Below are 72,089 nucleotides of genomic sequence, written 5' to 3' on the forward strand. Positions count from 1 at the left end.
AACCTATGAACCAGGAGGTCATAGTTCGATTCCCGGTCAGGGCACATGCCTGGGTTGCAGGCTTGATCCCCAGTAGGGGACGTGCAGGAGGCAGCCAATCAATGATTCTCTCTCTTCATTGATGTTTCTATCTCTTCCTCTCCCTTCCTCTCTGAAATCAATAAAAATATTTTAAAAATAAGGGAGATTATCCTAGAAAGTCTCCACAATCACATAAGCCAATTCTTTGCAATATATTTCTTAATGTACAACTCCTACTGGATCTGTTTCTCTGGCTGACCCTGACTGGTAAATGTCCAAGTGGCACATTGAGGAGAAAGTGGGATAAATGAGTCTGGAAGGGGAAGTTTGGGTTGCAGATGCACTTTATCTATAATAATAAAAGTGCAATATGCTAATTAGACCAGACAGCCAAATGACCTTCTGGATGTCCTTCTGGATGAAGCTGCCATGGCGGAGGCCAAGGCAGAGACGGTTAGGGGCGATCAGGCAGGCAGGCAGGTGAGCAGTTAGGAGCCAGAGAGGCTGGATTGCAAGAGGGATGTCCAACTGCTGGTTATGGCCTGACCCCACAGGTATACCACAGGGGTCCTGGATTGTGAGAGGGTGCAGGCCGGGCTTAGGGCCCCCTGCCCTGTGCATGAATTTCATGCACCGGGTCTCTAGTTTTAGTATAATAATGTATAACAGTAAGTGGTGACTAATACTAGCCAGGGAGAAGTGTGTGTGGAAGCTTTACCCAGAAAAGGATAAGAATTCAGGGCATGGAATATAAAGAACATTATAAACTGATGGAAAAAAATAGATACATAGGCAAAGAAGCATCAAACAGATTATGAAACTACAGTGGGAAGGCAGGGGAGGGTTGGGAAGGTGGTAAGAGACCAACCGAAGGACTTGTATGCATGTATATAAGCATAACCAATGGACACAAGATACTGGGGGCGTAGGGGAGGCCAGGAGGAGGTCAATGGGGAAAAAAAAGTACTATTTGCAATACTTTAAACAATAAAAAAAAGAAAAAGAAATTTTAAAAAAGAATTTAAGAAAAACATTCAAGGCAAAAATTTTGTTAGCTTTGACCATAAGGATAAAAATGGCTACCCAGCTTCTGGCTTTTTCATGCAAAGTAAGGCACAAACGGATGAAGGTGGGTGGGGAGAGCTGGTCCAGGACTGTCACTGAAGGTAGGGACTTTGAAGAGAAAAAAGAAGCATCTAAGGGCTGAGATTTAAGATCAACTGAGTGGGATACCATACAGGTGAGACAGAGTAGATAGGACACAATTCGTCCTAGTGGTGGGCAGGGAGTTAGCAGAGCTCCAGTGAACTCACAGTAACTGGTCCGCTGGTCTGGCCCTTCTCACACAGGCTGCTTGGTGCCCTCCATGTGGGGCTCTCTGTGGGGTCAGGGCTAACTGGGCATGCCCAGTTCACACGGGTGAGACACAGGAAGCACATTACCAGACAATGAGTTTTACATAAATTCAGTTTGAGGACACCCACATGATTGATATCTAAGGGACTCAAGATCAAGTTTAGATGTCTTATCAGCACCCCAATTTCCACAAGGCAATGGGTCAACTTTTCATGATAATGTTATTTGATGCATCCAATTTCACAGCAACGGTAACAAATAAAAACATTGTGTACCGCCTGGCTGGTGTTGCTCAGTGGTTGAGCACTGATCTATGAGCCAGGAGGTCACTGGTTCGATTCCCAGTCAGGGCACATGCCAGGGTTGTGGGTGTGATCCCCAGTAGGAAGCGTGCAAAAGGCAGCCTATCAATGATTCTCATTATTGATTTTCTATCTCTCTCCCTCTCCCTTCATCTCTGAAATCAATAAAATATATATTTAAAAAACAAAACAGCCCTAACCGGTTTGGCTCAGTGGATAGAGCATTGGCCTACGGACTCAAGGGTCCCAGGTTTGATTCTGGCCAAGGGCATGTACCTTTGTTGCAGGCGCATACCCAGTAGGGAGTGTACAGGAGGCAGCTGGTCGATGTTTCTCTCTCTCACCGATGTTTCTAACTCTCTATCCCTCTCCTTTCCTCTCTGTGAAAAATCAATAAAATATATATTTTTAAAAAACAAAACAAAACAAAACAAAAAAACATTGTGTACCTGATGTCATCTCACAGAAAAAGCAGGAACCTGAGAATCAGAAATCCTGGGTCATCACCCAGGCTCTGCCAGGAATAACCTGTGCCAACTCCATCTAGCCGTTTATGTTTGGGGCCAAAGTTACCTCACATACCTCTCTTCCACAGAAGGTTGTAGTTAGCATGAAACAAACACACATAAATTGTAAAAATTAGAAAACAGAGTGCTAAGTAAAGGATGGTTATTGTTACTCTTTCTCTACCTAGTTCACCCCATCACATGGGCAGGGAGGGGGACGGGCCGGGGGGAGAGGACGGGACATATTTTAAAAACAAAACAAAGCACAAGGAATGTTATGTTGGATTGAATTTTCAAATTAGGCACTTACCTGAATAAATGCACTGAGTAATTACTCTAAGACCCCACTTGGGGAGCACTGTTTAGAGAACGAAATCCCAGGTTTGACACGGTGGGAACAGCTCACGGATTCAGTCCTTTTGTACGTTCGCTTTCCCCCTAGTTGGTGGGTGGGCTAACTAAACAGAGGCCTTTTACATGGTACTTTGCTATTTTCTAAACAGAGCTGCTATGCATGCTCTCTGGTTTATATACAATGTATTGTTGTTTTTTAAAGCAAAGCACCCTTATAAATACCGTATTTCAAAAGATGAAGCCTGGCAGGAAATAATTATATAAATTATTTTACATTTGCATGAAATTTTCTATTTATTTCTCATTTGTATTTCCATATGTCTTTTAAATAACCAAGCTCAGACCCTAAAATTGTAATAATGTCCTTAACAGATTTATTTTTTTCTCTCATAGACTAAAAGTGTATGAAAAGGGAAGAATCTGCTTTGTGTGCATTAAACACATTTTAAGGTCTTATTGTTTAAGAGAGTTTTGATTAATACGCAGAGCAGAAACACAAAAGTACATGATTAATCTGGAATAAATAATCCAACTCTCCTAGTTAGATAATAAAACAACAAAGTTTCAGTTGCTGCCTGGGACCTGCATTTCTTAAGAGGAGAACATTCTGACTTGTTTGTTGCATTATGGGCCAAAAAATAGAGGAAGAAGGAGTCAGTAACACTGAGAGATAATAATCCCTCTCAAAATTCCAGGTTAGGTAACCAAACCAATTGGAACTATTAAGTGTCATGCAGAAACAAATTCATGCTTTAAAAGTTTAAAAGACCATTAAACTTGCTCCTATATAGCTGCAGCATTAGACTTATTATAAAACAGTTTTAGAACTTTTTCCCCTGAAAATTCTGATATGGTTCACACAGTTTTGCCAAGATGTGAAGGTGGCTCATAAGAATAGTTGAAATACTGGGATCCTAGCCCAGACTGGTGGGGCTCCATGCACTGAAAGGTTGCCGGTGCGATTCCAGTCAGAGCACGTGCCTGGGTTGCAGACTCAATCCCCAGTAGGGGGCATGCAGGAGGCAGCCGATCAATGATTCTCTCTCATTGTTGACGTTTCTATCTCTCCGTTTCCCTTCCTCTCTGAAATCAATAAAAATATATTTTTTTAAAAAAGAGGAAACTTGGCTTGACAGTGTTGCCAGCACAAATGCAACATCGCATCTTATTCTGTGCTTAGAGAAATGTGGTGTCCAGAAGTCAGCAGCCTACCAGAATTCGGCCATATTCTGAATGCATTTGAAGGGCCATGTCCAATTCTTGATGCCACCTTTGGAGAGCAATTCAGAAAAACTAAAGTATATCTAGAAGGAAACAGTGTAAATCGGTAGAAAGAATTCTGTATTTGATGGAGGTAAAATTCATTATAGTCCTGTTTCTGCTGTTCAGAACCTGTGTAGCCTTAAATGAAAATTATTCAGTCTGTCTGGGTCTCACTTTACGATGGACATGAGGGTGGACTTGATGAATAATTTATAAGGATTTTGTTCAGTCTTCAAATTCCAACATTTTTGGCAAGACATTTAGAGGTACTGACTAAGGTTTGTCCTTCCAACATTCTTGGTGCCGTCCCCTATGGAGCCACCAGCTTTCATTATTCAGGACAAGGGTAGATATGGTAAACAATGAAGTCATTTAATTTTTTATTGCTGTTTTTAAGCTCATGTTAGCCACAGTAATCTTGAAACCCAGGGAGTCTGTGATAATAATATTCATAAATATGGTGCCCCAAAATATATTGTCCGAGGGCTGTGGCCTAAATTTGCGTGCCCCCCAAATCTATTTACCCACATCTCATCTCCAAATACCCACAATGCAATGGTATTTGGAGATGAGGCCTTTTGGAGGTCATTATATTTAGATGCGGTCATGAGAATGGGGCCTCCACCTTATAAGAAGAGACACAGGAGAGCTTGGTCTCTCTCGCCATACCAGGACACACAGTCTGCTAGCCAGGCAGACAGCGCATTTGATTGCAAGGGTGATGCTATTTGATAGAGAGTTCCAAAAGCATTTTTAAAACAGGAGAGCCAAATTTTAAACTATGTTTATGTAAATAATGTGAGTGTCTTAAGAGCTAGTTCTTTAGCAAAAAAAAAAAAATCAAATCAAGTTAACTTTCTGGGAGGGAGAAACAAGAGAGGATGTGACTAGTCACTTTACATGGTGATGAATCCCTGAACAGGAGTCCAGTGTCCATCTCCTCGGGCAAGTGCCAGGTGTGGGAAAGAACAATAAAAAATTCAAATTATTTTGAGGGTATCCCAGACCACAGAGAACCATTGGCTAGCTTCCCAAGGCGGTTGCAAACCTCACAGAGAAACCCAGCATTCATCATGGCATCTTACCAGTAGAGTAGCAATGGTAGGATGAGCTGTCTAGGCAAAATGCTTGAAGGCAGGCTCACAGAATCCCATGTCCCCGAGCAAGATGGAAATGAGGGACTGTATCCCCGAGAGGAGCACACAAGTGGCTAAGAGAGTAGAGATCTTTCACAGACAGGGAGAAGAGCATAAAGAATGACTTCTTCTTAGAAAACAGTTTAAAGGGAAACCTGTTTTCTTTTATTTGGTTGCTGTGGATCTAGATGGAGACAAGCAAAGACTATGTATCTGGAATCTAATGGCAATGGGCCAGATGTTTCTGAGTCTGTGATAATAATATTCATAAATATGGTGCCCCAAAATATATTGTCCGAGGGCTGTGGCCTAAATTTGCGTGCCCCCCAAATCTATTTACCCACATCTCATCTCCAAATACCCACAATGCAATGGTATTTGGAGATGAGGCCTTTTGGAGGTCATTATATTTAGATGCGGTCATGAGAATGGGGCCTCCACCTTATAAGAAGAGACACAGGAGAGCTTGGTCTCTCTCGCCATACCAGGACACACAGTCTGCTAGCCAGGCAGACAGCGCTCACCAGATCCCAGAACCTGACCACACTGGCAGGCCTCTAAGCTCTAAGACTAAGAAAATAAATGTCTATTGTTTAAAACACCCAGTCTATGATATTTTGTTATAGTAGCCTGAGCAGAATAAGATAACAAGCCAAAATATGTCTGAGAATAAAAGAGGACATTAAAATTAATTAGGATTATATTTTTGAAATATTTATTCATTGAACAACTCATTGGCTATATATATTACTTATGTTGTTGATGTATAAAATAGTTGTTAGGCATAAATTATTTTCAAAAATAAAATGATATGTAAGAAATAATAGGGCTATGTCCTTTAGATTAAAGCAAAATATAAAAAGTATTTATATTGATTGTCTAAATACTTAAAAATAACACATACCATACCTCTCTTTAATACTGATTCATTAATCGTTTTCTGAAGACTGTACTTTAATTTTTCAAAAATTGCCTTCAACCTTCAGTTACATTTTATATGAATATGTTTGAAAGGACACATATTTGCTTTTCTCTGTAGGTTATATAACATATTGAGTAAATATTTAGAGGTACTTAGTTACCTATTAAGTGCAGAGAAAATTCTACTAAGTGGAGGATATTCTCAATTCTAATTTTTATGAAATGTATGAGTGTATCAGCTGAAATATTTTTATAGGTACTGTCTTTTTGCCTCAATTTAGAGTTTTCCTTTCTACATTTTATTTTATAAGACAAAACTCATAAAACAAGTATTCATAATTGTTTTTAGTGTTTTGCCAAATAGATGCTGTAAAATCACATGGCTTTTTCATTTCATTCCATTCTATCTAGTACATAATAGAATCTAATTATTTAAAAAAAGGAATTTGATCAAAACATTTTTTCTACAAGTCACTTCAAAGGCAATTGCAGAATTTTAAAATTAAATCTTGTACGTTGTTTGAGATTTCATCATTTATTTTATCCTGTCAATGTTTCTCTTTCTCCCTTCCTCTCTTTCTCGTCCTCAGCAAAAGGTACAAGAGAGATTTCACACCAATAAAGAACTTTCTGATTTTATCAAAATCTACATATCTAAACCAGATAAATTTCCTAGGATCTTCAATTGCCTATGTCCCATAGATGCCTCAAAATCAGCGTAGAAACCAATATGGTGGCATAGGTAAACTCCTGTTCTTGCTGCCTCCCACAACCACATCAAAATTACAACTAAAATACAGAACAATTATCATCCAGAACCGCAGTAAAGCTGGCTGAGTGGAAGTACTACAACTAAAGAGGTAAGGAAGAAAGCACATTGAGACTGGTAGGAGGTGCGGAGGTGCAGAACAGGCTGGCCCGCACCCGGTGTGCCGATTTTTAATCGGGAGGGAGATCGCCTCTTTGGAGGCCACCTGGAGGAGCAAGGAGTCTCAGCCCCACACCAGACCCCCAGCCCAGGGTTCCAGAGCTGGGGAAAGAAGTCCCTATGGGCAGTGTGAACTATGGACTGTAAAAACAAGTGCAGATTGAGGCTGAGTGACACTAGGCTGCTAGACACCCAGCTGCTCCTCTTAAAAGGCTGGCACCACAAACTGAATTTACAAGTTCCTGCTTGCTCTGAGCTCCAGTGCCAGGCAAGGCTCTGGGGGACCCAGACAGATACAGGGAGAAATTGGACTGTCTGGCTTCGGGGCAGGAACTCGGGGGCAGCTTTATTCCAGAAGGGGGTGCTCACAATGGTCATTGTTCCCATGCTGGGACCTCCCCCATGCAGGGCTGACTGGCAGACATTTCTGTTCGCTCCACCCTGGAGATTTCCCCGAGACCTGTCCTTGCTCAGGCTAAAATCTCCCAAACATGCTGCAGCTGGGTCAGGGAGCCCCAAAGCTATCAATAAAAGGCCCAAGGCCAGCACCAGCACCAGCCTGCCTTTCTTCACAGCTGGACCTCGTCTGGGCACTTCCAAACCTGATACAAAGAGGAAGAATCTGCAGATCTCTCTGTAGCTCCTGCTGGGTGGCCCCTAGGCAGTAGCTGACTTTGCACCTCCATGGAGATCGAAGAGGCAATGTACCCAGTGGTCAGTGTCAGATCACGCCAGATTATACCCCTTCACATCCATAAGTGACACACTCAAGGGGCAGACTTAGTGAGCACCAAAGCCCCACTGAAGCAAGCCCTGCTCCATAAGGGTGTCTCCTGTACAGCAGCTCTCCCACTATAGTTGCAGCTGGTCCCCACAGCCAATTGGCCTGGACGTCAATTCCTCCCAGTGATACCAACAGCAATCAAGGCTCAACTACAATAAGACTGTGCACACAGCCACACAGGGGTGCACCAAGAGTGTCCACCTCAGGTGACTGGGGAAGCTGAGCCACTGGGCCCTATAGGACACCTACTACACAAGGCCACTCTATCAACTCAAGGAGACTTAGCAGCTCTACCCAATACATAGAAACACACACAGGGAAGCAGGCAAAGTGTGGAGACAAAGAAACATATCACAAATGAAAGAGATGGAAGAAAGCAAACTACTGGATATAAAGTTCAAAACCATGGTTATAAGGTTACTGAAGAATCTCCTAGAAACCTCCAAGGAAGTTAGTGAGACCTTCAAGGATCTTAGTGAGAATGCCAAAAAAAAAATGGAAAAGGACCAGTCAGAAATTAAGCATTTACAGACTGAAATAAAGAATAATATACAGGAATTCAACAGTAGACTAGAGGATCCCAAGAATCAAGTCAAAGATTTGAAATACAAGGAAGTGAAAAACACCCAATTAGAAGAGCAAAAGGAAAAAAGAATCCAAAATATGAAGATAGGGTAAGGATCCTCTGGGACAACTTCAAGCATATCAACATCTGAATTATGGGGGTGCCAGAAGATGAGAGAGAGCAAGATATTGAAAACCTATTTGAAGAAATAATGACAGAAAACTTCCCCTACCTAGTCAAAGAAATAGACTTACAAGTCCAGGAAGCACAGAAAACCCCAAACAAGGGGAATCCAAAGAGGACCACACCAAAACACATCATAATTAAAATGCCAAGGGCAAAAGACAAAGAGAGAATCTTAAAAGCAGCAAGAAAAAAAAACAGTTACCTATAAGGGAGTACCCATATGACTGTCAGCTGATTTCTCAACAGAAACTATGCAGGCCAGAAGGGAGTGGCAAGAAATATTCAAAGTGATGAATAGCAAGAACCTACAACCAAGAATACTCTACCCAGAAAAGCTATCATTTAGAATTGAAGGTCAGATAAAGAGCTTCACAGACAAGAAAAAACTAAAGGAGTTCATCACCACCAAACCAAGATTATATAAAATGCTGAAGGGTATTCTTTAAGAGGAAGAAGAAGAAAAAAGTAAAGATAAGAAATTATGAACAACAAATACATATCTATCAACAAGTGAATCTAAAAATCAAATGAATAAAAAATCTGATGAACAGACTAAACCGGTGAATGGAATAGAATCAGGGACATGGAAATGGAAGACTAATGATTCTCAGAGGGAAAGGGGTGTGGGGGGGGGGGAGCGGGAAGAGATTAGACAAAGATCTTATATGCATGTATGCAGTACCTATGGACACAGACAATAGCGTGGCAAGGGCCTGGGGTGGGGTGGAAACTGGGTGGAGGGGAGCTATGAGTGGAAAAAAGAGGGACATCTGTAATAATCTCAATAAAGAATTTAAAAAATCAATGTATCTAACTGCACAAATTATCATGTCTCCAAATCTGTTTTTCTATTTCAAGTCAGAGTAGATGGCACCATTTATATATATAAAAGCCTAAGCAACCGTTACGACCAGTCGACCAGTCACTATGACATGCACTGACCACCAGGGGGCAGGTGTTCAATGCAGGAGCTGCCCCCTGGTGGTCATTACACTCCCACAGCCAACCTCCCTCGGCAGCAACCTCCCACAGTCCCTCACCCCAACTTGCCCTGATCAGCCCCAATCAGGACTGGGCAAGATAGCCCCGATTGCCTGCCAGACTGAGGAACCCCACCTGTGCTCAAATTCATGCACTGGACCTCTAGTTCAAACATAAATAAGTCTAACCAACTCTTGCTCTTTAATACCTGTTGTATGTGTCTATTTTCCTCTTCCTTCCTATTATTCCTTGCTTATTTTGGTTCCTCCTAATCTTGAATGAATTCCCAATTGGTTTTCTACCTCCAGCTTTATTCCCTTTCTGACTATTCCCCACCATGCTCGTTAAGATAAATATTTCTAAAGTACAAAGTTGATAAGGTTAAAACTCTGTTAACCATAGGAACAAGGTTCAAATTCCTTACTTTGATATAAAAAACTACCATAATTTGATTTTTACTCATGTCTCTGGCTATAATGCTCAATGCTTCCACCTTTTTCTATCCTTATACTCATCTTATGCTTTTGTCTACAAAACTACTTGCAGCTCTCTGATCTTGCTACACTCTTTGATGTTCATGACTTTATTCATCCTCCTCCCTATGCCAAGAATACTCCTTTACTGCCTGATAAGAGTATCTATTTGTCTTTCAAAATCTGACTCAAAAAAACTTCACAAAATTTTTGGTCCTCCATGGAGAAACTGACTACAGTTAAATACATGATGTGCTATTTTCTGAGATATTATGTTATTAGTGGTATTTAAGAATTAATATTAAAAGAACTGACAAGGTGATTGAGCCAGTTGGTAATTCAAGTCCCTTCATTTTCTTAGGTTCTGAGAAATTGAACTTCAATATATTATCTCAGAATCACAATGAAAATAGATTGATAAAGGTATGGATTGGACCTGCAGAACTTTTCTTTTAAATGCATTAGGATGTTTGACAACACTTATGTAGATTGCCACTTTATTGCTGAATTCTATTTTCAAAAAGTAAAATAAACTTGAAAATTTAAAAAATCTCCTGGGTGCGAGGAAAAATAATAAATTCAAATGAGGGTTGCAGTCACATAAATTGGCCCTACACATTGAAGGGGAATGGAAGGGTGGGATAACAAGATCCAAAGGACAGTAGATGGAGTCTTGAGTCCAAGAAAGTTAGGGAGCTGGAATTAAGCCCCCTACACAAAACCAAAAGCTGTTCAGATCATGAAAAGGGAAATAGAAAAGCTCTTTTCACCTCCAGGAAGTAAGCAAAAATGTCACCCATCTGAGACTCTGGAGAAGAAATAAAACGGTGCTTACAAGAAATCAGAGGGAAGCATTCGGCAAAGCTTTGGAATTTGAGATGAAACTACCTAATTGTACCGAGTCCTAAGACAAGTAATTAACATAGATAGAAGTTAAAAGAAATAATATAAAATTAAATATAAAAGAAATTAATATAAAATATTAAACCATCAGGCTCCAAGTAAAAGAAAACATGAAACCAATTTCTAGGGACATTCACACAACCCAATGTATGGGACTCTCACAAATTTATGAGAGAGAGAGAATGCACAAGAGCTCATAATAAAAATAAACTGCAGGAAGATGTTAATTTCTGAGGTATAATTAGCATCCTATATAATAAAACCCTAATATGTCAATCAACTGAATGGTGGAATGACTGGTCACTATGATGTGCACTGACCACCAGGGGGCAAATGCTAAATGCAGGAGCTGCCCTCTGGTGGTCAGTGCAGTCCCACAGGGGGAGTGCCGCTCAGCCAGAAGCTGGGCTCACAGCTGGTGCAGCGGCGGTGGTGGGAGCCTCTCCCACCTCCACTGCAGGAGGGCAGTAAGGAGTGAGGGGTCCCAGACTGCAAGAGCCCCAGATTGCAAGAGGGCACAGGCCGGGCTGAGGGACCCACACCCCCCCACACACACAGTGCATGAATCTCGTGCACCAGGCCTCTAGTATTCAATAGACAAGAAGTTCACCAAGAATTAGAGGCAATAGAATAATCTGAATGGATTATAAAGTAAATACAGTTTCTATAATAATAAAAGTATACTATGCTAATTAGACCAGACAGTCGAATGACCTTCTGGATGTCATTCTGGACATCCTTCCAGATGAAGCCGCAGGGGTGGGGGCAGAGGCAGAGGTGGTTAGGAGCAATCAGGCAGGCAGGCAGAGTGGTTAGGGGTGATGAGGCAGGAAGGCAGAGGTGGTTAGGGGTGATAGGCAGGCAGGTGCATGGTTAGGAGCAATCAGGCAGGCAGGCGAGCATTTAGGGGAGATCAGGCAGGCAGGCAAATGAGCAGTTAGGGGCGATCAGGCAGGCAGCCAAGCAGTTAGGAGCCAGCAGTCCCAGATTGTGAGAGGGATGTCTGACTGCTGGTTTAGGCCCGATCCCTATATATAGACCAGGCCTCTAATCTATATAATCTAATAAAAGACAAAAATGCAAATTGACCATACCTTTGCTATACCTTAAGTCATGCCCACCAGCCAATAAGAGCAACTACATGCAAATTAACCCAACCAAGATGGCAGCTGGCAGCCACAGAGCTGGAGCGAGCAGGAGGCTTGGTTGCCCCTGGTGATGGAGGAAGCCAAGCTTTCTGCCCGCCCTGGCCAGGTCTGAGCTCCACTCAAGGCTACAAAGTTTCAATTATAGAAGGTAAATAAATCTCAGAATAAAAAGAAAAGAAAAAAGAAAAAAAGGAGAGGCTGAGAGCTTCCATTGCCGGGGGGCTTGGCCAGCCTGAAAACGGCCCTCAGCCCCTCACCCAGGCTGGCCAGGCACCCCAGTGGGGACCCCCACCCTGAAGGGGGTGTGACCAGCTGCAAACAGCCATCAGCCCCTCACCCAGGCTGGCCAGACAGCCCAGTGGGGACCCCCACCCTGAATGGGGTGTGACCAGCCTGCAAACACCCATCAGCCCCTCACCCAGGCTGGCCAGGCACCCAAGCAGGACCCCCACCCTGATCCGGGACACCGTTCAAGGCCAACCAGCTGGCCCCCACCCATACACCAGGCCTCTATCCTATATAATAAAAGGGTAATAGGCAAACTGACCCTCACAACAGAACAACTGAGAATGACTGGTCACTATGACACACACTGACCACCAGGGAGCAGATGCTCAATGCAGGAGCTGTCCCCTGATGGTCAGTGCGCTCCCACAGGGGGAGCTCTTCTCAGCCACAAGCCAGGCTGACAGCTGCCAGTACAGTGGTGGTGGTCGGAGCCTCTCCCGCCTCCTCAGCAGTGCTAAGGATGTCCGACTGCAGCTTAGGCCCGCTCCCTGCTGGCAAGTGGACATCCCCTGAGGGCTCCTGGGCTGCCAGAGGAATGTCTGATTGCCAGCTTAGGCTCAATCCCCCTGGGAGCGGACCTAAGCCAGCAGGTGGTCATCCCCCGAGGGGCCCCAGACTGCGAGAGGGCACAGGCCAGGCTGAGGGACCCCCCCACACACGAGTGCACAAATTTTTGTGCACCGGGCCTCTAGTATATATATAAAAGCCTAAGCTATTTGCTGACCAGCCAGTAGCTATGACACACAATGACCACCAGGGGGCAGAAACTCAATGCACAGGCATGGAAACATGGAACAGACTGATGAATCTCAAAGGGAAGGGGGGAAGGGGAAGGACAGGAAAAGATTAACCAAAGATCTTATATGCATACTAGAGGCCCAGTGCACAGATTCATGCACCAGTGGGGTCTGTCGGCCTGGCCTGCGGGGATCGGGCCAAAACTGGCTCTCCGACATCCCCTGAGGGGTCCCAGATTGCAAGAGGGTGTAGGCCAAGCCAAGGGACCCTACCACCAGTGCACGAATCTGTACACAGGGCCTCTAGTGTTTTAATGATAATCAAAGTAAAAAATAAATAGAACCTATGATAAAAGAATAAGTCTGTATGTAAAATAAATAGGCAAATTTGAAATAGATCCAAATAATTTTTTTTTTAATTTAAGGTATATAGTCATTAACAATTTATAAAATGAGTACAAAGGCAAATTAGAGATGACCAAAGAGAGAATTAGTGAACTAGAAGATAGTTCTTACAAAATTACACAGAATAAATAGCACAGAGAAAAAATATATATGAAAAATAAAAAAGAGGCTAATAAACATGAAGAATTCAATATATGTTTAAGAAGAATTCCAAAAGGGCCAAGAATTTGGGGAATGCAATAGTCAAAAAAATAATGGATAAGCATAATCCAATGTTGGAAAAGAAGTCAAAGAGAAATGGTGAATTACCTAAAAAGGTAGTGTCCTTTTGATTGATAGCAGACTTTACATCAAAAAGACAATGTAATCATCTTTTTAATTTAGATATTAAGCCCAAAGAAATTATCATTCACTCATGGGGATGAAATAAAGACATTTTAGATAAGCGCTAAGAATATTCATCACTCATAGACAGATCCTCACTGAAACAACAAACAAACAAACACTAAGAAATATATTTCAGAACAAGAAAGACCAATCTCAGAAAGGAGGAATGGAATGCAGCTGTAATAAACTTATGTCAAGTAGGTATGCTAAAAATGTAACAATAACCATTAAAAAATAGATGTCAAATGTTTAACTTCTCAAAAGCTTCTCTAAAGATATCTAGAGGCAGGATGGAATGTGTGAGACGGCAGAAATGTATCCGGGTTGAATTACTAGCTGTGGAACTTTAAGTATTCAATTACGTTTTCTGCAAAAAAAAAAAAGAAGAAGAAGATTTTGAATTATTTGCCCTAAGGCCTTGTCTAGTGTGATTTTATTATCTATGATATCTGAAATTATTAAACAAGAATTTGTGCTTGTGAAAAAAAAATACCTTAGGACCATAGTCAGAATTGTAAAAGATCTTAAAGGTTATCTAGTCCAAACTATGGTTGGTATTTTAATCTCCTCATTAATAAAAAATGCATATTAACCTTGAATATTTTACTTGCCATCACCCAAGTTTTAATTTCATTCTTAACATACTTCTAATTGTCAGTTCTTAGGGAAGTGGTTGGGGTGGGGGGAGCGGGGTTAGGGGGGTCACTGTGAGGACTGCCCCAAGTAAATGAAATCAATTTTCTCCTGGGAGTTAAATGAGGAAAGCTTCCTCAAGTGGATCATGGTATTGGTTGGGAAAGTCACTTTGGAAGTACAATAAATAGCTCTCACATCTGCAGGACTTTATTGTAACCAAATTGAATCTATCAATACTGTTTAGATGTTTTTCAAAAAAGAATCCTTGTCTGCCCTCAAAAGCATAGAAAAAGGGAAGTCCCAAATGCACATTGTCATCTAAGCTCTCGTGCCTTCTAACCAAACCTGCAAAACTCCAGAAGGTATTGGTGCTGCAGTATGAGAGGGACACCCTCAATTCTCTGAGACCCTGAGAGAAGAAGAACTAGGGCAGGCGAGTTTTAATAGTGACAGGAATGTAGAAAAGATTAAGCATGTGGGAGGCTACAGAAGTCGGGTAGGGACCACAGGAAGGGATGGAGACAGGAGCACATACTTTGCACACGTGGGAAGGAGAGATCCCAATGGCTCTACCTTCTCTTTACGTTCTAAACATTAATCATACTCTGAAAGAATTGCTTTGTATCTTCATTTAACAAAGTTGGATCTTTTCTAACTCTTTTCACAACCTGGGAAAAGCATGAGTAATTTTAATAACACTGTTGCTTTTTCCCATGATAGCATAGCATTACCCCCAAAGTATGAAATCAATGGCTGTGTTTGTGGACATAATTGTTTTTTTATCTGTTGTTTCCTCTGACAATGAAATTATTCTGACTCTTTACTGTACCTTGAATGAATTGATTCTCACTCACAGATAAGGTTGCAAAGGAAATTTAGGGATTTTTTAAGGTTTTTGCCCAGCCAGCAGGATGGCAATATGGACACTGTAAAAGGAATTTATTTAAGAACAATTAGAGTCATTTAGGAGCAAACAAGCAAATATATAAACAACAAACTTACAAAAAAGAGAGAGAGAAAGAAACACTGAGTTATTTTCCAAAAATTATTCTACAAACTGGTTTAAATCTGAGATTTACCATGAATTACAAATTTTAACTTGTTCTTGATTGAGTCCAAGATCTAAAATGTCTAATTAAAAGGCTTTTGTGCATTTTTAAAAGAAATCAACCTTGAAAATTTGTTGTGAACTTGGTGAAATCCTGGTAGTTTTGGTTGTGAGCTTTTAACCAGAGTGTCCACAGGCTGCCTAAAATATGCATAGCCTACTCCTTCTAACCCAGGTTTCATAATTTCTTCATACTTGAGAATACTGCTGATGTGACATTTCAAAGGTCTTTTTACCCACCAATCTGCATGTGGACAATGAAAAGTATCTATTTATCAGTACTCTGAGTTTTTGTTCCACTATCTTTCTTAAGTTTGCCACATCTAGCTAATTTTCCAGAGTGAGGTAGCCAATCTGCACCTAATTATGATATTACTTGCTCTTGGATATCGCTTGCCCCTGTATAACTTACAACTGGAAAAGAATGTAGGTCCCAAGAAAGGCTGTATTTCATCTCCTTCTCTCCTACCATGTTATAATAAATGGAACTCAAAGAAACACGAGAAGTTTTTACATTTTATACACATTCATTGTAACCACAAGGACTATTTAACATCAAAAAGATGAAATGCAGGATTATTGTCAATGTATTAAAATAATTATCAATTCATGGCTGACATATAGGCAGCATTTAAAATTCCTGTCCTCATGTACTTACCTAATATGGAAAATATTAGTGACATAAACACTTTGGAGATATTTCATATTTGGGGGAATTCTTTTTGGAACTTTAAAAACTGATCAAGATCGAAAGGAATTTTAAGTGTCATTATTTGCAGCATCTCATAAAAAAGTGTCATTGCTCTTTGGGAAAGGTGCATGAGAAGTACATTTATGTGATGTTTTCCCATCAATCTGTTCTCTCCTTAAATCTTAGTCTCTAGTGGGAAACTTAGCCCTTTAGTCATAGCATCATTTTTCAACCACAGGATAAAGTGATGGCCAAGCAAGAGTTTGGGTGGTAGATTCTCTTTCCTAAGACATGATATAAAAATGTATGGAGGATGATATCAATTTTATTTTTGCAGGTGGAGGGAGTTCTTTTTCAGCAGTTGAAAAATGATGCCATGACTAATATGACATCATTTGGTCCCCCACCAAGTCGGCTCTTCTGAAAATTTAGGAAGAGGCAGCTGTGAGAGAAGCAAAATCTTTCCAGCCATTAAAACTAAGCACACTGTTTGCCTGTGAGAAGCATCTACAATTAAGAGGGTTGGGAGAGGGTATGTAGGCCTAGTAATCTCTGAGGACCTCACACTATGATAACAGCCGAGGACTCTATAAATCGAACACAGAAACAAAGGATTCACTGATTTCTTTTGAGCATTTTCATGCACTGATGCCAACAGCTGAGAGGGGACTCCAGGGGCATTTGCTGCCCACCAGCCATGGCAAGCACCAAAGCCAACCATACATCATAGGATGCCATTTCCCCATAGGTCTCAGCTCAAACGCCATTCATAAGTTCAACTTTCCTTCCTGGCTCCTTACTTTATATAAATGAATACTTTTCCTCCTCTTCTACCATCAACACTGGTTATATCCAAAAAGAAAAAAAAGGAATTTAACTGTGATTGAGGAGTAGGGAAAGAGTATTTCTGCCCTTTTGAGCAGAAGTTGGAGCTCCCTGTGGTGCATAAAGGCTAGATGTAAAACGTATTTAAATCCTAAAGTGAGGTGATTTTCCTCTGGCAGATACAGCTCCTCCTATTTTCAGTTGTCATAGCCTTTCCCAGGAAGCTGGGATTCTCTTTACTCTGACAAATCTTTCATTGTTTCTTTTCATTCATTTTGTGTCCTTGGACCTGAGCTGGGACCCTTATCCCAGTTCAGTTAGCACCTCAACAGAGGGTGGGCTGGGGAGACTTTCACCTGCCCCTTAGCATCTCTAGTAAAAGGCTTGAGAACTCACAAAAGACCTCCATTAGCCATGCCCCCCCTGACCAATCACCGTGGATAAGTGACGATTGGCTGGAGTCACAGCACTTCCTGGGGTCTGAGGGAGACCAGAACAGCAGAGGTCAGGGGGCCGAGCCAGTGCTTTCTCATGCCTATCAGATTTCCCTAAGGATCCATTTCCACCCTTTCGGTATTTCAGAACAGGAATGTCTTCTCGTGCATACTTTCTGAAGGAGGTGTGAGTGCTAACATTTCACTTTTCCCTTCATAGTCAAGTTCACTTAGTCTCAGGACAGGTCTGGTCCTGCGGCGCCTTCCTGAGCAGCAGACAGCTTATGTTTCCCACTCAATTCAAAGCATTTTTGTCATTGGATTTTAGCCTGAGAGAAGGCGAGGTCTGGCAGGAGAATAAATGAGTCTGAGGTGAGAATGCCACCGAGGCAGGCTCTGGCTAGGCAGCGACAGGAGTGTGTGCTGGGGACCAACAGGGGCAGAACTGGAGGAAAGGAGGAGGGTCCTGGGAGTGAGAGAGGTGACGACGATGACTTCAGGCAGGCCTGCTCTGAAAGTTGCAACATCAGTCACTCTGAATGGCTCTGGCATGGTAATTGCAAATGGTCTTTAAAAATTTCAAACTATGGCTAACTTGTCTGCACCAGTTACGTTAAAGCCAACATGAGCCTGTCCCAGAAAGTCTGCTAAGCAGAGCATGTCCATTCTCTTGCCAGCCAACCACCACGCCAGATGGAATTTCCAAAGGCCACTGAGAGACCCTGATGTTCAGATGGCCCTTGGGCTGACCGCCCTCGGGCACCTCTGGGATGTCACCTTGTGGTCAGAAGATTTTGCCTGTAAACTGAGTGCTTGAGTGTGGCATTCTAAGAGCAACTGCAAGGAATGTAGCAACAGCTGGAATGCTCAAAGGTAGAAGGGACGTCCTAGGGGAGTTCACAACGATTAAGGCCCTCATCTTATTGCTTTGAGACTTACAGAGCTGCTTGAGAAAGTTTCCTAAGCTCGCCATCATAGACAACCAACTTTTATCGTGTGCCTACCGTGAATGACACACAGCTAGGTACTCCAGATGCTAGTATGGCAAAGATAGTCATGGCCCTCAAGAAAGTCACAATCAAGTACAGGAAAAGACAAATCTTGCACACACACACACACACACACACACACAACACACACACACACACTGCCACTATGTCAATCTTATGTATGAACTGATATGCAATTTCTAGTAGCTTCTTCTCTAAGGTCTCATTTTTTCATTATTTTTAAAAGGTTCCTGATGCAATTGGATACCATAGACAGAGGATATGTTTCCTGCCTCAACTTTTAAATTTAGTCACTCAAATGTGATTACTTCCTTTGATTAACCGGTTATTTGGTGGCTCACTGCTGTCTTCTCTTATGCCCTTGGAATTGAAACTTTGGTCTTCCCGGGCCTTTCTGGGTCCGGGACTCAGGCTTTCTTTTCTCTGTATTTTGAAGCTGCAGGCCAGTGCCTATTCTTCAATGTCAAGACCACAGTCATGAAAGAGCAGAGCCTTAGATCCCCTCAGGTTCATAGGAAGGAAGGGCCCTTACAAAAGTCACTCAGATTCTCTGGGCCTCAGTTTATCACTTATACAAAAGAGGAAACAGATACATTATCATTTAAGGTCCTTTCCAACTTGAAAATATTGAAATGTTATAGAAAATATGATGATTGTTAAATCAGTGGTAGGAAAAGAAAGTACTAAGCAAAACTGAGAGAGGGATAAATCTCACAGGGCTGGATGAGTCGGGGTCGAGTTCCACAAAAGGTGGTGAGACGTGAGCTTGATTTTGAAGGATGACTAGACCTAGGCAAGGAGGAGGATTGAGGGAGAAGATGCTACACAGGTGAGCAGAATGTGAGCAAAAGTAGACATGAGGCAAGGAATGTAGGCAGAATTACTAAACTAATCATCTATTTGCCTAAGACAGGGTTGGGGAATGTCCAGCCTGTGGGCTGTATAAGGTCTGCAGAAGCATTTTGTCTGACCCTGCCAAGGCATTAGGAGTGAGTTAATTAAATGTTTGACCAAATATAGCAGGCTAATTTTTAAGTTGATAATTTTGTATGGTTCTTGAATGATGTTATAAATATCCAATGGCCCTTGGCAGGAAAACGTTCCCCTCTCCTGGCCCAAGACATTGATTGACAAGAATAGAGCTTGAGGTGGGGACTGCTTATCAAACAAGAGTTTCGAAATTCATTCCCTTGGGCCTGGCCTTGGAGAGCTGTTGGAAGGACAGCTGTGAACTGTTAAGGGTACTGTAGGCAAGGGTGACCCCAGGACTTTGTGGAGTAAAGTGTTTACTTATTGGTTGTACATAGTCTCTCCAGATGACAGCATTCCAGGGAACCGTAACAGCACTCCTCAGGGGAATTATTCCACCCACCAATAGACCCAGCTGGTGGGGTTAACATCTCAGAACAATGATATCACCTTGTAGGAAGCATAGGATTTCTTAGGGTATAATATTTGCAGTAGACAGTGGATATGATACGAGCTAAGTATGGCCCAACAGCTGTTGCTTATCGGCAGCAGGTCAGAAAGGAAGACAGATGTCTGGAGGGTGACCTTGGATGAGTGTGTTTGGGAATTTAGGAATTCCCTTGGGGGTTAACGACATGCCATTGCTTGGCAACCACAATGAACAGGGTAGCATTACATACCATAGGTGCAAACAAACCATAAAACTCTTGACAGGATGGCTGGAGAAACTATAGCATCCAGGTTGAGGAGGTTGGTGAATAGAAATTGACTTTCGGGAAGAAACAGGGGGGCGGTGAGGAACGGAGAAGGAAAGCAGGGAGGCTAGAATTACCTTAGGAAGCACATTAAACACAAAGTTCCAACCCTAGTCGGTTCCGCTCAGTGGATAGAGCATCAGCCTGCGGATTGAAGGGTCCCAGTTTGATTCCAGGTCAGGGCACATGCCTGGGTTGAGGGCTTGATCCCCAGTAGGGGGCGTGCAGGAGGCAGCCAAACAATGATTCTCTCTCATCATTGATGTTTCTATCTTTCCCTCTCCCTTCCTCTCTGAAATCAATAAAAATATTAAAAAACAAAGTTCCATAGGTTTAGATAGGACAAGAAATAAGAGATAAGAACTGAACAGAAAGCAGGAAGACTGAACTCCATGTAACGTTAAACTGTGATGGGAATTTGTGAAGATCTCAGTTGTGGTTAAGGCATTCACTTGAATGAAATGGAATCATCTTGTAAAGGAGCTATGGGCAACCTATCTCTATTCTGCATAAAAGGGGATAAGATTTCTTTCATCCGAATTCCATAGGTCACATTAAGCAGTCCCATGCTATACCTTGACCTTAACCTTGGTCAGAGCCTGGGAAAGGACCTATTTCTCCTGTGGCATGCCCAAAGCCTTGAATAACCCCCACGATAAGAGACATTGATTCTCCTAACCACCTGGAGATGCCAATGCATCTAGAAATTACATGTTAACCTCCATTTATTATCCACAGATATTCGTGATTTTACTTTGAATTCTAAACATTTGTGTGTATATACAAATTAAATTAGCAAGGTAATTCTCATTACAGAAAGGATTTGTCATTTCACAAAAAGGATCTTTCATAGGCAATCAAATTTCCAAATATTCTTCTGAACTTAACTTTTCAGTAACACGTATTATGAAAATAATGTAGACTTGACTTTCTCTGTCCCACTTTCTGGGTAGAAGCTACTTTATATAAAAACAGTCATTTATATGTGAAAATTCAAAGGCAATATGTATTTATTACCTCCATAATTATAGAAGTATTTTTCATTTTGAAGGGTTTTTAATATGCTTTTTACTCTTCTCCTCAGAAGTGCTGATTTCACTATGAATCAAGAACACCATGTAATTAACACTTTTAGTACTCCATTAAACATCAAATTAGATTTCTTACTATTGCTCATCAAATAATATTGAAAATACATTTTACTCTAGCCTTACTTCAAAAGTGGGATGAACTCATATTTTTAAGCTTTAGATGACCGCCTACTTTTTCAGATGGAATTGGAAAGAATGTATGACAAAAGAAATAAACGGTGTTGTAATAGCAAGCTCCTGCATACTACTTAATAAGTTTCAAGTATTCATAAGGCCTTCCAAATAGTGACCCATTTAAACTTTGCTACAACTCTATGAGGTAGTTAAGATGTTTACCCTTTTTTACAGAAGAGGCTTCTGAGGCTGAGATTGAATTCCTTGCCCAAGTTCAGAGCTAGTAGTAAGGGGCAGATCTGGAAATCCTACTCAGGGTGTCTTGCCTTAGGGCCAATTCTCTTAAGCACTCACTCTTCGGCCTCTAGTAGTTTAAGTTGTTTTGTTTTTTAAATTTTTTCAAAGTAGATAGATAGTGTTTATGAACTAGTCACAAGCCTTTTGAGATCTCTCCTGCTCTGTATGGAGCCAATGCCATCATCTGGCCCTTCAGAGTGTAGAATGAACCTCTTGTTTACTTGTTTTTTTGTTACTGAACTAACATGTTTCTAGTTTCAACTCTGTGACATTTCCTAGCATGTTTATCCTCTCTTTGTGTCACAGTGTTCAATAAGATGACTAGAAATGTAAGCAGGACTGGAGCAAATGAAGACTACTTCTCATCCTTTCTGTAGTGGTGTCTCCCAACATTGGCTGCATCAGAAGAGATCTGTCGGAGAGAGGGTGTGGGCATTGCTCCTGACGCATTTCCTTCAGCTTGAATTTTTTTAAGCCTCCCACATCCCATAGGCTGAATTCCTGAAGGCTGACCCCAAGCACAGCTAAATGCCTGGGGCAGGTACCGGAGCCTCTGCTGTCCATCACCTAAACCAGCATATGCAAATCCTATTTTGACAGTCAAGGGTTTTCTCTGCATTCCTTCCTGAGTACAACATGTGCATTGCATCAAGAATGGTAATGCTCCGTGAGTCCGCCTCCCCAGGACACTGGCTACTGTGACTGCATGTAGAATTCTGTCAACAATTCTTTCCTTTCCCCTGCTCTTTAATTGAGACTACTGCCCAGGGAATAAGATGCATTTTGTGGCAGAAAAATCAATTTCAGGGCTATAGCTTGTGACACAATCTACTCTCAGTACTGATACAGCACCTTCCTCAACTCCTGCTCTTGCACCTTGTATTTATTGCAGTGTTTCTTATCAATCTTCTTCATATAGCAAAGATGGGAAGCTACCTGGGCCAGCCAACCCCATTATCTTACACTCTGCTGGTTAAAATGCAATTTTAGTTTTTATAAATTCCAGGTCTTCTCATCCAGTAGTCCATCATTTAGCTTAACCTGTGCCTTACTTTACATTTTTGTTTTAGTTTAACTTCTGCCTTTTTTTTTTTTTACCTTATTTTCATTGGGAGAAAGAATGACATGGAATGACCTATGTATGCAGAACATGCTCTCTCACCATGCATCTCTATTGACAAAATTAACAATAAACCAACTCATAAACGTAGATGAATGGAATTGAATTCAGAATTCAGAAATAAAAAACCTTTTCCTTGTGATCAATTGATTTTTGATAACGGAGCCAAAGCAATTCCAATAGGGAAGGAATAGTCGTTTTAATAAATGGCATTAGGGCATTTGGAGAGTCACATGCAACAAGATGAGCTTAGATTCTTATCCCACACAATACACAGACATTCATTCAAAATGGATTTGATTTAGCAATAAACCCATACATTTATCGTCAATTGATTTTAAAGAAGGCAAGACGATTCAAGGGAGAAAGAATAGGCTTTTTAACAAATGAGTAAAGACAACTAAATATCCACATGAAAAAAGAATGAAGTTGGATTTCTGCCTTATACAATATATATAAATTAATTCAAAATAGATCAAATATCTAAACGTAGCCCGGCCGGTCTGACTCAACGGTTGAGCATTGACCTATGAACCAGGAGGTCATGGTTTGTTTCCCGGTCAGGACACATGCCCAGGTTGCGGGCTCCGTCCCCAGTGTGGGGCATGCAGGAGGCAGCCAATCAATGATTCTCTCTCATCATTGATGTTTCTAAATCTCCCTCTCCCTTCCTCTCTGAAATCAATAAAAATATATATTTTAAAAATATCTAAATATAATAGTGAAAACTGTAAAACCTCTAGGAAAAATCACACATGTAAATCTTTGTGACCTTGGATTAGCTACTGACATCTTAGAGATGATACTTTAAAAAAATAGATAAATTAGATTTTGTTAAAATCAAACATGTTTATGCTTCAATTGACACTACCAAAAAATTAGAACAACTCATAGAATGGGAGGACATACTTCCAAATAATATATCTAATAAGGATCTAATATGCAGAATAGATAAAGGATCCTTACAACTCAATAAAAAATTCTTTTAAATGGGCAAAGAATTTAAATAAACATTTCTCCAAAGAAGATATAGGAGAAAATATTTCCAAATAATATACCTGATAAGGATCTAGTATGTAGAATATATAAATAATCTTTTCAACTCAATAATAAAGAGACAAATAGCCCATTTTTTAAATGAACAAAGGATTTTAATAGACATTTATCCAAAGAAGATATACAAATGGCCAATAAACACATGATGAGATGATCAACATCATTAGTCATACAGAAATGCAAATTAAAACCACAATTCAATACTACTTCACACTCAATAGGATAGTTATGTCTATTTTTTAAGGACAGTAACAGTGTTAGTGAGGATATGAAGAAGCTGGAATACTTACTTGTACACTACTAGTAGAAATGTAAAATGGTACAACCACTTTGGAAAATAGCTTGGCATTTCCTAAAATGTTAAAAACAGAGTTACTATATGACTCGGCAATCCTACACATAGGAATACACACAACAAAATTGATAATATGTACTTACACAAAAATTTGTATGTGAATATTTATAACTGCATTGTGTATAATATACAGGGTCCAAATGTCATCAACTGATAAATTATTTTAGAAATTCAGTATATCCATTAATATCTGCTGCAACATGGATGGCCTTGAAAACATTATTCAAAGTGAAAGAAGCCAGGTTCAAGAGGCCCCATATTAAATGACTAGAGGCTGATGCACAACATTTGTGCAAGAGTAGGCCTTCCTTCCCCCGGCTGCTGGCACCGGCTTCCCTCTGGCACCCAGGACCCCGGCTTCCCTGGCAGCCCCGGCTTTGGACGTCCAGTCGAATTAGCATATTACACTTTTATTATTATAGATGACATTTACACAAAAGGTCCAGAATAGGCAAATCACTTATAGCGATGGAAGTAGAGCCATGTTGGCCTGGGGCTCATGGGATTAGGATGTGGTCACATAGATAATTGGGCTTTGTCTCCAAAAAAAACCTCTCCAATAACAGCTCAGATTGTAATGCACTCATTAAATGCTTATGTAGATTATTTTATTTAATCCTCACAAAAGCACTATGAAGTATGCATTCTTTTTTATCGTTTTCATTTCTTCAGAAAAGGGAACTAAGGTAATTTACCCAAAACCACCCAATTAGTAAGTAGCATGTCTGAGATTCCAATACAAGGCAATTTGATTTCAGAACCACCCTCTTGACGTTTCTGAGATGAGACAGTTTCATGGTTAGTCAGTAAACCATGCTTTGAATTTATTAGGCAAAACATAGTTCGTGGCTTAAATGATTAAAATAAGACTAGAGGCCCAATCGCACGAAATTCGTGCAAGAGTAGGCCTTCCTTCCCCCGGCTGCTGGCACCAGCTTCCCTCTGGCACCTGGGACCTGGGCTTCCCTCGCAGCCCTAGCTTCATCTGGAAGGTCGTATGGTCTAATTAGCATATTATACTTTTATTATTATAGATGGACTCCTCAAGCATTTCCTTGAGGAAATCTCATTTCAAGGGAATTGGACAGTCCTCTAAAACATTAAAAGAGAATCATAAAGATAATTTTGTAAAAATAAAATACTGTGTACAGCTGAGCCATTATCTTAGCAGAAAGCAAGTTGAGTGGGACCAGGCAAGTGTTCAGATTTATTCTTTCCATTCTGACTTGCTCACAGTCTTTCTCTATTTCACATTGTATGCCTCATACTGGCTCCCCTGGCCTCCTAGGATCTATATGTCTCTGGCTAGGTTCTAAGCAGCACCTACCCAATCTAAGCGCAGACTGCTGACAGGGCCCTCACTCCACAGGTCTGGTGACAGGACTGTAACCATAGTGGCCTCAAATGACTAATGTCAGATTGACCTGGTGGCTCAGAAGATCCATCCATGCTGCCTTCCATGTCCCAAACATCCAACCACAGGCCACTGGACTCAAAAAAGTGATCTGAGAGAATGGAGGAAAGCCAATTAGCTCCTTCCCCAATTTAACAGAATTTTTGCAGCATCATAAAAGTTAACCAAATGTGACATCTTTTGAAAGCTATAAAGCACTGTGGCAAACAAGTCATGGTTATTCGTGTGTAATGAATTCTGTTCATCTAATTTGATTTTTCTCCAGACTTATACATCACTACTAAACATCAATTTTACAAAGTCAAACCTGGCCAAAAAGGTTGTCAACATAATGCAAAACTTTGGAAAACAATGATTTATGGCATTGGAAAAAGTAAACGTTAGGTCTTCCACCAACATGTTCAACCTGGCAACATGACAAGGTTGCCTACACATGGTACCTCTTAACCAGGCATTAGTTTTTCTTTAAAATAATTTTAAGGTAATTAATTTCCCAATAACAAAGGTAAAACTAAATAGTTCTTAAATCTTAGGGTCTCAGGTGAGCTTTTTGTTGGTATTCATGGTCTTCCTAGAATGTACCTCTGTTTTTGTGTGGTTGTATTTTTCTAGGCTTTTAATAGTAAGACAAAGATGACTTTATTTGGTTTTTGTTCCTTGGGGGCGGAGAAGGGGGGGCGCAGAGAAATGGAGTTCATATGCTGTATCTGGAGAATTTCAAACCTCATTCATTTTTTCCTTTTCCCCAAAAGACCAGTCTGTCCGCCTGCGCCTCCTTAACCTTCTTTCCGTGGAATCCCTCTGTGAGCACACAAGTGTTAGGGCCCGTGTGCCCCCTGCTCCAGATTATTTAGTGCGCATTGCAGAACCAGCGTGTGTATTTTTCTTGTCCATGGGTCATTTCATTGCCACACACCTAAACAGCTGGAAAGCACTGACACTCAGTGTTGGTAATCCACTCTACGTGATGTTTGCATTTGTGTCTTTTTGGCAATTCAAAGGCTAGTTTAGGGGAGAATGTCAATTTTATAAACTTCTCTTTACTCAAGTTTAACTTGATTTATCTGCTGTTTAGTATACTTAGCTTATCTTTTCTTCTCCATCATTCATTACAGAGAAATATTCTCATTGAAATAAATATCCATTATTATGCAGTTTTCAGCTGAGAAATTCTAAGAAACTAGCAGGACAGTGACATATCAGAGGGCAAAGATACATATAGGCAAAGAGTTCATCTCTATTAGACAAATCTTTTTTTTTTCTTTGAGACTGTGTATTGATCTCTATTGAGAGCTACAGGTAAAGCAGTCCATCTCTTCCACAAGTTTAGGAACGAAGAGAAAAAGCACATGGAATTAAAGTTTGAGCCAGATTTTTAAGAGGAAGGTTACTTATGAAAAGCAAAATAAATCAGGAAAAAAATATTTTTCTGTCTTTCTGCTGAATGAGTCCTTTCTTAGATATACTCACCATCAATGTTTTGGGGGGGGTTTTTGCCTTAATCAATGTATCGCCCTTTGGTTTGACTTCTGTCATAAATTATATTAGGCAGTGTTCATAATGTTAAGCCATTGTAGAGCGTCAGGCAAATTGTGTATGTAATCGCCTCAGTGACTCTCTGGTTCTATCTCCTCAGCCAACACTGGGTCCTCTAACGGAAAGCCATTTTAACCAAACCATCTGGCTTATTTTTCACTAAATTAGTGAGCTTATGGTTTTTTATTTTCTTGAAAAATAGCTACCTTACTCAGCTAAATGAAGCAAATGGATTACACAATCTATAGTGCAACTCCTAGCTTTAAATGTGTTGCAGGGGTGTCTTGTTAGGGTTAGGGATGAGGGAGATGGTCTCAGAGAAGGCTCTGGGCGTCTGTCCCTCCCTCTCTCTGTTCTTGTTCCAGTGCTGGTTTCTGGGAGGCAGGGATGCTAAAGGACCTTATTTGGCTACTACAGCCCTATTATTAGTTGGGGCAAGCATGATTTCACTTGTACACACATCTAGTTCTCGCAATTAAAACATCTCCTGTTTAAAGTTGCAAACCAACCTAAAACACACATTTTCTTCAGCAAGTTGTCTTTGATTGTTTGGCTTGCAACATTACTCTGTGCCAAGTTCGAAAAGCATTCTGGAAAGTTTATTCCCAGGCCAAACAATCAAAGCTGTGCCTCTTTAGTTTAGGGTGGGTTTTTCTTTTTTGGAACTGCCACAATTTCATCATAAAAACAATTTCAAACAGAGCTGTCTTCCCTCATGAAATTGCCTGTTTGCCCACATACACGTACAGGTAATTGCCAGGGTTAAGCGGTAATGTTACTTAAGTAATCATTTTTATATTGTATAATTATGTAATTGTGATTATATGTGGCATATTAGTCTCAAGGTTTCCAAAAGCCCCTGGCTTTTTAGTAGCCATAGATGAATTCGGGCACAGCCATTGGGATCATTCAAATTCACGTGAAATAGACTTTCAAAGAACTCTCTCTTTTCTTTCATTTCTTTTTTAATGTTCCTATGATGCAGAATAAAAATACTGCATTTGCGCCCTAGCCGATTTGGCTTGGAGGATAAAGCATTGACCTGCGGACTGAAGGTCCTGGTTTTGATTCCGGTCAAGGGCACCTGCCCAGGTTGTGGGCTCAATCCTCAGTAGGGGGCATGCAGGAGGCAGCCAATCAATGATTCTTTCTCATCATTGATGTTTCTATCTCTCTCTCCCTCTCTCTTCCTCTCTGAAATCAATAAAACTATTTTTTTAAAATAATAATAAATAAATTTAATTTTTTTAAGAAAAAATACTGTATCTGCAAAATGCACCCTTCACTAAAAAAAAAAAAAAAAAAAAAAAGATTCTGGATCTTTGTGTCTTTTCATTGACACAAACATGCAAATTAGCAGAAATATTTATGACTTGAAAAATGTTTCTAGAAGCAATTATTTTTTCATGCTACAAACTTGAAACCTTAGACAACATCCATGAGGTCAGAATAGACCAATGAAAGTAGAAGTGATAATAATACTCATAGATGCTGAAGCTAAAACGCCCTTCCCAGGTATTTCGCCTCCCAGATCTTCAGCCACAAAGATGGTTATCGCCCCCTCCCTACATACTCCCTGTCATCATGGGTGTTTTTCCACTAAATCTCCATTTCTTCTTCTGTAAGCTCCAGCAAGTAAGATTCCCTCTGAGTCATCAAGGAGAACAGAAACTTTTACTAAGATATAAGTTCCTTTGAGACACAGATGTGAAGTGTTTGGAAAAAGACAGATTGACTTGGAAACACACTACCATGCATTCTTTAGTCATTTTTTCCTATAAAATATAAATATTTATTTATATATTTTCGGAGCAAAGATGGCCTTTGTAATTTTTTCAGGAATGTGCTCAAAACAACACCTCATGCCAGTGTTTTAGTTCCTTTATATCAATTCAAAGCAGTAACTTTTAACTAAACAATAAGCATTTCCAGTTTTAATACACATTTTATAAAACACAAATTTCTAATCATTGCACCACCGCAGAGTCTCTCAATCCCTATAGCATGGTTTTCATAACCTTTAGGCTCGTCTCCATTTTTTTATTCTAGCCTATTTTTGTTGTATCAACTTGAATGACAAAAAATTAACTTTTGCAAGACAGAAATTTCAGGATCCAGAAAATGGATTAATGAGGCCATTGCTTTCTCTTTCCTTCTGAAGCTGGCTTCCCATCTATTTTGACTATTGAAAAATAGTAATCACAACTCACAGTATAGGCCAGGGATGAAGGTCTGTGTTTAAACCCTCACCTTAACGCTTACCATCTTTGCCTTCCATTCCTTCCCAGCATCTTGGGGCATGTGTTCATCCCTGCTTCACAGATTTGCTGGGAGGAATAAATGAGTCAAAGATAGAAAGCACTGTGCCTTAAGCCTAGTTTTGAATACATGTTAGCTTTAAAGGAATCACATTTGAACATGGTAACACTTTTCCTAATTAATTCACAAAGCGCATTTAAAGTCAGGGTCATGGATAGTATGCCAGGGCGCCAACCAACAGATGCCTGCTTATGTGGCTGCCCCTTCCTCCCAGTCTTCTTTCAACAAGCCAAGTGTCTCCTCGTTTGCTCATACATGTATTACCCCAAGTCTGTGCCCCTGCCTGAAGTCCCATCCCCCGGCTTTCACCAAACCTGTGTTACCCTTTCTGCAAATTCTATTCGTTTCTTACCTTCTCCGTGAAGTCTTTCCAATGGATCAGAAATGAATTCTCCCTTACGTATTATCCTAATCAATTGGGCTGCTGCAGTTTGTCTATGTTCATATCTGTTGTGTATAGTGTGTGTGCATGTATGACAGGTGCGTGTGCAGAATCTCTGTCTAGCTTCTTCTTTTAATCCAGGAGAGTGACGTCCCAGCGTGGACCATGGGCAGAAGTGCCATTCGGAAGGTCCACCTAGATCTATGTGGCCAACTGATTGGCAGAGTAGCCTGAGACAAGGTTGGGCAGCAGCCGGCCCTCTGTAGATGTTTCAACTGCACATTTGCATATTCTTTCATGCTCCTGTATTACAGCTCTAAAATAGAGATCCATACTTCAAGGGCAACAATACTGTATTTATTAACTACATGATCGCATCTACGCACAGTTTTATTATGAAATAAAGCAGTTTAAGAAGTTGCTTTCAGTTGCCAGAAATAGAGAGGCCAGGCATAGGTATTGGGGAAACAGTAGTCACTTGGGTCCTCTTGCATGGAGACCAAGGAAACGCTGCCAAAGGAAGAAGAGGGGCCTAGGAACTCTGGGCAGCAGGACCTTTGCCCCCTGAGTCACCGTTAGTGTGACTCGGCATATTCGCTCCTCTCTCCTCTCACTGCTGACTGGCTCAGAATTTGCTAAACCCCATTCATCTACATTCCACCACCACAATTTTTGTCATTATCAGATCACCTGCTCTATTAGTCGCTTAATTTTTTTTAATCAACTCACTTTTTGTTTTTACCTTAACAAAATGATTGCATAAGGAAATTATATATTTCCCATAAGTCAAAAAAAAAGGCAATACATTGGCCTTACAATATAGGAAAAAATGAGTACAAGGACATCCTCAACCCATGGCTCATTTCTCTCTTCATCTGGATGGAGGAGAACGAATCTGCAATCAGTCGTCCCTCTTCTTGTCCCCTTTCCTGCCAGGAGCAGGTCCCAACTTTGGCTGCATTTTGAAATCACCTAGGTGATCAAATAAGTACTTATGCCCAGAAACCACATCCAGAAATTAATGGTTTGTGGTGAGGCTTGGGCATCAGTATTCTGAAAGCCCCTGGGTATTTCTCATGTGTAGCCAAGGCTGAGAACCAGCCTAAGAGATGTCCCTTGCCCACTGCTTCTACTCTGAATGAACTTCAGAGACATGGGTCTCCTCAGGCCATAAATAAAAGCGGGGCAGACTGCACGTGGCCTCCCCTGGAGTATACCACCAGGGCCATCAAATAGTGTGTATACCACAGTTTTAGAAATGCTGGGATGGTTTAGGCTCTCCATTTATTCAGCATATTGTTTTTTATTTGTTTGTTTTTTCACCTCATAGCTTTTTTTTGTAACTTCTGCCTCTTTTGAATTTTAAAAACCATCAAAGTTCAAATTTCTCATGCATTTTTCCTATGTATCACCAGTTCCCTTGGCCCAGTAAACTCATTGTCTCTGTATTTTGTAGGGCAAAGTGCTGAGAGAGAGAAGTTGTTTAGTGTGTGTCATCTTTGCAGACCAGTCAGCATCCCTGTTGGGGTTGCCATTGCCAGCCTGTGGGTTTGGGGTGCTTCGCTGACACAGAGGGGAGAGGCCAGGGAAGTGGCCATCTGCTATGGAACAGTGGTGCCTTGGCAAGGAGGCTCAGAGATCCTTTAAAAGGATGTCATCCTCATTCAGGCATGGGTTGATTTGAACTGGAAAGTGTTTTCCACACCTGACTCATCATCAGAATCAATATAGGACCTTTGAGGGTTTGGGTTCTGTCCACCCAAATTCTAAATCAATAAGTCTGGGGGAAGGTCCAACTTTGAGATTTGTGTTTTCTTAATGGCTGACCAAGAAAACTTAATAGTCACTTTGGTTTGGGAACCACTGTATTAAGTGACCTCCGACCTTCTTTTCTCTAAGCATTTACAGTTTTGTAATAACCTCTACAACAGAGACATGAACCTCCTTTTCTGAAAGCAGTGACCACAGCTTTTACTGAGATTCGTGGGACACTATTTCCAGAAAATATTATCTGAATGCTTAGATAATAAAGGATAACAAAGGGAAATGCTGAATATTAAATCCTCCTTTGGATATTAACAGTGTGTTAGAAGATGAGAGACTCTGAGAAGGCCAGTTGTAAAAAGAAACTTGTTTCTTACCATTGAACTAACTTATTTGCGAATGTGACAACTTGGTCTCAAAAAGCCTGTTAATACTCCTTCAAATGGTTTTCCCTTAACAAAGTTTGGAGGCTCCAAGTCTGCGCAATGTTTTTTGTATATGGTAAATTCTTAATAAATGCTACTGATTGAGAAATGACCAGAAGAAAGGCTGAAACTCAGATTCATCAATTTTGTTAATTGTTAGCAGCCTGGGTAAAAGTTTTGATAAAGAGGTCAGAACTAATGGTTTCAATGAGGCTTTCGTATTAACCAACATTTCATTCATCTTAGCTGCCAGTGTATTTGATTAATCTACACTAGGACCTCCTCCCACCCAAAGAATTATAATTTTGCTTCTATACCATATGGTTGGGGAATAAGAACAGCCCCTACAAATGTGGTCTGTAAGCTGTTAATCATCCTCTTGAACCTCATTTGCATTTCAGAGTTTCAGGTACAGTAAAATTAATGTCTGTTAATTAAAAATACTGTCTACCTAGTGCCTGTACATAAATGGTACCCAATACATGTGTATTGTAAATGACTCATGGACAATTCTTGCATCTTTGCTCTCTGAGTTTTCTTTTTCGACCATACCTAGAGCAGATACTGCAAACAACTAGGTGAATTTATATTATTGATATAGGGAGAGGAACCAGTGTTAGCCAGAAGTTGATCTTTGTCTCGGGTGGATTAATCACAGCTGAGGTCAAGATGAATAAATCTATGTTCCAGAATGTCCCGGTTACAGTTCAAGACTAAAAGCAAACAAAGTAAGTTAGAGGCTAGAAAGAGGAAGGAAGTGAAAGACTCCCAAAAGAAAATACAGATGTTCTAAAAGTCTCATTATTGTTATAATTTGAATTTGTAAAAAGTCCAATTGGACTTTAGTGATGTTTGGTCTTGATCAACAACATGCTTTATTGTGTCAATTCCATCATGAGATGGAAAAAGAAATATCTTTGGGCTAGTCTTATGAAAAGTTATATTTACATACAAAAAATGGAATATATACTTTTTTAAAATTAAAAATAATATGTATATAATCTATTATATATGCGTACATATACATTCACACAATACATACATACACAGAGTCACTATAACACTTCTCTCTCCAATAGGAAAAATAGCTAAATATTTTCCTTTGAAATTTTCCATTCTATTACTCTTCAAAATAAACTAGGTCTGTGAATAGCTATATTTTTTACAAAAGTCACTGGTTTAGGTAAAAACAATTTAAATAGCTAGATGCCTGCAAATGCACTTAGAATATGTTTATAATATAGAAGATTCATTTCCAGTGGTATTTCACTAAAGCAGTTGCTTACACTATTGGAAATGGGGAAATTGCTGCCACTTGGATCAGTCCATTTTCGTCTCTAACTACCTAGAAGCATATGTGCACATTAACCCTTCGAGAACCTGCCCAGACTCATTGTCCATTGGTTTCAAATGAATGGAGGTGGAAAATTTACTTGTTGTAAAGCTTCTAGTCTGGATGTCTAGATAGCATGGTGATAAGCATCATATAAACACAGAAAGGGATGGAATTCAAGTTACCTTTATCTATGCCTCCTTTCATATACAGTATGTGTCATAGACAGACACCAGTGTCTCATTACATGACCACCCACAGAACATTACCCATTGTGACATTCTTCAGGGGAAATTAACAGAAATGTTTTACCACATCAGTCTCTTCCAAGAACACTGATTCAATAATAGTACTTAAAAAGTGACCAGATGCCCATGGAAGCTTCCCTCTTCCACTGTTTTGACTGGAGGGCATAATAAATACATCAAATTTTAAAACTATGTGAAGCAGAACAATACAGAAGGAAGCACAGTCACACACACAAATAGGCTCATTGATACACATATATCAATTTATCATCTAGTTGGTATTTCTATTTCTCCAGTATTTTGTCAATATAGGCATGTAGCCAATCCTTCTGTTCATCTCCAAATTTTCCTACTAATTGTACATAATCATAGTAAATACACAGAGAATTGTTCTCTCACCTTGAAAAGCATTTTTTAAAAGTTGAGAAGCTCATTGGCTTTCAAAGAAAAATAATGATTACAAATGGATTCCCAAATTGAAAATATTCAACTATATGACATTAGAAATCTTAAAAATCTAAATTTTATTACCTAATATTTCTCTAAGAATCACAATACATGAAAAATATTTTCTTGTGTATTTCATAATAGTTATTTTACAAAATAAAGAGAACCTGGCACTGATGGTTATGCATATTGCTTTTCCAGAGAAACACAACTGATTTGAGGGTTGACATATGATCTGGAATGTCCATGGCAGGAGTGAAAGACCACCATTAACTTCACTTTGTTTTTACATAGTTAGTATGTTTCTTGTGATATGAGAAGAAAACTATATGACCTTTTTTACCCAATGGCATGCACATAATTTGGTGGTAGGAGGGATTAGATAAGGAGCAAGAATAGGTTCTTTAAAGACAAGGACAGTTCTTTAAATAGAGTGAGGCCTGGTGGAAAAGAGGAATTTGGAAGAGGAAGATATGCAGAACCACCATTTATTGAACATAACTTAGGAGTAGACCATGAATAGTGTGTGTGTGTGTGTGTGTGTGTTTGTGCGCGCGCGTGTGTGTGTGTGTGGTGTTGTGTGTGATAGAAGATGGCAAAATTACAGTGCATCATACTTTCTAGCTTTATGAGATATTCAACTATTGGAATTTGTAAGACTTGGTAAAACAAGCTAAACTATCCAATACCACACTGAGTTGAATTAAGTTGACATTAACTGTGAAGAACATTGAAAGCCCATTTGGGTAAAGAATTGAAGTGCATTCTCTTCTCCATATAAGCCTATAATTATAGTCTCAATGTTGAGATTATCATTTGTGTGTGTTTATCAATTCGTTTTTCACTTAAGTGAAAAGTAAGAGCAAATGGGAACTATGAAGACAATCTTTGTTTTCCTTTTGGCTTGGTGCTACACTGGCCTAAAAATAATCAATAATCCCATGGAATCTAGTATGTAATTATTTCTAATTCCTCAAAATTAAAAACTTTGGTGTTTTTCTTTTAATCTTCAAACTAACTACTTTGGGGGTAGAAATGTGCTAGAAAGAAATTATTTTGGCTGTTTGTTGGGATGAGTTCTCTACATGTAAGTGAAGTAATTTTTAGAAGAACAGGAGGTGCTGATAGAATAATTGTGTTTACTCTTCCCACTTCATGATTTCTCTCTTATAAACATTGTTTTGTATTATTGGGCTCCACGTTCCTTTTTCTCATCTGATGTTTTACAAATATTTTTCTAATTGCCTGAGACAGTGTGGTCCAATAAAGTTAAATTGACTTTGGGCTGAACTTGTTTGTCTGATCTCTTGCCAGAGGTTATAGTCACCCACTTGAACTGACTTTCACTCTGTTTCTTGGTCTCTGTCTCTTTCTTCCTTTCATGTTCCTCTGCACTCATTATCCCTTTTCACTCTCTATTCTGATGTATGACCCCAGAATTAGTTCTCCAGATTCCCATAAACAAATTATTTTAAAAATAAGTTTATCTAAATATCTCTATCTACCCACCCATCCATCCATCCATCTTCCGTCTAAATACTTTAGCCACCTAAATCAACAGATCAGAGCTTCAACCCAAGTCAATGGAGGAGGTGCACTAAATGCTTAGAAAACAAGAGTGCTTGGAATAACCCATTTGTTTGACGTCTGGAAACACTTTACAAACAACCTCCAGGAAAATAACAAAGCAAATAGTGCTGGTCTACCGCAAGGGAACAGATATGGTGTGTGATCAGTTAGCTGCAACCCACAAATAAACACAGACAGGCAATCTAGCAAGCAAAAACAGAAACCACATTATTGTCCCTCACAGACTAGAGAGTTTAGAATAAACTTAAAGCCTTGTATGTGTGACTTCTAGACTCTGAAAAGGAGGTTAAAAGCTTCAAGGACTCTTCTGGTTTTGTGAAGTAGGCTCCCGAGTTTCCCTTTAACCCCAAAGATCAACATTTATTTTAACATCTACCCACTTTGACCAAAGCCTAAGTCTTGGGAGTGCTCATTCCTGTTGCTTTCACTGATTGCTTTAGAAGAATAGAGCTCTATGGCTCTGCAGGTCTTGGCCTTTTGTGGTGCAGCCATAGTCCCTTGTTATGTTTCAAACAGTCAGACCTGGGACTGGTTCACCAAAATGACACCATGAGCCCAGCTGGTGTGGCTCAGTGGTTGAGTGTTGACCCATGAACCAAGAGGTCACGAGTTCGATTCCCAGTCAAGGGCACGTGCCCAGGATGCAGGAGGCAACTAATCAATGTTTCTATCTCACTATCTCTCTCTCTTCCTCTCTCTCTAAAATCAATAAAAAAAAAAAACACCAAAATTTGAAATTACAAAAATGAACCCATGAGCCTTTTTCATGGATTCAACCTATTTTCACACAAAGTTCAAATGAGTATCTCTGGGCTCCAGCTCTACTTTTACCAAGATTAATAAACATACTCTCCTTGTTTGGAAAATCTAAACAACTTCATTTCTTTCTTTAAGGTGTGCCTATTGGTTCTGTCATAACCTTCTTTTTCTCAGTCTCTGAGGACAGATGACCATCCTTATCTCTGCACCATAATCCAATTAGAAAGGTAAATTGCTCACCTTGATTCCTTTTTTCCTATCCCTAATTATAGACTCGTTCTCATCTGAACCTATTTGCAAAGTGGGATTGACCATAATTTAGGAACAGAAAGAGAATTGTTTTTGTTTCTCCCAAGTCTGGGGCAGCAACAGTATGCTATTCTTCTAATTTTTCATCTTCCCTTTTTAGAACTTCAGTCCCTTTTATTTCTCTTGAGCAGGCTGCTTCCTTTTCCTATGGCCTAGGGGATGGCCACATCCATAGGTTAGATTTATGAACATTAAATTAATGTTGCATTAAACACTAAGGCAGAGATGCAAGGGAAGAGAGAATGCATTTTGTCTAATATATTAAAATCAGATGAGGCTTATGACAGGGTTAGGGAATAAAATACAAAGTAGTTAACTCATCTGTCCAATTGGCATTAGATGCAAGCACGAGGCTGGTCATTAGATTTTACTTCTTTTAATGCTTCTCTTGCAGAAAGATGCAAAATCAACACGATCCCACACGCTAAGAGACAACAATTGTCTGGAGAGGATAAACTCTAGACAAACCACCCTCGGACCTTTCTTATTGGTGTTCTGATAAGAAATGCCTGTACCCTTTCATCTTAGCCCCACAATTTTATCATCCCCAAAAATTTAGCAGAATGGATCAAAAGAATTCAATCAGAGCCAGCATCGTGCCCAGCAAACAAAGAAAGAAGACATTAAAGGCAGTATAGTTCTTGGTTGCTGTCCCTGGTCTTCAGAGAAAGAAAGAACCTGATAGTCTCAGTCCAATTATGAGGAATTATGAAACCTGCTAGGAAGGGCTAGAATTCTTCAAATAAAAGGAATGTTCTTTCTTCAAAATGTTGCTCATAAGTTATGCTTTAAAATGGAATATCCTATATAATAAAAGCCTAATATGCAAATTGTCCCCTCAACCGCGAGTTCTGCCAGGAGTTTGACCGCTTGCTATGACATGCGCTGATCACCAGGGGGCAGCACGAAGCATGGCAGGCATTGGCGATGCGCGCTGGCAGCGGGGTGGCAATGGAGGTGCTGCAGGCCCGGATGGGCCCCGCCAAGAGCAGGACCAGGGAGGGATGGTGGAGCAGGTGAGTGGGCAACACCAGGCCAAGGCTGGTATGAGCCACTGGTCACTGGGTGAGAGCCTGATTGCCCTGCTGATAAGCTTGCAGGGTAACCAGTGGCTGCAGTGGGGGGGAGGGGCATGGAGGAGAGGGGAGGAGGCACAATCAGGCCCCCACAGACAGTGACCAGTGGGGCAGCGGGGGGTGGGGCTGTGCCAAGCTCCCAGGTGCTGAGGGAGAAAGGGCAAATAGCAATGTTAAAATATTTCTTCTAATTATTTTCCTTACAATGTGCACGAATCCATGCACCAGGCCACTAGTAGTTGAATAAGAGTCCTTATCCAGCTAACAGCTGGGAAGTTAGCATGCCTTAGAAGACTCTCACCAAGGAGTGAGAGAAACTTTTTGAAAGGGGTTGTGAATTAAGAGACTGGAAGTCTTGTGGGCTGGGGCTAACCCACATTAAAGGAGTAAAGAATAAAGTTCACCTCTTAAAGAGAGAAATGGCCAAAAAAATTGGAGGAATTTTAGGTAGGTATATAGATTTGATTGGGAGAAAGTAAAGAACTTCCTTTCTGATTGCTAATTTGTCAGACTTCCTGGTACAACCCAAGGGAAAATTCAAATTAGCTAGAAATTGTTTGACTCTTACAGTTTCACCTCCTTCTGAGAGTTCATTTGCCATGGAGGACAAATGTTTGTGTATTGCAGCCCAGAACGTTATGCTGGTACAAACAGAAGGGACTAATAGACAAGAGTAATAGTAGGTCCCACAGAGTTGGCTGGAGGAGGTTTAGCCCCTCTCCCTATTACCTCTGAAAGCCCATAAGCTACTCCAAATAAACACACAATAAAAGTATCATTTCTGCTAGAGAATGTGTCCTCAAGTGATATAAACCAAATACCTTCACTGATTTCCCTCTTATTCTTGCTAATGAGTCACACAGACACTGAAGTAAAAATGGATTTAGTAATAAAACTGCTACGTCTGGCCCTAGCCTATTGGGCTCAGTGGATAGAGCATTGCCTGCAGACCAAAGGGTACTGGGTTTGATTCCAGTCAAGGGCACGTACCTTGGTTGCAGGCTCCTCCCCAGTCCGAGCTCTGGTCAGGGCTCGTGCAGGAGGCAATAAATCGATGTGTTTCTCTCACATCGATGTTTCTTTCTGTCTTTCCCTCTCTCTGCTACTCTCCTGAAAAATCAATGGAAAAATATCCTTGGGTGAGGATTAACAAAAATAAAGTAAAAATAAAACTGCTACTTCTGGTTAATTACAATAGATGAACCATGAGCCAAATCCTTTAAAACATGATGCATAAAGAAAATATGGGGGGGTGTGTATTGGGGAAAATACTTTAATGTATGTACAGAATGTTCTCAATTGAATTTCTCTAAGATTATTTTTCAAAGTCAACCATCATTATTCTCATATTAAAAATTGAATACTGTTAGAAAGTTGAATCTTCTTGAAAAAATTTCTATTTAATGAAAGAGCATTATAGCAAACTTACTATAATAACTTTATTTTTATCAAATTATTTTTACTGTTAAATTAAGATAATTTATTTAAAATGTCTTTAGGCTAATGATAAAAATTTGAAGTAAGACTCCTGTTCTCCTTGTAATCCTTTTCCTTCTGCTTGGTGCTATGGGGTGTTTTTTTTTTATATAAACAGCCCTGTCCCTTAGATCAAGGATCAGTAAGCTATGGCCCATGGACCAAATCCAACCCATTACTTGGTTTTGTGGCACATGAGCTAAGAATGTTTCTTCTATTTTTAAAATGGTTGAAAATTTTTAAAGAAAGAATAGTATCTTGTGATATATAAAAATTATGTGAAACTTACATTTCAAAGTCCATAAATAAAGTTTTATTGGAGCCCAGTCATATGCATTCATTTACATATTAGCCATGACTTCTTTCCTGTGACAAGAGCAGAGTTGAGTCGTTGTGAAATAGCCTGTATGGTCTACAATATTTATTATCTGGGCCTGTGCAGAAAGTTTGCTGACCTTACCTTAGTACAAGTCAACATTTGTGTGCCTACACAGAATGCCATGGGGCCCCTCCAAGAATATTTAAATATAAATATAGAGGTTTACAATGCTTCACACACTTTTGCAGTCTGAAATATTACCGGGCAGATGAGGTATAATATGAATTGTTTTGGCATCACTGGCCTCGTTGCAAGCCCCCATGCATTTACACATCTGTGTCTGCAGCAACAAGGGGTCATTGTTTGGCTCTGCTATTGCTGTTTATGAATCAGAAGAACAAAAAGGCAACAGAATAAACAAAATGTCATGTTCATACTAATCTTGATTAGGGTAAAATCGTCTGGCTGGCATCGCCTGTGTACAATATCGTCAACGGGGCTGCCAGCTGGTGATGGGAGCCTCCCAGCTCCCCTGTCTTGGGTCTTCAAAGCTTGGAACAGCTTATTTGAGGGTTTACATAAGAAGCTAGATCAACCCGAAACACTCAAGAGTTAGTCTCTGAGTCTTGGCTATTATTAACCAATGTGTCTTTAAGAATCCTTGAAGTTCTAGGAGATTTCAGTGACTGCAGCATCCACTGTAGGGTGGGTACAGAAATATGCTTAATTAATATCTTAAAGCAAGGTTTCTTGGCCTCCGCGTTATTGACATTTGGGGCCAGATCGTCCTGTTTGTGAATCCGTGCTCTGTAAGATATTTAGCAGCATCCCTCCCTTCTTCCCACTGGACGCCAGCAGCATTTCCCAGTTGAGACAGCCTAAAATGTCTCCAGACACTACCATAGGTCCCCTAGGGGGCAAAATCACCCCCAGGTGAGAACCACTATCTCAGGGTTGAAAATTTGCTTCATTCCATAGCATAATCAAAGGAGCTCTAAGAACAGAACCAGATTTAAAAAACAAAAAACAAAAAAGACTCAGAATTTTCATTCTAAGAACATAATATAAGAACCTAAAAAGAAAAACATCTGGCCCACCAGGTGTGACTCAGTGGATTGAGCATTGTCCCGTGGGCTTGATCCCCAGTAGGGGGTGTACAGGAGGCAGCCGATCGACATGTCTCTTTCATCGATGTTTCTCTCTCTCTCTCTTCCTCTCTCTCTCTCTCTTTCTCTCTTCTCCTCCCTTCCTCTCTGAAATCAATAAAAATATATTGTATATTTTTAAAAAGAAAAAGAAAAACATCTAATTATGCATCTAGATTTTCAAAATAGTTTCTAGGTTTGCTTACACTGAAGACAAACTGGAATATTTGATGGATCTTTCACCTGTCCTAATGTATCACATGCTCTGTGGATGGGAAGGCTGGACCTTCACACTCGTGTGCTGAATTCCAGCATCCTTCATCCATTCCCACACCCAACACTATTGACTGAATACCTGAGGACTTAGGCAGCTCTCTGTTGGGCAGTGGGGCCCAGAGTTACCTTTCAATAACTTAACCCTGGCCTCTGCTTAGAAACCTTCCATGGCTCCTCTCAGCCTAGAATATAAAATAAATATTAAAATGAGGCAATTTATAGTCCTCTTTGTCATTTACTCCACAACATCTATTCCATCTCCAATGATCCATATACGTTCCATCCCGAGTAAAATATCTTGGGGGGACTATTAAAACCAAAAGCCTAAGCCAGACCAATTAATCAAATCTCTGTTGTTGGACATCAGCATTTTAGCAAAGCTCTCTGGGGGATTCTTACCTACAAGCAGGACTGAGACTCTGTGATCTGAGTCATATACAGCAATCCCGTTCCCTCTTGCCAATCACTGGTTTAGGAATGAGCGCCTGACGGGCATCCTAATGGGACAAGAGAAGTCTGTATATGTGGGAACATAACTCCAGGAAATTTTCCCTCATTTGAAAAAAAGTGGTCATGGAGAAAATGACCTTCCCCCCACCCACCCCCAGATGCTGTTAGGTCTGGATTTCTGATCCGAAACTGCCACAGCCCTCTTGTTTCAGGCCTGAGGATAAGTCAACATATAGAAGAGGACAGACACAAGAGACTTAATTATAGGGAGGCATTGAATGTGACCAGAACCTGACTGCTCAGAACTTCTTGCTTCATTTTATAATAAACTGCCTTAAAAAAATAATAATAATCCAGCCAGGCTGGTTGTGGTTCTATTCCTGGTCAGGCACATGCCTGGGTTGTCGGCTCCATCCCCAGTGCAGGAGGCAGCCAATCAATGACTCTCTCTCATCATTGATGTTTCTCTCTCTCCCTCTCCCGTCCTCTCTAAAATCAACAACAATAATAATAATAATAATCCAGTTTCCATTTTCTGTTACTTGTAACCAAAACATTACAGGATCTGCTCAATTCTCTCTGTCCTATCCTCTAAACCTGGTTTGCCCACATACAGATTCTATGGCCATTTCTGACTGTTGCTACCCTCTGATGATACCTCCATAATCTTACTAACATTTTCTCAGTGGAATAGCATCTTTTTTTTCATTTCTGGTATTCTTTTTTTAAACTACTTTTATTTTTCAAAGAGAGGCAGGGAGAGGGAGAGAGAAACATCAATGAAGAGAGAGAGTCATTGATCAGCTGCCTCCTGCACGCCCCCTACTGGGGATCGAGTCCGCAACCCAGGCATGTGCCCTGGCTAGGAATCAAACTGTGACCTCCTGGTTCATAGGTCAATGCTCAACCACTGAGCCCCACCGGCCAGGCTCATTTCTAATACTATAGTATAATCCTACCTATCCGTTAGAGCAGACTAAGCTTCTATATCAAATCAATTCAAAGTACACAATTGCTCAAACTACGTAGAAGTTGAATTCTTATTAAGTGAAGAGTTTAAAGATGTTTTTTGATCTAAGATATCAGGAAATAGGACTTCTTCCATTTTGGGAATCCACCATTCCTAGAACCTCAACATTTCCACTTGCTCAAAGCCTGGAAAGATAAAGAAGCTCAGCAAGAGCAAACACCCATTTCTGAAAAACCAGGGCTCAGGGACAGCAGATATAACTTCTCATATTCCACTGAGAAACGTTAGTCTTTTGTCCACATGTAACAGTAAAGGAAGCTGGGAATATGGCCTTGCTATGTACCAAGGAAGAAAGGAAATGGATTTTGTGAACAGCCAGTAGTGTCAGCCACAGAAGCCCATGTCAGATCTCACCTTCCCCAGATAGGATCTCTCTGTCTGTGGGCCTGTGGGAGTAGCATTTAGCTGTCCCAGAATTATAAATGATTTTTCCACCCTGTTAGTATTTTTCCCTAACTAGATTGTAAGTTCTTTGAGAATAGGAACTACTTTCATGGTCTCCTTGCTTGTCCACAGTACCCAGCTTGGAATCTTTATTTTAGAACAAAAGATCTCAAACTTGAGGTGCTTCCAAATCACCTGGATTACTTGTTACAGCCTGGATGGTTAAGCCCTGGCATTTCTGACTCAGTTGATCTAGAACAGAGCCTAAATGTTTGCATTTCTAACAAGTTCCTAGATAATGTTGGAAACCATTGACTAGACCAAATCTTAATTGATTTTGCAATTAACAAACAATAAGGGACACACTTCTGAATATTTAGCAGTAGAAGGAAGCCCAAAAGTTAAGCTTATGCTACCTTTTTAATCTTTACCAACTACCTTTTTTTTCCTTCATATCCCTTTTCTTTGCATTTGTTTTTATTGAGGCAGATTATTTATTTAGTCTTGTTATTTTTTATTTAAAGCAGAGATGGATAAATATATATATCCATCTTGAGTAAAAAGGTTTTAAATCCCCAAATTTGTCCTGTGGAAAGGAAGATAAAATACTAACAAATTTATGATTAAAAGAATTCTTTTGGACTACCATTATTTGTTGCAAGAACTGTAAAATTCCCAATAAGGAAAACAGCATGATATTTGAAATGCTAGAGAATTTAATTATATATTTTTTATGGTAATTCTTTTTTTTTAATTTTTTTTAAATCTTTATTGTTCAGATTATTACAGTTTTTCCTCTTTTTTCCCCCCATAGCTCCCCTCCACTCAGTTCCCACCCCACCCTCTGTGCTTACCCCCACACACACACTGTCCTCATCCATAGGTGTATGATTTTTATCCAGTCTCTTCCCGTACCCCCACACCCCTTCCAAGAATAGTCAGTCCACTCCCTTTCTATGCCCCTAATTCTATTATGTTCACCAGTTTATTCTGTTCATTCGATTATTTATTCACTTGATTTTTAGATTCACTTGTTGATAGATGTGTATTTGCTATTCATAATTTGTATCTTTACTTTTTTCTTCTTCTTCCTCTTAAAGGATACCTTTCAGCATTTCATATAATACTGGTTTAGTGGTGATGAACTCCTTTAGCTTTTTCTTATCTGTGAAGGTCTTGATCTGACCTTCAATTCTGAATGATAGCTTTGCTGGGTAAAGTAATCTTGGTTGTAGGTTCTGGCTATGCATCACTTTGAATATTTCTTGCCACTCCTTTCTGGCTTGCATAGTTTCTGTTGAGAAATCAGCTGACAGTCGTATGGGTACTCCCTTGTAGGTAACTGACTTTCTTTCTCTTGCTGCTTTTAAGATTCTCTCTTTGTCTTTTGCTCTTGGCATTTTAATTATGATGTGTCTTGGTGTGGTCCTCTTTGGATTCCTTCTGTCTGGGGTTCTCTGCACTTCCTGGACTTGTAAGTCTATTTCTTTCACCAGGTAGGGGAAGTTTTCTGTCATTATTTCTTCAAATAGGTTTTCAATATCTTGCTCTCTTTCTTCTTCTGGCTCCCCCATAATTCGGATGTTGGTATGCTTGAAGTTGTCCCAGAGGCTCCTTACACTATCTTCATATTTTTGGATTCTTTTTTCTTTTTGCTTTTCTGGTTGGGTATTTTTTTTGCTTCTTCGTATTTGAAATCTTTGACTTGATTCTTGAGGTCCTGCTGTTGGATCTCTGTATAATATTCTTTATTTCAGTCAGTGTATGCTTAATTTCTAGTTGGTCCTTTTTCATAACCTCAAGGGTCTCACTAGATTTATTGAGGGTCTCACTAAATTTATCAGCGGTTTCTAGAAAATTCTTGAAAAACCTTATAACCGTGCTTTTGAACTCTATATCCAGTAGTTTGCTTTCCTCCATTTCTGTCATTTGTGACCTGTTTCTTTGTCTCCACATTTTTTATGCTTCCCTGTGTTGATAGAGTGGCTTTCTATGCTAGGTGTCCTATAGGGCCAAGTGGCTCAGCCTCCCCAATTACCTGAGGTGGACACTCTTGGTGCACCCCTTTGTGGGCTGTGTGCACAGTCTTGTTGTAGTTAAGCCTTGATTGTTGTAGATATCACTGGGAAGAATTGACCTCCAGGCCAATTGGCTGTGAGAATCAGCTGTGTCTACAGTGGGAGAACTTCTGTGCTGAAGACACCCTTAGGGGCAAGACTTGCTTCAGTGGGGCTTTGGCGCTCACTGAGTCTGCCCCCTGAATGTGTCCCTTATGGATAATCTGGATGGTCCCACTCTGACCACTGGGTACACTGGCTCTTGGATCTCTAAGGAGGTGCTAATTTAGCCTCTTCCTGAGGCTACCCAGCAGGAGCTACGAAGAGAACCACAGATTCCCCTTCCTTTTGGGGGGTTTGGAGGTGCCCATATGAGGCCCAGCTGTGAAGCAATGCAAGCTGCTGTGGGGCCTTGGGCCTTCTTTTGGACGTTCTGGGTTTCTCTGCCCCAGCTGCAGTTTGTTAGGTAATTTTAGATTGCAAAGGGCCAGGCCATTCATATGCAAAAGCCTCTGCACACAACTTGGGTGGGGCAGGGTCTCAGGGAATCAACAGGGCGGAGCAAACAGCTATGGCTGATCCTCAACCCTGCCCTAAGAGGCCCCGGGTCTCAGTGTCCCGGTAATCGCTGCAAGCACCTCTAAGAGAAAGCCACCCTCGAGTTCTGACCGATGCCAGACAGTCCAGTTTCTCCCTGTATGCCCCCAGAGACTCGCCTGGAACTGGAGTTCAGAGCAGTCGGGAGCTAGTGTCTTCAAAAAGACAACCACGTCCTCAGTTGCCAGCCCTTTTTTTCATGCATCTCTGTACCTCTGTGCTTTACCTCCACACCTCCTCTGAGTCTCAGTGTGCTTTTCTCTTTCCTTCTAGTTGTAGAATTTCCACTCAGCCAGCCTTCCTGTGGTTCTGGGTCATGTCCGTTTTGTCTTTTAGTTGTATTTTTGAAGTGGTTGTGCGAGGCAGCAATTTCTGGTGTTTACCTATGCTGCCATCTTGGTTTTTTCCTTTATTATATTTTTTAAATTAATGTTTTCAAAATAATTAACTCATTATAGGTTTATTCCAGCCTACAATATATTCTCTTTTGAAAACTAACTGTATCACTGGCTGCCTAATTTTAGTCTGACAGAATATGTTTTATATTGTAACAAATTAATAGCCTTACTTATAATTTTCTGGAAGACACTGAACAAAATAATAAAAAATGTATTGGTGACATGAATTGCTATGTCATAGGAAGTTGTGCCCAACCTCAAAAGGAAGAGTGGCTGTGGTACTTGCAAGATGTATAATGTATCTCAACCTGTTTCCTCTTTGGTTAAGGGACAAGATTACCATCTTTTCCGGCTGTTGTAAGGATCTTTATTAGAAGTTATATTGTGGCAATTTTTAGTAATATTTTCTAACTTTGAAGTTTTTAAGGCCCAATTTTAATATTATTATTATTAATTTATAATGCTCATTATTGTGAAGAATCTTTCTTCCATTATCTCAGCTCAGAGGAGGCCTAAGTGCAACTTTCTTCTGTCATCATGAATCCAGGTTCATTTGACCGGAGCCGCCGGAGTTCGACCTCGAGATCACTGGTGGGGAAGTCAGTTCCATGTGTGCCCTGGCCCCCAAGATCGGCTTCCTGGGACTGTCTTCAAAAAAGATTTGTGATGATATCACCAAAGCAGCTGGTGATTGGAAGGGTCCCAGGATTAAGTGAAACTGACCATTCAAAACAGACAGGTCCATATTGCAGTGGTACCTTCTGCCTCTGCCCTGATCATCAAAACCCTCAAGGGAACAGCAAGAGACAGAAATAGAAAAACATTAAGCAGAGTAGAAATGCCACTATGTATATATTATTGATTTCAGAGAGGAAGAGAGAGGAAAAGAGAGACAGAAATATCAAAGAAGAGAATCATTGATCATCTGCCTCCCTGCATGCCCCACAATGGGGATTGAGCCCATAGCCCAGGCATGTCCCCTGATGGGGAATCAAACCCGTGACCTCCTGGTTCATAGGTCGACACTCAACCACTGAGTTATACCAGCTGGGCAAAACCTCAAGTTTTATAACTATGCCGCCTCAGTGCAAGTAACAAAGTACTGATCAAAGCAGGGCACAATAGAATTAGAAAGATAATTAAGTCATCCAAGACTACAATATTCCTCCCAGGAACATCTATACTAATAAAAGGGTAATATGCTAATTAGGGTGGACGTCTTCTGACGCCCATCCGGACAAAGTCACAGCAGCTATGAGGCCTGGGGCTCAGGCAGCCGTGGGCTCAAGCAGCTGCAAGGCCCGGGGCTCAGGCAGCTGTGAGCCCTGGCGGCTGCGAGGCCTGGGGCTCAGGCCTTGCAGCCACCGTGGCCAGCATTGGCAACAGCAGCAGGGTGATGGGGGCGGTGCCTTCCCCTGATCAGCCCGGTCACCTCCTGCAGAGGACCTCCCCTGAGGGCTCCCGGACTATGAGAGGGGGCAGGCCTGGCTGAGGGACCGCTCCTTCCCCCACCCCCACAGTGCATGAATTTTCATGCACCAGGTCTCTAGTGTGATAATACTTAGTTTAGCAAATACTTAGTTAGGAATAGATACATGAGATGATCAGTAATTTATAGTTTTAAACCAACTCTCTGATGGGTATTATTTATTTGTTAGATTACATGTGAATAAGATTTCTCTGATTTGTTTCTATTTTCAGGTCAAATATTCAGTGAGAAACAAGAGAAATGCATAAGAGAAACAAGAACATCTACTTTTCACATTTAGAACATTGAACTTGTCTACAGCAGCCAAGTGCTGTTGTCTTTGTAATATATTGACCTCCAGGCCTCAACTGCATGAAGGGCTCTCTGTACAGTGAATGGAATGTATCTGGTCCTGCAATAGAGGTTCTCACACATTGTTGCTTCCCCTTTTTACCCTCATCTTGCTTCAACATGGAGAGCCCCAATTAACTTCAAAGACCGTTCCATGTGTAGAAAAACTCTGATGAAGTGGAACAAAGAAATCTCACTGTATGTTTGAAGTTTGTAGGAATGTTAATGAGAAGAGATCATGATTATCACTGTGTAAGAAAAAAAAGTTAGTGTCTTGCTCTAGTCATACATGTATTTTTTCATTACCAGTCACAGACAAATTCACCCAAGATGTGCAAGACCAAATAAACACAGCTCAGTAAGGTATCTTCTAGATTTATTTACAATGGAAAACACCACATGCTTGATAACCATTCTTTTATTAGGAAAATAGTTTGTAACTTCCCCTTTGTTTCACATTTAAAACACATTTGTTTTCCATTTAGAAATAGTTTGTCAAAAGCACTGAACCAGAAATTTAACTCTAAGCAAAATGTGATTTCACCTTCGTTCAGCACTATTTGATAAAGTATGTTTCGCAGGCAATTGTACCTATTACTTCCAGAGATAATGCAAAAGTGCCCCCCTAACTTCCCCTCAAGAATGTCTGCCTTTTGTGGAGGGGAATATAGAGTTTTATATCAGATCTGCAAGAGTCTGTGATAAACCGAAAACATTGATATCACCAAACACATCCTTTAAGTAGAAAATAATAGTAAGGAGAACATATATTTGGACACACTTATTTGCCCCATTTTTGCTGTACTGTTTGGAACTACTATTAGAACAGAACATAGACTAACCATGTTTTTGCAACAAAAACACTGGATAATGGATGAATAATGACATGTGTAAAGCAGTTTCTCAATTCACAGTGGGTTTTTATCACTGAATTTTGAGGTGACTCATAGGAGACAAATGCATGTGCCCAATATAAGCCCTGAAGCAAGCCCCTTGGGTCCAGTGATGATGTGCACTGGAAAGAGCCCAGAATAGGATGAAAGTAGAAGACCTGAGGCCACTCTCAGCTGGACCACTTACTCTCCCTGATCCTGGGCAGGTTAGTTAACCTCTCTGATTATTACACAGTCTGGTTATCAGAGAAGAGATAATGTAAATGAAAGTGCATTGGAAACAATATAAATATCATTTTAACCAGGAAACTTTGCCCTTTTAGAGTGACCCATAGTTTTTTCACAAATGTTTAATTTTAGCCTAGAGAATTAAGTAATTTCCCTTAAAGAATTAGAAAGATAATCTAGGGTCTAACCTAAGGTTGCGTTAGCATGATTGTTTACACAAAAGTCTTTACTTTGAAATTTTGTGAATTACATAGTTGTTTTTTAATGAAATTTGTCCAAAAAGAAAACACACAATTGAAAAATATCTTAACATGATAACAGACTTTGGGGACCAAAATTGAACTTAGATGATAAAGAAAAAATAATGAGAAATAAAAAGAAACAAAATAATTATTAAACATCTGCTATATGCAAGGCTCTGGAGTTAAAATGATTCAGGTTCAAATCCTCTCCTGCCATTCCTGTCCCGATAACTTCCACAAGTCATTTAAAACTTCTTAGCCTTCCTTTCCTTTTCTGTAAAAGATGAAGAACCTTTGTGTGAATTCAATCAGATGTTACCTATAAAATGCTTTGTGCATATACGCAGTAAATATTCAGTAAATAAACTTGCTATTATTATCATCATTGTTACCGCCAGGCTGTGTGGTTCTAAACAGTAAGTGCTCAGTGAGTATTGATGGACCATGACGGACAATGTAATAGAACAGGATTTCTCATAAAAAAAGGAAGTTGGATAAAGGTACTAACAAAATGGCAAGCTGAACTATCAGAAAGTAAAGAATTAAAAGGTCAAATTATAGAATGTTAAAAGCTGTAAAAGAAAACATTGGAAAAATTAAACTGAAGGTAGATTGGCTATCAATCAATTTAGACAAAGTTAGAACTTTTAGAAACATCTGTAGTGAAACCTTTCAAATTTCAAAACTTGAAAATTTGTGTTCTAATTATCTTTTATGGAAATAGGGGCTAAAATTTTCATTATCATTAAGATCAAATATCTTAAATTTAGAAATTTTATTTTATGAAATGTCTTGATGTATGATTCTTGAAAATAAATTATTAATTTATGTGCTTTAACATAATATTACTATTTATATATACATAAGTAATTAAAAAGTAATTTCATATGTCAAACATCCTATATAATAAAAGGCTAATATGTAAATCAACCAAACAGCAGAATGACCAGTTGCTATGATGCGCACTGACCACCAGGGGTAGATGCTCAACACAGGAGCTGCCCCCTGGTGGTCAGTGTGCTCCCACAGGGGGAGTGCTGCTCAGTCAGAAGCAGCCTAAGCCGGCAGGTGGACATCCCCTGAGGGGTCCCAGACTGTGAGAGGGCGCAGGCTTGGCTGAGGGACCCCCATCCTACCCCCCAGAACATGAATGTCATGCACCGGGCCTCTAGTTTATTATAATATTCTGATTTTCTCCAAGTTATATTGTCCTTTGATCAGTTTACACTGTGTCTTAGAAGTGCTCATGGAACAAGATTTTTGTTTGCTAAAATTTTGCCCCAAAATACAAAGATATTTAATGCTTCTCTTTTTGAATGACCTCCAAGTTTCCAACTTTAGTAATGCTGTTTTTCCAAATTTATAGATTTCAGACGTGGTCATTTGGTTTCAAGATAGTCTCCCTCCCTCTACAAAACTCTAGAAATGATAGAAAAGATTTCTCAAGTGACTCCATAGTCACATCTTAAATAAAGGGTAAATCTTAAAGTACTGGAAAGATTGAGGAAACCACAGGCCAAGGCTCTACCATGGAAGGCAACATCAGGGGAAATTTGTCCTAAACATGGCAGAAGAGAGAGTGGAAAGAGGCTGAGGAGCAATTAACAGGGGATATTTGGAAAACTACAGTGGAATCGGCCAAGTCCATTGCCCCAAATGCACAACACCCCTCCAGACTGGGGCTCTGCAACAGCAAGTTACAGAGCAGATGTCTGGTGGCTGGTGACCAGGAAGGAACAGTTGGCTATTTCACATAGAAAACCACCTGCCCAAGCTCCTCATTAAGCAGCATGTCTCTCATCAGCCCATCTCTTGCACCAAAAAATAGCAAAGAACTGAAGCCTCAGCAGTTTCTATTTCCTCTTCCCAGACAGGCTGGTGAAGGGGGGAGTGGGGGAGGGGGGAGCTATCTAGCCGGAAATTTCAGTGACAAGGTTGAGGTGTCAATAATAAACACATACTTTGGCCCTGGCCAAGTAGTTCAGTTGGCTAAAGCATCCTCCCCATATGCCAAGGTTGTGGGTTTGACCCCTGGTCAGGGCACACACAAGCATCAACCAACAAATGCATGAATAAGTGGAACAACAAATATATATTTCTCTCTCTCTCTCTCTCTCTCTCTCTCTCTCTCTCTCTCTCTCTCTCTCTCCCTTCTCTCTCTTTTTCTAAAATTAAAAAAAAAAAAATAATTAATTAATTAATTAATTAAAAAAAGAATAAACACATACATTTCACTCATTTTAGGGACAGAGCCAATTTTAATATATATGTAGTTTATTATTTTATGATGAATACTATAAAAGTAAAAAAACAAAGAAGAGAACTTATACCTCAGTTAATAGAGCATCCAAAATTGGACTTTAAATAGAGAGAATTAATATTTTTGGAGAGAAAAGAGGCTATTGCCTTTATCTGAGAAGGAAGAACCAACAGTTACAAAATTGAAACATAATAGACTGATTGAATAGCATCATGGGTGTATCTAAGTAACAAATTTGCCAGTTAGAACACCAAATTGATGAAGAAAAATAGTAAAGAAGCAATGATAATCAAATGAATTGTTTAAACTTAGCATTGTCTAAATAAGAATTGATAGTACGAAAAGGGAAAGCCAATGGGGCTGGAAGACAGGAGTAGGAAATAAAAGAAAATACACGCATTCTAAGAATGTTTAAACAGAGATGTATTGTCTCACAGTTCTTGAGGCTGGAAGGCCATAGTCACAGTGTCTGCAGGGCAGTGCTTCCCCTGAACTCTGCAGGGGAGCATCTTTTCTCGCCTGTTTCTAACCTCCGGTAGTTTGCGAATAATCCTTAGGCTTTCTGGACTCTTGCAAAAAAGGTACCAGGCATCTTATAAACCATATATCTTTGTGTGGCAGGGGAGTGAAGACACGTAGTGGGCAGGGAGGCAATGAGATGCATGGACAGCTCTACACTCCTTTGAACGGATGAAGGATGGTCAGGCGGTCCATTGTTATGAGGTGAGCAGTGGCCCTCAGAAGAGCCGGAGCCACAGACAGTGGCTGCATGTAGGAGTCTATGAACCAGAAGGTCAAGGTTTGATTCCGGTCAGGGCACATGCCAGGGTTGCAGGCTCAGTCCCCAATAAGGGGTGTGCAGGAGGCAGCCAATCAATGATCCTCTCTCATCATTGATGTTTCTCTCCCCCCCCCCCTTCTTCCTCTCTAAAATCAATAAAAACATATTTTAAAAAAAGAAATCTGCACTTAAAACATAGTTCCCTGCAATATAGCAATTCTCCTCCAGTGTAAAGTTGGAGGTTTTTATCCTCAAGGTGACCTTGAAAGTGAGCCCGTAGGCTGAGCCTTGGCCATCTTTTCCTCCTCTCCCTCTTAGTTCTTCTTCCTCCTCTTGCCCCTTCTGTCCTCCTTTCTCCTTCTCCTCATTATTATTAGGATTATTATTATTACCATCATTATCTTTCCCAGAAGAATGAGAAGGGTGGGGATTTTCTACAACAGGCTAATTTACTTATGAGTCAGAGATTTTAAAAGAACTATGAAAAGTGGTGTTGCTTAGGACCAACCTTCCCCTCTACACCAATTAGGGACCAAAAAATGAGAGTATTGCATGCCTCTAGAAAGAGCAGACCTTCGCTAGAGTGAGAGATGCCACCTCCCGTGAGCTGCCACCGCGGAGGAATCATTTATTTACAAAGTCACCAGGAAAGTCTCTGCCAATGAAGGAGGTAGAGTCAGTTATGTGAACCCAATAAATGGATCTGTCAGCAGGAAGAGTAGTCATAATTCAGTTTGCATGTATTTTTATGTGCAGTCATTTTCAAAATTAAGCTCCGTGCCCTAAATATATTGTTATGATACATGAATATTTCGTAACCTGGAACATTTCCCAAATATTTTGGATGGGTAATACCACTTTTTTGACCTTATAAAACTCATCTTCACTTCTCCTCTGAGTGACTCAGGTTATAAATTTTAACAATACTCAGGGTGGTTTTACTACATTTTTTTATTTGATGTTTTATACATTTTTTTAATGGTTAAAATGAACCGCTGGTCTTGACAGGAAAAAAAATAATAAAAATATGAAACGATTGAACTCACAGAGGGAGAAAAAGTGTATCTCTTCTAAAAGTGCAGGAGTTTCCTACGCCAGGTTTGAGATTCTTTATTAGGATGCCATATTTATAAGAATGTGATTTATCCATTGTGTTCAGTTCTGAGAGAGAGAGAGAGAAAGGAAGAGAGAGAGAGAGAGAGAGAGAGAGAGAGAGAGAGAGAGAGAGAGAGAGAGAAACATCAATGATGAGAGAGAATCATTAATCCGCTGTCTCCTGCATGTCCCACACTGGGGATCGAGGCCACAACCCGAGCATGTGCCCCGACTGGGGATTGAACCGTGACCTCCTGCTTCATAGGTTGATGCTCAACCACTGAGCCACGCCAGCTGGGCTCTTTTTCTTTTTTTACTGGTTTGTGTCTGCTTGGGTTATTTTTTAGATTCTGAAGTTCAGGAGATCTAAAAGAAAAATTATTTTCATGTGGAGAATGCATCCTTACAATAGAAAAAAGAACATATCCCATTGAGATATGTATATAGGAAAAATGGAGGTTATAGGGACTCAGAACGAGTCCGCTGACAAGATGGTAAACAACTTCAAGTGGCATCAGCAAACCAGGTTGCTCCTGGCTGAGGCCGTTTAACGTATCTTTTTAGCTAGAAAAATACAGTAGTCCTAAACAGTATGTCTCAAGAGATCTATGAATGTCATCAGTTTCCTAATTAAAAAGAAAAAAATGTGTTCTGGTGTTCATTTCTCATTTACTATCTGTGTTTATGTCTCATTAGGCCACACAGGAAATCCGCTACTTGTTTATATTGCGGAGTCCTGGGAAAGACAAAGAGACAACATTATTTCTAAAACCATTTCACATTTTTCAGTCCTTATTAGAACTCCCCATATTTATTTTTGTAAAGGTTTTTAAAAGTTCTGTTACTTCAAAAGAATTGTCGTTTACCCAATTTGAATTTCTTTTTAAAAAATCTAATTGAAGGAACCAAAACCATATTGGAGAGTTTCACTCAATTTTGTAATAATCTTGGAAAATATTTTCATTCTACCCATTATTTAGCAGAAACAACAGCAGAATTTCAGCATAACTCAAGTCAAACCACGTACAGATAACTTCCCTGACTAATTAGATATTCATTAAAGCATCTTTCAACTAAGACGTTGCCCCTTTCTCCCTGTAAAGCAGGCTTCTCTTTTGATCTAATGCTCCTTGAAAAATACCACTTCCTGTTATCTCCCTAGTTTGCTTCTACTTGGCTCAGTCATTTCAGCTTATCCACCAAACCTAATAAACAGCCATATATTTAGCATGTTTATGCATGTTCTTGTGTATTTTTGTATTTACATATTTTTTCACTTTTTCTTCATTTTTTTTCAATTTGTCCCCTTTAGTGTATTTGATTGTCTGTGAAGACATAGACTTTGTCTTTTCTTGTCCTTAAAAACTTAAGCTTAAAAACCTGTCCATGGCCCTAGCCAGTTTGGCTCAGTGGATAGAGCATCGGTCTGTGGACTGAAAGGTCCCAGGTTCGATTCTGGTCAAGGGTACGTACCTCGGTTGTAGGTTCCACGGCCCAGGTTGGGGTGTGTGTAGGAGGCAACCAATGAATGTGTCCTTTCACATCGATGTTTCTCTCTGTCTCTCCCTCTCCCTTCCACTCTCCCTGAAAAAGATCAATGGAAAAATATCCTCGGCTGAGGATTAACAAAAAATAAAAAAGGAAAGAAAGAAAAAGAAAACGTGTCTATGAATGCTATTCTCTTTATCTATTAGTGATCGACTAAAACATAAGAAAAAATGCCCCATATTCCTCAAGTAGCAGAAGTCAAACAAGGAAAAAGACACACACCTTATCACAAGAAATGTTATAGTCACCTTTAATCACGTGACTGCATTCTCATTTTCATCTTGCTAGGTAAATGTTAGGGTAGTCTTCCAAGCAAGAGGTAGTAACTATTAAAGGCGCATGTCATCATTTAAAGCAAAAATAAAATTAACTGACAGAATTACATTAGAAATCCATAAGAATTGTAATTTCACACACACACACACACACACACACACACACACACACACACGGGAGCTTATGTAATATAAGTCCTGCTAAAACTTAGCCAGTTTGTTCTCCTCAAGATAGATAATGTGTTAGCAATATAATAGAGGGATTTTGTGCCATGTAAACCAAGAGAATTCAGAATGCAAACCATGGGACCCACAGGATAGGTTTGTTTTATCTGAGCTTGGAAGAAAAGGACCTATGAAAACAAACCAATTTGCTTCCAATCCAAATTATCAACTGGAGAGATTCTTTAGCGGAATACCAGAAACAGATGTGAATGCCTTTTCTCCATGACTGCAAGCCAGTAAACGATTTCTTGCCATTTTATCCATTTATGATAAAACCTCAAGCTCCCATCCACACCAAGAGAGAGGAAAACCCCAAAAGAAATATAATACCACTTGGCTCAATTTTTTTTTTTCATCCTCCCTGTAGACACTGGATGTGTTACCGGGTCTCTCCATTGTGGATTTTACACTGACAATATTTTTAGGCTATTGCCTCATTAGGACATAGTCTCTTCAGTCTGCAGAAGGAGCTTGCTTTCTGGGTTTTGGAGAGTTGACACATTACGCATCTTTCCACTTTTAAAATAGGCTCGCGTAGTAATCACTTGGTGTACAAAAATAACTGAGCTCTCTTTTGAGGATGATTTATTGTTCTGGAGTCTGTATTTTCCAGGAGAAGCTACATGTGCTTGCTTTTGAACCTTTGGAAGCATGAGTTCAAGTTTGGCCCATTGTAAGCAACAATGTTTGGCCTGTTCTTAAACTCTTCTCTGGGTTTCTCTGGGTTTCCACATGACCATACCCCACGCACAGCTCAACACCATTAACGCAACTGAAAACATCTGCTGGACAAAGATCCCAGATTGGGGAAGAGATGGTAGCCAAATTCTCTTAATGCCTCACTATTAGAAAACCAGAACTTACCACTAAAGTTCAAACACAAAGTCAGGAAACTATTTGAGATTCACATAGATTATGGGAGACTGGCCAAGGGGTTCTAGAATTCTTTACAGAAATCTGGATTGCCTTTTTTAAAAAAAAAAAAAACTCTAGTGTTTACTTACATTTACACTTGGGTGGGCCCCTCTCTGAATCTAAATTTGTGTGGCCATATCTCTTCAAAAAGCACATAGGTTGTAGGTTTCAAATTGCTGAAAAAATGTCCTAGATCCTTATGAACTTAAACACAACCACAGATGCTCTGGAATGTGGAAAAGGGTTGTGTTTTAAAACACCAGAGAATAGCATGGTCACAGTTTAAAACTACATGGAATCATTTTCAGTAACCTTCTTGTTTTGTTCTTAACACCCATTTCCCCATGCATTCCCTATCCTTAAAGGAAAGAGAGAGAAATTTAAATCTTTGGGTAACAAATGGAGGACATTTAAATGAAATATTAAAATCATTACATAAGAGTAATGTATTAAGTCTGACTTTTGCCTTAAGTTGGAGTTTATCATCTTATACCACCTTATAAAGGCATCTTTTTTTAATACTTTTTTTATTGGTTTCAGATAGGAGGGAGAGAGAGATATAGAAACATCAACGATGAGTGAGAATCATTGATCGGCTGCCTCCTGCACGCCCCGCACTGGGAATCCAGCCTGCAACCCAGGCATGTGCCCTGACCAGGAATTGAACCGTGGACCTCCTGGTCCATAGGTTGATTCTCAACCACTGAGCCATGCCGGCCACGCTATAAAGGCACCTTAACTCAGCTAAGCTGCTCATAACTTTACCCATTTTTCAGAATGTTAAATCATTCTATACTGTTTTTAAATGCTGTAATAGATACCTACTCAAGTTTATATGGTCGTGAATATTTAAAAGGAAAAAATGATCATCATTTTTAAGACATTGCTCTAAACAAGGTTGTGCGTGAATACACAAGAGCAAGTATATGGGGGTGCGTGTTTAGGACCAAGGATGTAGTAGAAGATAGTTCAAACTGGCCAAACAGCTTCACTCCAAGGAGTAGATCCAAAAGCCATCTTCAATATGTCATAAAAGTGATCAGCTGTTGCGTCTGAGGGAGAAGCTATGAGCAAAGGTGCAGAGAGGTCGTAGGGTAAATGGTGGAGAGATGACCCCATACCACACTTGCGTGCCTGGTTGCTCCTGGTCCAGCTGACTGCAGAGTCAGACAGCCATACCCTTTCCCACCAACCCAGTTTGGTTTGGAATCTGATTAGGGACACAGAGCAAAGTCACGGTGTATCAATATCTACTTCTTCATGTGGACAAGCAGGGAGAAACGGAGGCCCAGAGTAACTGGCAATTTAGTCCATCAAAGGCTTCACGCCAAATTCCCACCACCCCCTGGCAAAACCACGGAGGAGACCGAGCCAGGCCCCAACTGCCTGAGGCCTGAGATGCAAAAGGAAGGGGCAAAGAAGATTGGTGATTCCAGACTAACATCAGATAGTGGGCACACGGTTCCTGCTGTCCAGGCAAAACTCTAATCATGAACTCTGAGACATTGCAGAGCCAAGGGAATAGAAATTACCTTCGTGTCTTCTAACCTTTTACAGACTGGAGAAGGGACAGCACCAGTTCCAGAATCCAGTGCAAAGCCATTTCTCCCACCCCATCGAGTGCCTGTGTGAGCTGGTGGACACTGAACGGGTCAAACCAACAGCAGCTTCCCCTTAGGAGGTGGATGAGAAGTGTATACAGCAAAAGGGCAAGAGCGCAGACCTAAGAATTAACTGTCCAGGAATACAAGGGGAGGAGAGAATTTCCAAAAGAGGGTAGACCATCGTGTAAATGACATGAAAGCTTTTAAAAAGGTCACTGGAAATCCCACAGCTTTTTCAAGGTATGAATTCTATGACCCATCCCCATACACAAACCAAACTCACAAACGCTTAATATTCAACTTCTTTGGTGTATTTTCATAATGAATGTATTTTTTTAAATACCATTTATTTACTCAGATGAACAAATATACAAATATTGCTGGCACTTCTATTAATAAGAAGAGGACTTAGAAAATATACATAAATTGAAAGACTAAATGATCATTTCCTGAGATTTCATTTAATCTTATTTTCTTCTGATAATTAGCCGGTATACCAGCAGAAGCACAGAATTCATATGTTCCTGTCCTACTTTGGCCACTAGTACCTGAGAGGGAAAATCACTTAATCCTTCCATGAGCTTAAACAAGTCAATCTCTAAGGTTTATTTTTTAGTTATAGGATTAAACAAGTTAACCTCTAAGATTTTTTCCCCAGCTTTAACATTCTCCAGTTGTAGTTTCTTGATCCTGTGGCATTGGATGAGTTTTTCACTACTGGTTCTAGGTAGTCAGAGATAAAAGTACCTTGAGGGGAGGGGGGCGGGGAAATGAAGCCGTCTATAAAACTTTGGGAAACATAGTCTATTTTTTTTCACTTTTGTATGTAGCTATTTTGACAAGTTGGTTTCAACCTTATTCAGGAGATGAAACCCATGGAATTAAGCATTCCCAATAAAATAACGTACTAAATCTCATTTGAATCTATGTAGACAAGTGCTAAAGCAGTGGTTCTCAACCTTCCTAATGCCACAACCCTTTAATACAGTTCCTCATGTTGTGGTGACCCCCAATTTCATTGTTACAAATTGAACATAATTAAAGCATAGAGATTAATCACAAAAACAATATGTAATTATATATGTGTTTTCCGATGGTCTTAAGCGACCCCTGTGAAAGGGTCGTTCGACCCCCAAAGGGGTTGCGACCCACAGGTTGAGAACCACTGTGCTAAAGGAAAGAATATTTAAAATAAAATAAAGTGCAACTTGTAACATCTAATCTCCATGAAACCTACAGGATCCTGTTTCCACAAATTCTGCTCAGAGAATATTTTTTCATTAAGGATATATACATATAAGTATGTATATACATACGGTATGTATGTACATGTATACATACACACAGATGTATAGAAACTGAACACACCCAATGTAGGTGTGAGAAAGTGCGGTATGCACAGATTATAGAAAATAAAGTCCAATAAAGTTCTCTTCACCCTTGGCGATATGAAACCTACCAAACCACTGAGTAAAGAAAGAATTATGGTCACTAACAGGTCTCATTCAACTCAGAAAAATAGCCAGTTGTTTGCATATTGAAGGTATCATTTGGGGGTCAAATACCTAATTGATGGCTTATGTTTAAAGACAATTTAGTATTTCTCAAAGTTTGACTCTTAAGAATGTATCTCACACTTATTGGCCCTTGGGAAATTGTAACAGGGACCTGACTTAAAGTTCCAGGGATTTTAGTTGACAAAAGAACTGCATTAAAGGATGTACTTCTACTGTTATTGGTTGGTGCTTATGGTTGTTATTTAGAAAAATAAAGGTGACACTAAAATGTTTAACCTAGAGCCATCGTTTGTAGGAACTAAAAGATAAATATCTGAATTTATCACAGTACTTTCCTTACATTGGCTACTGTTCTGGGCTGTGCACTTTGAATTGCTACAGGTGACTAGATTGGAGTCAGAGGGACTCACGCAGGCATCTGTGGGAAAAATAGAGAAACAGATTGGTTCTCCAGAGAGTCTCATTCTTCAGCCATGGCACCTTCTGGTGTCCCAGTCCGTGGGAATTCCGGGTTATTGATCACCTCAGCCCTCCTGACAGCAGGTGGGGCCTAGAGTCTCAGTAGGTTGCCTCCAGCCTCACACAACCCCATCCACCCACCTCAACGTGTTGTACACATGTTATCATCTCCTCTATGTTCCATTTGCAGACCGTAGGGAAGCACTGGTTTAATCTATACTTGAGACATACAAAGGACAACTTAGAAGCCCATATTGAGAAGGTAAGCAAAAAATACTATTCAAATGAACGTTTGTTCTATCTTCTTCCTAACACCAGAACATTCTGAACTTTGGTTGATGTCAGGTAAGTGTGCATTTGGATTAGCCCCTAGGTACCCACCGACACCCAATGTCACATAGCAAATAGTGGGGCCAACTGTTTCGATCCTCCACGGTACAGAAACAATAAATCTATCTTCTAAAAGCTTTTTGCAAATCCACACAAAGACATCAAATTAAGCAAGGTCCTACAGAATCTATCATAAAGTATACTATGAAACAGAAGTTGCTGGGATGTGCATTAAAATCTGTATATGAGACCTGACTGGTGTGCTCAGTGGATAGAACGTCAGCCCATGGATCGAAGGATTATGGTTCAATTCAGGGTCAAGGGCCTCTACCTGGATTGCAAGCTCCATCCCCAGCCCCAGTTGGGGCATGTGCGGGAGGCAATCAATCAATCTGTCTCTCTCCCATAGATGTTTCTCTCTCTCTCTCTCCACCTCCCTCCCTTTCACTCTCTCTAAAATCAATGGGGGGAAAGTATCCTTGGGTGAGGATTTAAAAACAAAAAATTTGTACACGTGATCCAGGAAAGCTATGATCCAGATTCCATCTGTGCTTGCTCTTTGTGCAAGCTCCACACCCCACCAGCTAATAATCGGAACTCTGAAAAGGACTTGTTAGAATAGTAGTTAGAAGGGTGACATTCCGAGTTGTTTTCTAGTGAGTATCCTGAGAATGTAGAACACTTATTAATAATGATTACATTACAAGAGCACATTTTCCATTTCTAAATCAGAAAGATTTATGTGGCTGTGCAGAGTTGCCTTGTTGCTGATGTTTGCAATGAAGACTAATCTAATTTCCCACTGCAAATCACACTGATGTGACCTAGAGACATTTCTGTTTTGTCACAATAGCCTTTAATGTTAACTGAAATTAGTCAGAATTACACCATGTTCCTGGCAAACAATATGATCCAAAAATATCACCATAGTAACATGTGTATTCTATCAACAAGTCTCCTTTCATATTTCTTAAGGTCTCATTGTATCAATAATTCTGAAATGCATAAAAACAATTTTGATTTGGAACATCATCTTGTTGCTACAAGATATTTGTAACTCAAATTAAATGGTACATAGGTGTGTGTTTTTAATATATTTCCCTTTACTTAAGGAAACATTTACTTGCTCATTAGGCCAGATCAACTTTGCAGATGTAGTGAGAGCTTCCAGAAATGTTTTAAATGACCAAGAGCTGAAATTCATTTTCTTTTTACTGTTTCTTTCATCACCTTCTAAAAAACTATATGTTCATTCCAAGGAGTTAGGTCTCAACCGACCATGGGAAGGTAATTTTTAAGTTTGCTTCTTTAAGCTAAGAGAAGTCATAGAGGCAACCCTGAAAGTTCATATTCTCAAAGAGGCTTCAGTTCTCACTTCAGCAATTGGAAATCTCTTTTGATTATATATATACATAAAATGGTTATGATTGGCCCTTCACAGCTTTAGAGCAGTTCATTTTCCCCCTTCGTCAGCTAGGTTTGTTAAAATGTTTATAGAAAAAACAATTTGTACTGGGATGAAATTGAAAATGATAATTAAATTTATTATGGGTCCCTGAGTTGATGTGTGGGTGGTTAAAAAGGAAAAAAGAGGAGAAGAGAGGAAAGAGAATATAGGGCAAGGGAAGAGAGTAGAGAATATTTTAATGCCTTTGGGTGTTACACAATAGATATTGTATAATTAGCAATTGAATTTTAAAGGAAAAAAATACTTAATGTTTTCCTGAAAAAAGGAGTAAGGGATGCAGAATGCAGAACACAAGTGTTTATGGGTGAAAGACAAGTCATGATAGAGAATGTGAAATAATTTCAAAAAGCTGTAACTTAATAAAGATTTGAAATGTTCTGGTCTGAAGGAGTGGCCTATTGTATGAAGATCATGTGTGAACACTTCCGTTTTTCTATGTATAATAAGCTTCAGCTTGATACCATTAAGAATGAAAAAGGATTGTTTTGTATAAAAAAATACATTTGATTCATCATGCTCAGGGTACAGCATATGAACAGCAAACTTTTCAAAGATGTTAGCATTGAACAGACCATCCAACCTCAGAGGGAAGGTGAGGGTGTGTGAAGGGGGAGAGATCAATCAAAGGACTGGTATGCATGCATATAAGCATAACCAATGGACACAGACAGTAGGGGGTGAAGGCATGTGCTGGGGGGTGGGAACCACCAGGGAGAGGTCAATGGGGGAAAAAGGAGACATATGTAAAACTTTAAACAATAAAGAAATTTTTTAAAAAGATGTTAGCCTTATCTCCATGTTTTGTCACTATTAGGAGATTAATCATCTAAAAAGCAAAACATTACATGTAACGTCATTTCTTTTTCAGTTTGACCCTGACTCTAACTATATTGCAAGTCTACGTTGGCATGTTCACTTCTAACAACATCCTTGATGAGTTCTATGGCCTCATTTGAAATAACTTTTTGTTTGTTTCTCTCTGTTTGTATTTGTTATCTTTCTGGTTGCTTGTATCTGGTTCCATGAAGTTTATAGCAATGAGGACAGTGACCCATACTTTATATCCTTTAGTAGAATTCTTCTTTATTCTTTAATAAACAGTCACTCATAACTTGTGGGAAATTTTGACATAGGCAGGACTATGTCTTGTTTGAACTATGACAACAGAAAAACTTTCTTTGGTATAGCATTCATTTACTCAACAACTGTTTAATTAATAACTATGCTATGCTAAGTATTGTGCACGTCTGTGGATAGACATGTGTGAGCAAAATAGACATGGTTCCTGACCACTGATATCAAGCAATCACATCGCAACATTTCCAATGATAAATATCAGCAAGTCCTAAACAAGGGATGAGGATACGAGGATGGAACATAATTGAGGAGCTAGGAAAAGTCTCCCTAAAATTTAATCTGATAATTGAAGATTAGTCAAAGTTAGTCCAAGAAAGAGAGTGGATGTGGTGGTAGCTGGTGAAGAAGTGTGTAGGGAGGGGGAGATGGGAACCTGTAGCATAAAGAATTAGGGGAGAGCAGTGAGAGATGAGATCAAAATAATGGGCAGGGCTCAGAACCAGAGGGCCTGCAGGCTCCAGTAAGAGTTTTAAATTTTATTCTAAGAGTAATGTGACAGGACTGGGGAATCACAAGAGTGATATAATGGTATATTTTCAAAAATCACTCTGGCCCTAGCAGGTTTGGCTCAGTAGAGCATCAGCTTGTGGACCAGAGAGTCCCAGGTTCAATTCTGGTCAAGGGCACATGACCAGGTTGTGGGCTCTATTCCCAGTAGGGGACAGGCAGGAGGCAGCCAATGATTCTCTCTCATCATTGATGTTTCTATCTCTCTCTCCCCCTCCCTTCCTCTCTGAGATCAATAAAAAATATTTTTAAAATTTTTTAAATTAAAAAAATATCACTCTGGCTACTCGGAAGAAGAGATTATAAGGGAGCATGAGTGGAGGGGGGGGAAAAAGACCTGTAAGAAGACTGTAGTCCAAGCCAGATATTTTGGTGGATTTAATTGGTGGCATGGCAGTGGAGATAGAAGTAAACATATTTGAGATATATTTTGGAGGTAAATCAACATGACTTTTTGAGACAAAACTAATCTGGGAAGAAGAAAGATTCAAGATTACTGTTAAGTTTCTTGTGGTGATAGTCTCTATAATGGCCCCCAATTTTCCCTACCTCCTTACCATACCCCTGTGTAACTTCCCTCCATATTGTAATAGGATGGTCTGTGTGACCAAGAGAACGAGGAAGTAGTAATGACATGTGACTTCCAAGGTGAGGTCATAAAAGACATTTTATGGGAGCTTCTGCCTGTCTCCCTCCCTCTTGGATCACTTGCTCTTGAGTAAGCAGCCCTATGAAGAGGCCCATGTGGCAGGAAACTGAGGCTTCCTGCCAATAGCCATTGAGGACCTACGGCTTCTTGCTAATATCCAAGTGAGACTTCTAGTCCTAGTAAAGCATTCAAATGATTGTAGCACAGCCAACATCTTGACTGCAACTTCATGAGAGACCTCAAGTCAGAACCACCCAACTAAGCTGCTCCTGAACTTCTTACCCACAGAAACAGGAAGACAATTAATTGTTCTTTAAAACCACTAGATAAGTAATGCATTTGCTTAGGCGACGGGGGTACTATGTCTAACCTGCTAAAGAATATGGAAGGAATAGATTTGTGGGGAAAGATCAAGAATTTAGTTTTACACATATAGAACTCTTTATTCCTTGAAATATTCTAGAGTTGATGCCATGTAGAACAGAATAAATAAATATGAAAATCAGAAATGTGATTTGAGCTAGTGGCATAAAACTGGGAATAAGTTTATAGCTGATTATTTCAACCATAAGAATAGATGTGATCACCAAGAAAAAGTTTGATATATTAAGAAGGGGATCCAGAAACCCAAATCTCTAGGTGTCTGTATATTTGCACCTCTTTTGCACCCTTTAGTCCATTTGACCCCCTCTTATTTCAGCCACTGTTATGGTGACTGGTGCCATGCAGTCTTCTATGGTGCAAATTGACAAGGTCTCTTCTCAGCCCTGGAGCTTCTGATAAACACTGGAATTTCAGTGCTGTGCTTCCCGGGACACTCTCAGGAACCACTCTGCACTCATGCAAGTGTAACCTGAAAGTCAAGAACAGGCATTGCCCATGGGAATACTAATAGGAGGTCAAGAGATGATGGATTGATGCATCTGCTTTTCATCTCCACCAGACAGTTCTGAGAAGCATTTCATAAGGTTCCTCAAAAGATCCTGCAGGATTCAGGACTAATTTCCCAAAGTGATGTCAAGTCATTTTTGGTTTTTTTCCTATTGTTCTCTCCTCTCTCAACCTTGCTTTTTAGGATCACTGCCCAAAAAAGTTTCTGTCTGCAAGCTTTTCTCCTTTCTGGGAAACTCAGGCTAAGACTAAGACAGTCTGGTAGAAGACGACCAGGTGAGCGAGGTCAGTAGATGTGAAAGGAAAGCCAACCAAGTAGGGGGGAAACAGAAAATCAGTGTCACAAATGCCCAGAGGAAAAATGGAGGGTGTCAACTATGCTGAATTATAGAGGACCGGTCAAATGAAAAAAGTTGCAAACACTTCATGTTTTATCCAATTTTCACATCATCTGACCTTCACATCAGTCTTCTGAGGTAGGCAAGACACATGTTATTTTTCTCAAAGTCCAGGTAAGAACACATCCAGAAAAGTTAAGGGATGGCCCAAGCTTATATGTTAAGGAGCCACATGCTCTAACTCTAGTTCATTTGCTTCACAAACCACTGCTTATCCCAAGGCTGTCAGAAATCAACTTCCCTGGGTATGATTAAACTCCATTGTTTATAAGAATTTAATTGCAGACACATGTTGGCAATCTATAAATAGTTTAAATTCTAGAAATTCTCTGGGAAATTTTACATTGTAGAAAATTGCAGATTTTTTTAAAGGGACCTAATTCTGATAAAATAATCATATAGTGATATAAACTACAACTATTTTACAGCTACTAAAAAGTCACCTAATAAAAATTGTAGGAATGCAAAAGGAAACACCTTCACATTCTGGCCAAGGACTGAGGCCACCTCAACCTGGGAACTATTTTCAACAGTTCCTTTTTTGAGAAAATCTCTAGACTGAGTAAACCAGTGGGATAACTGGAAAATTTGAATGATAGTTGTTCACATAATTGTGAGGATTTGAGGGTGCCCAGTGAATGACACTCCTTTTCCCTGTCTGGGTTCTCAACAATTGCCTACATTCTGAATATGTGAATGAGGAGTCAGTCAGTTAGTGATTAAAATGCCAGTTTGTGCAACAGCTAAATCAGAGGTAGTGGCTTAGATATGCAACCCATGGCTTATTTTTTTAACCATTCATGCCCCACATCCTGAATCCAGGCCTTGTGAAAAAATAGATCCACAATACCTAGTATTGCTGCACTGGGCTGTGCAAATAAGGAAGAAACAAGAGGAAATCCCCAATATGTACAGCTTTTTAATAGACTTGCCTTCCTGATTCAGAAATGTTGACATAGATGCCATTCAGCAACCAAAGGGAGGAAGGGACAAGAAGCAGAGTGGCAGCACAGAGAAAAGATGGCGTGGAGAACACATAGCCTCTACAGCAGCGGTTCTCAACCTGTGGGTCGCGACCCCTTTGGGGGTTGAACGACCCTTTCACAGGGGTCGCCTAAGACCATCGGAAAACACATATATAATTATATATTGTTTTGTGATTAATCACTATGCTTTAATTATGTTCAATTTGTAACAATGAAATTGGGGGTCACCACAACATGAGGAACTGTATTAAAGGGTCACGGCATTAGGAAGGTTGAGAACCACTGCTCTACAGGAAGTATAATTGAATGCACACAATTGCACGCATGAAAACTCACATATAATGATCTGGGAGCCTCCTGGAGAGTCCGTATTCCATCTGGTACCCGGTGCCTAACCAGCAGGCTGAGGGTCCTGAACTTTGCTTCCCTTATGTCAGTAAATATTACCTGGACGTGCTTACATCCAATACAGCACCTTGCAAGTCCGTAAAACACATCAGCTCAAAAGAACCATGTTTGTAAAACTCTTCTTTGGACAAACAGTTCTGATATTCCAAAGCATACACTGATTTAATCCCTGCTAAACTTTCATTTATCCGAACAATCACTTTTTAAAATATATTTTTATTGATTTCAGAGAGGAGGGAAGAGGAACAGAGAGAGATAGAAACATCAATGATGAGAGAGAATCATTGACCGGCTGCCTCCTGCATGCCCCACATTGGGGAACGAGCCCACAACCCAGGCATGTGCCCTGACCAAGGATCTAACCGTGACCTCCTGGTTCATAGGTTAATGCTCAACCACTGAGCCACACCGTCAGGCAATAACTTTAAAAAAAAATTGTCTTTTACCTATTTTTAGAAACTACCCAACCCTGGCCAGTGTTGCTCAGTGGAATGAGCATCGTTCCATTCACCAAGAGGTCATGGCTTCTATTCCTGGTCAGGGCACTTGCCTGGGTTGCAGGCTCAAGCCCCAGTAAGGGGTGTGCAAGAGGCAGCTGATGTTTTTCTCTCATGATGTTTTTCTTTCTCCCTCTCCCTTCATCTCTCTAAAATCAATAAAAATATATTTTAAAATAGAAAGAAACTGCCCAGTGTTCCTCGCAACAATTACCATTAAAAGAGACAGGGGCAGATGAAAATACCTGGGAAATACCAGAACAAATAACTGAAAGAAAGAAAACCATTGAGGAAAGTCCACTCTTCCCCTTTCATAATTAATCGTAAAGCCCATGGTGCTTGGAGAGGCTTTATCCATGCAGTGAAACAAGCCAAGCAAAGTATTTTTTTTAAATATATTTTATTGATTTTTTACAGAGAGGAAGGGAGAGGGACAGAGAGTTAGAAACATTGATGAGAGAGATCAATCAGCTGCCTCCTGGGGATGTGCCAGCAACCAAGGTACATGCCCTTGACCGGAATGGAACCTGGGACCCTTGAGTCCGCAGGCCAACGCTCTATCCACTGAGCCAAACCGGTTCGGCAAAGTATTTTTTTCTATAGAATTTACAGTGTTGTCCCTTCAATTTCATGAGAAATTCCAACTCCAAAGAATACATGCTAGTGATTATCATCTTTGAGACTAATTACATATTCAAGCTCCCCAAATTACTAGGGGCAACCCTTGCAATATGCCTGATACTTTTACCTTTCCTTTCTCTGGCTACATTCCAAGGCAACCTACATAGACTGTGAAGATTATTTTAGTTGAAAGTCAAGAAGAAGACCCATGCTTAGATGCTTAAATACAATTGACAAAAAATGTCAGCGTTAAATCTCCAAATGAGTAAAAATTGTGATTATTGTTGAGAATCTGCTCCTGGGACATTTTCCTTGTCTTTTGAATTCCAATACTCAGAAATATAATCCATGTATTTCTAGTTTGCCATAGTTCATTGATGAAAGGAAGGACTTCATAAATCTGTGTTTATTAACCACATTGTGTTTAAACAAAAAACTTTCCATACACATAAACACCCAAAGAGTTGTTTTATGCTGATAATGGTTGATGTGTGTTGGTTTTACTACCCTGAGAGCTGTTTTCCAGTGAATTCTGACAGAGGGAAACAATACCTGTTGGGGTTTTACAATGCTAGATCGTCTATCAGTGGTTCTCAGCCTTCCTAATGTAGATGAAGAGGAGTGGGAGAGGAAGTCTATCTGAGGAGGGAAGATCTTGATATATTAGAACAGTGGTTCTCAACCTTCCTAATGCCGTGACCCTTTAATACAGTTTCTCATGTTGTGGTGACCCCCAACCATAAAATTATTTTCGTTGCTACTTCCTAACTGTAATTTTGCTACTGTTATGAATCATAATGTAAATATCTGATATGCAGGATGTATTTTCAGGGGTCACGACCCACAGGTTGAGAACCGTTGGTTAGGAGTCAAAGGTGACGAGCAAGAGTGTTTTACTTAAACCAGTTTGAAGAAAATTTAGTGTATAAACTGAGCAATCCTTCCCGAGTGTAACAGCTCAATGTCAATGCAGGCTTCTGTGCAGAGCGGTTAGTAACTGCGGGCCAACGGAAGACCCGGTTCTGTCCTTTGTTGTGGTTGGTGTGTCCTGGGATCATGACATGATGTAGATAACAGGACTCTATATTGATGGGGCTCACAATTCCTGCTTTCTGAAGACTGACTTACTCTGCATTTTCTCAGTATTCATGCACAAAGATTCAATCTGAGCTCTAGTGACATGATATTATTTTCTATCTTGCTCTGGTTTCAAATCAATCAAAAATTCAATTCACTCCCACCAGGTACCCTACTTTGGCTCAGTTCTGAAGGAGATCTGAAAACCCTTTCAAACATAGTCCATGATTTAAAAAATATATAAAATCCAGTTGGGTGGGAGGGGAGGACTCCTATTCTACATAAATGGAGCAGAGATGTATATATTTGATTGATGTTACTATTCATTGCTTAAAATTACTGAGCAGTTTTTATGGATTCTGTGCTAAGTGCTTTACATACTGTATCTCATTTAATCTTCATAGCAACCCTTGAAGATAGGTTTAATTATTATTACGCCCTAGGGGCAATCTGCCTAAGGTTATTCTACTAATAAACATAAAGCAAAGACCTGAACCTAAGCTTCCCTGACTCCTCTGCCCACACCCTCAGCTACGGGGGGATAGGGACTGGCAGGTGTAAGACAGAAGGTGCTAGGGTCCCAGGGGAGCAAAACCAAAGGAGATTTCATGTCCAAGACTCAAAGTCAAAGCCCATCATTCAGCTGGGGAGGCAAGGTCAGGGCCAGGCCAATGTGAATCCAGGCACAGTTCTGAACTGTTTTGGTTAAAAAGACTTAACTTCTGCGGAGGCAATCCTAAGCCTGTCAGAGGAGTGAGTTGGCCCCTGAATGTATGAAGAGGAGGGAGAGAGAAGCCAGTAGCTGTCAGGGTCTGACACACTGAGCCTCTCTCCTCGGGATCCCAGGTTATGGAAGCCAGGGTCCTGTGCTATCCTGAGATTATCTCCACAAGAATCTAATAGGCTGAGTGTTCATTCAGTGAATGAAATAGAGGGTTGTCATAATCCTGGGTGCCAAGCATTTAAGATCATACTCTCAACTGGGAGGTCGTAAAAAATATCTATATATATAGTAAAAGCCTAAGTGACCATAAAGATCAAACGACCGGAATGACCAGTCGCTATGACGTGCACTGACCACCAGGGGGCAGACGCTCAACACAGGAGCTGCCCCCTGGTAATCAGTGCACTCCCACAGCCAACCTCCCCAAGCCAGCCAACCTCCTGCGGTCCCTCCCCCCAGCCCCAGACTGGGACAGGGTATCGGGGTGGGTGGTGGCAGATGCAGCCCCTTTCCCAGGGAGGCTGAGGGCCAGCTCCCTCCTCAGGGCTGGTGGCCAATCTCCTGTGCCCCATCCCTCCCCCCAATTGGCCCACTGCCCGCCCACCATGGTGGCAGCGTAGCAGCAAGAGAAGGGGGGGCGGGTGGGAGGCGGGGAACCATGCAGTGGCAGCGTCAGTGTCAGGCGTCCATTCCTTCTGTGCCCAGCCCAGCAACCATCGCCTCCTCTCCCGACCCTTCCTGGGCCTTTGGCCCAGATCAGCCCAGCCCTGATTGCCGGCCAGGCCTAAGGACCCCACCTGTGCACCAGGCCTCTAGTATTCTACATTAAAAAAATAAAATGAAAGCTTTTCATATATGGTATGAGCATTTTACCATAACTGACGGTTTTTCAGGAGAGAAGATAGCTTTACAAGGCCCAGTAAAGTGAACCATAAACTGCTCTGGAGGGAACTGCATGGGGAGGTCACAGGTCTGGGAGCCAGGTGCCTCTTTCTTTATCCTCACCGACCTGAATACATCACAACCTTGCCTTCCTATCTCTTACACTGCATTAGAGGCATTGCAATGGCCAGAGGATTCAATGCTGTTTATGTCACAATCTCCTCTTTTCTCCTTTCCTTTAGAAAGCTATAGCTGGTTCTTCAAAGTAACATTCCCATTGCTCTGAGGTTTGCAAGTATTATATAATGCAAAATTAGTAAGATCATTTAGGCTAATGTATTTAATCTGCTAATCTAAGTGATGCTTCTCTGAGCATGAGAAGATCTTTGTTCACTGAAAAGGATTATTCTCACGCCCTGTGCTTGCTTATAGACTGTGCTTCAGAGACGCCGAGGCAGGTGGAGCTCGTGGGGTAAGCCTACCTGAGTGCCAGAAAGACCGGGAGCTCCGGAGTGAAAGGTGCTTCTCTGTGGGCGGCACTAGCAGTGGAAGCCCTTTCATTAGACACAGCCAGCTTTACCGCTGCATTCTAGAAAGCAGTGGAGGAGAAAGAGAGTCGCAGCCTGAGACGCAAGCGGCACGCAGGCCATTCCTAGCCTACTGACTCAGTGTTTGACTGGGGACCAGTGGCTTAACTGTGCTCAGATTCCGCAACCCTAAAGTCAGATGAAAATAGCAGTTAACGTGTTGTAGTGCCTTAGGCATCCTGTCTAATAAATTAGTCTATTTCTGACCTAGAGAAGTGAAGTGACTTGTCCAAGGTCAAAGGTTCCTTGGTGCCCAGGCAGGGAGGGTTCTCAGGAGTCCTGTCTGACACCCGGGGTCTTGTTCACTGTGCTGTCACCACGGCACTGCTACTAGCTCTGGTCCTTAGAAAAAATTTTAAAAGCGGTTGAAGTTTGCTTTTTCTGAGGATTTAGCTCAGCATTTCATGAAGATGCAGACCGATGTTTCTTTTTAAAGCAAATGTTAAAAATATATAAATATGCTGCTTCAGGCTTGCAAGTTAGCTTCATAAACTTGAACTTCATCCTTGTTTAGAAGCTGACTCAGCCTGGATTTTATTCAAACTCCTGTTCTAGCTCCAAAGAAAAATGGCTCCCCAACATTAGCCCCTTAATGCTGTGCTTCACGCTGGCAAAAAGGCCCTGGGATTTCAAAGAGCCATTCAGCCCCGAAGCAGAGAAAAGTGCCCTGAATATACAAAAGCTCACGTCAAGTTCCCAAAGGCCACTCGTCCATTTGTTTCAAATCTCTTTCTAAGTCCCAGTTGCCTAAAATAGGTTAAAGCTTGTAGCCATTGTTGTATTTCTACCCAATAGGATTGTGAATCTTTCATATCTTTAAAAGATATAGGATCTAGTGCTGATATAGGATCTAGTGCTGATATAGGATCTAGTGCTGATATAGGATCTAGTGAGCACCGTTTTTCGAGTCTAGTATTGACTTTGCTGGCGGTCTGTGGAAGCTCACCCTTTCTCCTGGTAATCTTCACAAGTGGGCGGAGGGATGGCCACTTTGCTGTCTACCCCGGCTGCCTGGCCCCTTACCTTGATGTCGTGTCAAATCCAGTTAGCAGCGCTCTCAACATGCTTAGTCTTTCAGTCCTTGAACCCAATGGCTGGCCATTTCTTGAATTAATATTAGGCTCATAGGCACTTGCCATTGATATTGGCCCTTTGGTTACACGCTTCAAGCTTTCCATTTTTTTCTCTGTCATGAATACTTCTTCCTCCACAGCAGAATCTAATAGT

The sequence above is a fragment of the Myotis nattereri genome (genome assembly GCF_964212035.1).
Source record: "Myotis nattereri genome assembly, chromosome: 5".
NCBI classification, from domain to species: Eukaryota; Metazoa; Chordata; class Mammalia; order Chiroptera; family Vespertilionidae; genus Myotis; species Myotis nattereri.